At 49.3% G+C, this 72,089-nt stretch overlaps 3 protein-coding genes across 3 annotated transcripts in view; 1 reads left to right on the top strand and 2 right to left on the bottom strand.

The window, feature by feature from the left end:
* LOC123725225 (dynactin subunit 5) overlaps positions 1–116 on the bottom strand; it is a 7,644-nt gene extending 7,528 nt beyond the window's left edge. The window contains exon 1 of the mRNA XM_045690339.1: positions 1–116. This exon is cut by the window's left edge and continues 38 nt beyond it. Within this exon, the coding sequence (XP_045546295.1) occupies positions 1–10 (10 nt within the window). The 5' untranslated portion in view covers positions 11–116.
* A 354-nt stretch (positions 117–470) lies between these two features.
* Positions 471–10,912, top strand: LOC106602078 (acyl carrier protein, mitochondrial). Its single transcript, XM_045690340.1, has 5 exons — positions 471–770; positions 1,732–1,854; positions 7,457–7,544; positions 8,802–8,918; positions 10,742–10,912. The coding sequence occupies exons 1-4, from the start codon at positions 600–602 to the stop codon at positions 8,891–8,893; spliced, it is 474 nt and encodes a 157-aa protein (XP_045546296.1). The 5' UTR covers positions 471–599; the 3' UTR covers positions 8,894–8,918; positions 10,742–10,912.
* Positions 10,913–20,789: 9,877 nt separating this feature from the next.
* On the bottom strand, positions 20,790–67,573 carry LOC106592806 (trinucleotide repeat-containing gene 6A protein-like). The gene is given in 24 exon segments (XM_045688928.1): positions 20,790–21,061; positions 21,063–21,317; positions 22,427–22,509; positions 22,511–22,567; positions 24,609–24,682; positions 29,905–30,117; positions 30,798–30,905; positions 33,912–34,049; positions 36,375–36,548; positions 37,848–37,970; positions 40,075–40,258; positions 42,155–42,250; positions 42,368–42,481; positions 42,483–42,503; positions 43,292–43,408; positions 45,317–45,496; positions 46,550–46,627; positions 48,716–48,887; positions 49,042–49,252; positions 49,309–49,533; positions 50,686–53,272; positions 53,853–54,130; positions 56,707–56,787; positions 67,477–67,573. Coding segments are annotated over 24 exon segments (5,823 nt in total). The 3' UTR covers positions 20,790–20,904.
* Between the last annotated feature and the right edge of the window lie 4,516 nt (positions 67,574–72,089).

Below are 72,089 nucleotides of genomic sequence, written 5' to 3'. Positions count from 1 at the left end.
ACAATTCCATGATTGTAATTGTTGTTGTTGTTGTTGGTTTGTAAATGTACAGAAAAACGAGTTTTCTGTGGTTTGTTTTGCTCTGCTGTCTACCGCTCCCTTCAGACCCTACTAGCAGAGCACTGCAACATCGATGATGATGATGATGGTGGAAAACACTTCCGCTCACAAATAATAAGTCATATTCAACTAAAATTAAAATATGTGTGTTTAAAGAATTAACATCATTGTTAATGATCGACGAAATTTGAATATAATCGATTTTTTTGTTTTGTTCTGGTGATTTACGCATAGAATGATCGGTTACCCGATGTTGCGACAAAATTCAACCAAAGTCAACATTTTTTTTTTTTACATCATTCCAATTTAATGAAATAATAAAAACATACGAGAAAGCATTATAATGACGTTATAGTGAATAAATAAAAACCAAATCATATTAAATATCGGCGTTATTTTTTAATTTTTTATAATAACCAGTGCGCCTGCGCACATTTGACCTCTTTTTCCCTTTGACTTTGTGGCTGTGCTATCTAGTGGAAACTCCCGCTTGTCATCTAAACGCGTGTTTTACTTTGCACCGTATTTTAGTTTCAATCATGGCGTCCCGTGTCCTAGCGCAGTGTGTCCGCCAACTCGCCCGGTCTTCTGTGAGACTCTCGTCGGGTAACATTGCAGTGAGAGCCGCAGCTGGTCCGGTCCTATTGAACCACCGACCGTTCTCCTTCATTGCCAGCAGTCAGCGGACACGGTGGATTGAACAAACGCAGGTTAGTCTTGAATAACATTGACATGTTTTTGTCGCTGTTGTGGCCTAGCAGTACTGGATTGCACATTGACCTACCAGTGTCTTTCCAATAAAATCCGTAACTAGTGCTAGCTAACTTGCTATCCGGTCGCTGTGCTAGCTAGCTTGCTATCCGGTCGCTGTGCTAGCTAGCTTGCTATCCGGTCGCTGTGCTAGCTAGCTTGCTATCCGGTCGCTGTGCTAGCTAGCTTGCTATCCGGTCGCTGTGCTAGCTAGCTTGCTATCCGGTCGCTGTGCTAGCTAGCTTGCTATCCGGTCGCTGTGCTAGCTAGCTTGCTATCCGGTCGCTGTGCTAGCTAGCTTGCTATCCGGTCACTGTGCTAGCTAGCTTGCTATCCGGTCACTGTGCTAACTAGCTTGCTATCCGGTCACTGTGCTAGCTAGCTTGCTATCCGGTCACTGTGCTAGCTAGCTTGCTAGCTGGTCACTTTGCACGACAATGTCTTAAAACCGGGTCCATTGCTAATTCAACGAAACTGTCTCTGAAAAAAATGCATAGTTTGAATGCTGCATGAATTTACGTTACAAAACAACCGACTGTGGTCTCATGCGTTAGCCTAGCTAAGCTAATATGTTCAAACTATTCATCTGTGGTACAATCAAGTACTGTACTGTTAGCCTAGCATTACTATGTGTACTAGCTAGATGACAGTCGATTGACACTTTTTAAAATTTAATCTAAAGTAAATGTGTAACTCTTATCTATTATCAAGACCTGTGGTTGTTGTGACAGGATGACGACTTGTGCACCAAATACAATGCGGTGGACATCTGTAACATTAGCTAGCTAGCTATTACCTAGGCTTGAACTAAACTGCTTGATTGGTCAAATGGGTGCAGAAGTGTTGTCAGTCAAGCTGGCATCGACAAGTGTTATGATCTCTGAACCCTTTCTTCCTTCCTGTCCTTCTTCTTCTCTCTAGATCTCTAGCTCAGTGGGAGTGTCCTGTAGACAGTATGGAGACCTGCCTCCCCTCACCATTGAAAGCATTAAAGAACGAGTCATGTACGTTCTCAAACTCTACGACAAGATCAACCCAGAGAAGGTAAGGACCGACCCCGAGGCACCGCGGCTCGCTTTGACGTTTACATTTAAGTCATTTAGCAGATGCTCTTATCCAGAGCGACTTACAAATTGGTGGATTCACCTTATGATATCCAGTGGAACAACCACTTTACAATAGTACATCTATATCTTTTAAGGGGGGGGTTAGAAGGATTACTTTATCCTATCCCAGGTATTCCTTAAAGAGGTGGGGTTTCAGGTGTCTCCGGAAGGTGGTGATTGACTCCGCTGTCCTGGCGTCGTGAGGGAGCTTGTTCCACCATTGGGGTGCCAGAGCAGCGAACAGTTTTGACTGGGCTGAGCGGGAACTGTGCTTCCTCAGAGGTAGGGAGGCGAGCAGGCCAGAGGTGGATGAATGCAGTGCCCTTGTTTGGGTGTAGGGCCTGATCAGAGCCTGAAGGTACGGAGGTGCCGTTCCCCTCACAGCTCCGTAGGCAAGCACCATGGTCTTGTAGCGGATGCGAGCTTCGACTGGAAGCCAGTGGAGAGAGCGGAGGAGCGGGGTGACGTGAGAGAACTTGGGAAGGTTGAACACCAGACGGGCTGCGGTTTTGAGACTAGGAATACTGGGGTGTAATCATTAGTCCAGGCGAAAACAAGAGAGTTTCTTCTATTGGACATATTCTCTTCTGTTCAGTATCTATGGACGCGACCCGGTCGTTCAGTCTTTTATGTTCTGTATCTATGGACGCGACCCAGTCGTTCAGTATCTATGGACGTGACCCAGTCGTTCAGTATCTATGGACGTGACCCAGTCGTTCTGTATCTATGGACGCGACCCAGTCGTTCAGTCTTTTGGTTCTGTATCTATGGACGCGACCCAGTCGTTCAGTATCTATGGACGCGACCCAGTCGTTCAGTATCTATGGACGCGACCCAGTCGTTCAGTCTTTATGTTCAGTATCTATGGACGTGACCCAGTCGTTCAGTATCTATGGACGCGACCCAGTCGTTCAGTCTTTATGTTCAGTATCTATGGACGTGACCCAGTCGTTCTGTATCTATGGACGCGACCCAGTCGTTCTGTATCTATGGACGCGACCCAGTCGTTCTGTATCTATGGACGCGACCCAGTCGTTCTGTATCTATGGACGCGACCCAGTCGTTCTGTATCTATGGACGCGACCCAGTCGTTCAGTCTTTTGGTTCTGTATCTATGGACCCAGTCTTTCGTGCCATACTGGCTGGCAACGTTCTTATCCCTCAGCTAGCCAACTACGGCTAATTTACAATCACGTCAAAAAGTTTAGCTGCATTTACATTTGTTTAAGCTGTTTTCTAGTGACGTTTATTTGGATAAATCCATAACATTGGGTTAATGAGGTGCGATTTCACCTGGTATAGAAAATGTGCTCACTCGTCAGGACACTGTTGTTCAGAGGAGCTACAACACAGCTAAACACAATCACTTCAAACTAGCCCATCCAATCTACCGCATCCCCATACTGTATTTATTTATTTATTTATTTATTTATCTTGCTCCTTTGCACCCCAGTATCTCTACTTGCACATTCATCCTCTGTACATCCTATCACTCCAGTGTTTAATTGCTATATTGTAATTACTTCACCACTCTGGCCTATTTATTGCCTTACCTCCCTAATCTTACCTCATTTGCTCACATTGTATATAGACTTATTTTTCTACTGTGTTATTGACTGTATGTTTGTTTTACTCCATGTGTAACTCTAAGTGTCGAACTGCTTTGCTTTATCTTGGCCAGGTAGCAGTTGTAAATGAGAACTTGTTCTCAACTAGACTACCTGGTTAAATAAAGGACTTGTTCTCAACTAGCCCACCTGGTTAAATAAAGGACTTGTTCTCAACTAGCCCACCTGGTTAAATAAAGGACTTGTTCTCAACTAGCCCACCTGGTTAAATAAAGGACTTGTTCTCAACTAGCCCACCTGGTTAAATAAAGGACTTGTTCTCAACTAGCCCACCTGGTTAAATAAAGGACTTGTTCTCAACTAGCCCACCTGCTTAAATAAAGATGAAATAAAACAAACTGAATCTGGAAATACTGCAAACTAGCTGCACTTCGTTTCAACCTTTTTTCAGTTGTCATTTCTTTGTTTTGATCCATAAAAACGATGACGGCTGATTCATGATTTCGACTGGCTGAGAAACACTGTCTGTCTGCCTGCCTGCCTGTCTGTCTCGTCCCGACACGTTCATTACTACGGGACGACTGGAGACTATTTCAATCTTCTAATTCAATGTTGTAAATGTCGGAGAGACAGACAGTAAAGGTTTATACAAATCTCCGCTGTTGAAAACTAAATGTTAGTCCTAAAAGAAATATGAGATCATGTCTAGATGCTTTTTATAGTGGAGATGAAGTTTATAAATTGCCTGGCTGGGCTGATGAGACAGTGGATTGCAGCAGTCAGATGGAACCGAGTAAATAGACATTTTAACATCATCGATTAGACCCAGCTGTTATATAAATACAAAAGTATGTGGACACCCTTTCAAAATGGTTAACGCCCATGATTTTGGATGAGTAGGTGTCCACATACTTTTGAGTCATGTAGTGTATCTCAGAGTAGGACTGCAGATCTAGGACGTCCCTGTCTGTCCTGACCTCCTCTGACCTGTCGACCAGTCCTGTCTGTCCTCACCTCCTCTGACCTGTCGACCAGTCCTGTCTGTCCTGACCTCCTCTGACCTGTCGACCAGCCCTGTCTGTCCTGACCTCCTCCTCTGACCTGTCGACCGGCCCTGTCTGTCCTGACCACCTCTGACCTGTCGACCAGTCCTGTCTGTCCTCACCTCCTCTGACCTGTCGACCAGTCCTGTCTGTCCTGACCTCCTCCTCTGACCTGTCGACCGGCCCTGTCTGTCCTGACCTGTCGACCGGCCCTGTCTGTCCTGACCTCCTCCTCTGACCTGTCGACCAGCCCTGTCTGTCCTGACCTGTCGACCAGCCCTGTCTGTCCTGACCTCCTCCTCTGACCTGTCGACCAGCCCTGTCTGTCCTGACCTCCTCCTCTGACCTGTCGACCAGCCCTGTCTGTCCTCACCTCCTCTGACCTGTCGACCAGTCCTGTCTGTCCTGACCTCCTCCTCTGACCTGTCGACCAGCCCTGTCTGTCCTGACCTGTCGACCGGCCCTGTCTGTCCTGACCTCCTCTGATCTATCGACCAGCCCTGTCTGTCCTGACCTCCTCTGATCTGTCGACCAGTCCTGTCTGTCCTGACCTCCTCTGATCTATCGACCGGCCCTGTCTGTCCTGACCTCCTCTGATCTGTCGACCAGTCCTGTCTGTCCTGACCTCCTCTGATCTATCGACCGGCCCTGTCTGTCCTGACCTCCTCTGACCTGTCGACCAGTCCTGTCTGTCCTGACCTCCTCTGATCTATCGACCGGCCCTGTCTGTCCTGACCTCCTCTGATCTATCGACCAGCCCTGTCTGTCCTGACCTCCTCTGATCTATCGACCGGCCCTGTCTGTCCTGACCTCCTCTGACCTGTCGACCAGTCCTGTCTGTCCTGACCTCCTCTGATCTATCGACCGGCCCTGTCTGTCCTGACCTCCTCTGACCTGTCGACCAGTCCTGTCTGTCCTGACCTCCTCTGATCTATCGACCAGCCCTGTCTGTCCTGACCTCCTCTGATCTATCGACCAGTCCTGTCTGTCCTGACCTCCTCTGATCTGTCGACCAGTCCTGTCTGTCCTGACCTCCTCTGATCTATCGACCAGCCCTGTCTGTCCTGACCTCCTCTGATCTATCGACCAGCCCTGTCTGTCCTGACCTCCTCTGATCTATCGACCAGTCCTGTCTGTCCTGACCTCCTCTGATCTATCGACCAGTCCTGTCTGTCCTGACCTCCTCCTCTGACCTGTCGACCAGCCCTGTCTGTCCTGACCTCCTCTGATCTATCGACCAGCCCTGTCTGTCCTGACCTCCTCTGATCTATCGACCAGTCCTGTCTGTCCTGACCTCCTCTGATCTATCGACCAGTCCTGTCTGTCCTGACCTCCTCCTCTGACCTGTCGACCAGCCCTGTCTGTCCTGACCTCCTCTGATCTATCGACCAGCCCTGTCTGTCCTGACCTCCTCTGATCTATCGACCAGTCCTGTCTGTCCTGACCTCCTCTGATCTATCGACCGGTCCTGTCTGTCCTGACCTCCTCCTCTGATCTATCGACCAGTCCTGTCTGTCCTGACCTCCTCTGATCTATCGACCAGCCCTGTCTGTCCTGACCTCCTCTGATCTATCGACCAGCCCTGTCTGTCCTGACCTCCTCTGATCTATCGACCAGCCCTGTCTGTCCTGACCTCCTCTGATCTATCGACCAGTCCTGTCTGTCCTGACCTCCTCCTCTGACCTGTCGACCAGCCCTGTCTGTCCTGACCTCCTCTGATCTATCGACCAGCCCTGTCTGTCCTGACCTCCTCTGATCTATCGACCAGTCCTGTCTGTCCTGACCTCCTCTGATCTATCGACCGGTCCTGTCTGTCCTGACCTCCTCCTCTGATCTATCGACCAGTCCTGTCTGTCCTGACCTCCTCTGATCTATCGACCAGCCCTGTCTGTCCTGACCTCCTCTGATCTATCGACCAGCCCTGTCTGTCCTGACCTCCTCTGATCTATCGACCAGCCCTGTCTGTCCTGACCTCCTCTGATCTATCGACCAGTCCTGTCTGTCCTGACCTCCTCTGATCTATCGACCGGTCCTGTCTGTCCTGACCTCCTCCTCTGATCTATCGACCAGCCCTGTCTGTCCTGACCTCCTCTGATCTATCGACCAGCCCTGTCTGTCCTGACCTCCTCTGATCTATCGACCAGTCCTGTCTGTCCTGACCTCCTCTGATCTATCGACCAGCCCTGTCTGTCCTGACCTCCTCTGATCTATCGACCAGTCCTGTCTGTCCTGACCTCCTCTGATCTATCGACCAGTCCTGTCTGTCCTGACCTCCTCTGATCTATCGACCGGCCCTGTCTGTCCTGACCTCCTCTGATCTATCGACCAGCCCTGTCTGTCCTGACCTCCTCCTCTGATCTATCGACCAGTCCTGTCTGTCCTGACCTCCTCTGATCTATCGACCAGTCCTGTCTGTCCTGACCTCCTCTGATCTATCGACCGGTCCTGTCTGTCCTGACCTCCTCTGATCTATCGACCGGTCCTGTCTGTCCTGACCTCCTCTGATCTATCGACCGGTCCTGTCTGTCCTGACCTCCTCTGATCTATCGACCAGTCCTGTCTGTCCTGACCTCCTCTGATCTATCGACCGGTCCTGTCTGTCCTGACCTCCTCTGATCTATCGACCGGCCCTGTCTGTCCTGACCTCCTCTGATCTATCGACCAGTCCTGTCTGTCCTGACCTCCTCTGATCTATCGACCAGTCCTGTCTGTCCTGACCTCCTCTGATCTATCGACCAGTCCTGTCTGTCCTGACCTCCTCTGATCTATCGACCAGTCCTGTCTGTCCTGACCTCCTCTGATCTATCGACCGGTCCTGTCTGTCCTGACCTCCTCTGATCTATCGACCAGCCCTGTCTGTCCTGACCTCCTCTGATCTATCGACCAGTCCTGTCTGTCCTGACCTCCTCTGATCTGTCTGTATCCTCAGCTGGCGACGTCGTCCCACTTCCTGAAGGACCTGGGGTTAGACAGCTTGGACCAGGTCGAGATCATTATGGCCATGGAGGATGAGTTTGGTGAGTCTGTCTCTCCCACCCTGTATCTGTGTTTGACTGTCGGTCTGTCTCTCCCTCCCTGTCTCTCCCTCCCTGTCTCTGTGTTTGACTGTCGGTCTGTCTCTCCCTCCCTGTATCTGTCGGTCTGTCTCTCTCTCCCCGTCTCTCTCTCCCCGTCTCTCTCTCCCTGTCGGTCTGTCTCTCTCTCCCCGTCTCTCCCTCGCCGTCTCTCTCTCCCTGTCGGTCTGTCTCTCCCTCCCCGTCTCTCCCTCCCTGTCTCTCTCTCCCTGTCGGTCTGTCTCTCTCTCCCCGTCTCTCCCTCGCCGTCTCTCTCTCCCTGTCGGTCTGTCTCTCTCTCCCCGTCTCTCTCTCCCCGTCTCTCCCTCCCTGTCGGTCTGTCTCTCCCTCCCCGTCTCTCCCTCCCTGTCGGTCTGTCTCTCCCTCCCCGTCTCTGTGTTTGACTGTCGGTCTGTCTCTCCCTCCCTGTATCTGTCTCTCCCTCCCTGTATCTGTCTCTCCCTCCCTCCCTGTATCTGTCTCTCCCTCCCTGTCTCTGTCTCTCTGTATCTGTCGGTCTGTCTCTCCCTCCCCGTCTCTCTCACCATGTCTCTGACACCCCGTCTCTCTCTCCCTCTCTCTCCCTCCCTGTCTCTCTCTCTCCCCCGTCTCTCCCTCCCTGTCTCTCTCCATGTCTCTGTCTCCCTGCTGGTCCTCTCCCTCCATGTCTCTGTCTCCCTGCTGGTCCTCTCCCTCCATGTCTCTGTCTCCCTGCTGGTCCTCTCCCTCCATGTCTCTGTCTCCCTGCTGGTCCTCTCCCTCCATGTCTCTGTCTCCCTGCTGGTCCTCTCCCTCCATGTCTCTGTCTCCCTGCTGGTCCTCTCCCTCCATGTCTCTGTCTCCCTGCTGGTCTGTCTCCCTCTCCCTCCATGTCTCTGTCTCCCTGCTGGTCCTCTCCCTCCATGTCTCTGTCTCCCTGCTGGTCCTCTCCCTCCATGTCTCTGTCTCCCTGCTGGTCCTCTCCCTCCATGTCTCTGTCTCCCTGCTGGTCCTCTCCCTCCATGTCTCTGTCTCCCTGCTGGTCCTCTCCCTCCATGTCTCTGTCTCCCTGCTGGTCCACCTGTTGATGTGAATCGGAATGTTCTAGACTAGTCCGTTCTATTTCCATGACGATAACTTAGATGTTTGTATGGACTAACCCTTCCACTTCCTACATACAACTGTGGTTACGTGTGTTAAGCCTAGTGTGTGTGTGTGTGTGTGTGTGTGTTCCTGCTGCAGGGTTTGAGATCCCGGATGCGGAGGCAGAGAAGTTAATGTCTCCCCAGGATATTGTCCAGTACATCGCTGACAAGAAGGACGTGTACGAATAAGAACCAGGAATTACTAACACGCCCAGTGAGTCTCCACGGCGACGACAAGGGAGTAACGCCATTTAAACAACTATTAAAAACGTTGTGTTTTGGCCTTCATCATAACTCCAATGACGTGTGTGTGTTATAAATATATATACCCTGAATTGCTGATGTTAATGTTTCGGCCATGGAGAGACTTTAAAGCCACCGGTTCCACTATATTCCCGCGTAGAAAATAAATGGAATTCGACAGTATTTTAATTTAAACGTTTTTTTTGTATTTTCTGTATTTAAGGTGTTTTTGTAGTGAGGACAATAAACATCAGTACTTTTTCCCCCCCAAAAAATGTATAACGTTAAGGAAAATATTTTTCATTTGTTTAGCGGATGTAAAAGCTGTCTGTAATTCAATAAACGAGGCAACATTAGTAAATTAATTTCTATAACGTCCAAAGTATCGTTTTTACAACGGTGGGAGGGGGGGGGGTCAAGATGGAGGCCTGGTGGCTTCAACACAGCGCCCCCTATCAGTCATTTAGTGCAGTGGATCCCAAACTGTGTGACGCGCCCCCTAGAGGGGGTGGCAGGGAGGGGGGTGCGGGCCTCAGTCCGGCTTTTAACTTGCCCGTGGGAGAGGGGGGTGGGATGTTCCCCGTTGCTGGAAGGGGGGGTCCCGAGTGAAACAGTTTGAGAACTCCCTGCTCTAAATCAATCAAATGTATTTATAAAGACCTTCTTACATCAGCTGATATCTCAAAGTGCTGTACAGAAACCCAGCCTAAAACCCCAAACAGCAAGCAATGCAGGTGTAGAAGCACGGTGGCTAGGAAAAACTCCCTAGAAAGGCCAGAACCTAGGAAGAAACCTAGAGAGGAACCAGGCTATGAGGGGTGGCCAGTCCTCTTCTGGCTGTACTGGGTAGAGAGGAACCAGGCTATGAGGGGTGGCCAGTCCTCTTCTGGCTGTACTGGGTAGAGAGGAACCAGGCTATGAGGGGTGGCCAGTCCTCTTCTGGCTGTACTGGGTAGAGAGGAACCAGGCTATGAGGGGTGGCCAGTCCTCTTCTGGGTAGAGAGGAACCAGGCTATGAGGGGTGACCAGTCCTCTTCTGGCTGTACTGGGTAGAGAGGAACCAGGCTATGAGGGGTGGCCAGTCCTCTTCTGGCTGTACTGGGTAGAGAGGAACCAGGCTATGAGGGGTGGCCAGTCCTCTTCTGGCTATACTGGGTAGAGAGGAACCAGGCTATGAGGGGTGGCCAGTCCTCTTCTGGCTGTACTGGGTAGAGAGGAACCAGGCTATGAGGGGTGGCCAGTCCTCTTCTGGCTGTACTGGGTAGAGAGGAACCAGGCTATGAGGGGTGGCCAGTCCTCTTCTGGCTATACTGGGTAGAGAGGAACCAGGCTATGAGGGGTGACCAGTCCTCTTCTGGCTGTACTGGGTAGAGAGGAACCAGGCTATGAGGGGTGGCCAGTCCTCTTCTGGCTATACTGGGTAGAGAGGAACCAGGCTATGAGGGGTGACCAGTCCTCTTCTGGCTGTACTGGGTAGAGAGGAACCAGGCTATGAGGGGTGGCCAGTCTTCTTCTGGCTGTGCGTGTGTATAGAAATCAATTAGCCCCCATGTCATTACCATTTCAGCAGGAAATCAAGACAGTTGAATGACCTGCGATGTACTTTTAAAAAGGGACATTTCCCAGAAATCACGTCGACTGTAAAAATGCTGCAGATGTCTTGTTTTGAATCCCTGCCTTTTTATTCACTAGTTTAAAACCCATAGAATCAGCTTCTACTTCATCACATTTAAACCACGATTAAGTTTAAGCTGTGTTTACTGAGGTGGAACTTCCTGTTTCTGCTCCTCACAGGAAGTCCTGATGATGCTGTCCCGACGGGCTGGGCAGGGCAGCGCCCCCCCCACCACCCACCACCACTTCATCAGTCCCGCTTCTCCTTCCTCCGTTCTCCCTGTGGCATCTGATGCCCTGTCTTGTGTTCCACTGTATTTAATGACAAATAAACATCACTTTATGGTTGGACTCTTGTTGTACAGCGCCACCTTGTGGTTCAGGGAGTTCCCCTCACTACACCCCAACCAAATTCACATTAGAAATATGAGTTATAGAGATTGGTCATTGAAAGCAAGTCTAAGAACCAGTAAGAGTGGGTTCTATGTGTTCTATTTCTATGCTTCCCATTCAAAATACATTTTATAATGATTCTCTACATGCTTGTTTTGTCACATATTCGGACATTTTAGCAACCAGGAAATGCAGGAATGATCTTCACAGTATCTTTAAGAACACCTTCCTAATATTGAGTTGTCGTCCCCCCCCCCCATTTTGTCCTCAATTCTTCGGAGAATGGACTCTACAAGGTGTAGAAAGCCGTTCCACAGGGATGCTGGCCCATGTTGACTCCAATGCTTCCCACAGTTGTGTCAAGTTGGCTGGTGGACACACAGGGAAATTGTTTGAGTGTGAAAAACCCTTCTTCAACCTGTCTGTCTCCTTCCCTTCATCTACACTGATTGAAGTGGATTTAACAAGTGACATCAATAAGGGATCATTTCACCTGGTCAGTCTGTCATGGAAAGAGGTGTTCTTAATGTTTTGTTCACTCGGTCTATAACCACGTTTCAATCCCGTTTTTTGAGTAAAGTTATACCGTATATATAAAACAATTAATTACGACGGAAACAAGTCGAGTCGTAGTGGGTTTAAACCTCATCACAACCTAATAAACCTCATCACGCCATATTAATATTATATAACCTAATAAACCTGCATGTTAAACCTCATCACGCCATATTATGATGATTTGTCAGGTGTAATCAATATTGTAATGTGGAAGTTTCACCATTATGTTTGACATTTGTGATTTAGCAGATGCTGTTATCCAGAGAAATTTACAGGAGCGTTTAGGGTTCAGTACCTTGCTCAAAGGCACGTCGACAGATTTTTCACCTCGTCGGCTCGGAGATTGGAAACCAGCAAGCTTTCAGTTACTGTCCCAACGGTCTTAACCACTAGGCCCCCCCCCCCTACCATGTTGATTACACCTCTCCAATCCCAGAAAGTGTGTAGGGTGTAGGGCTCTGTTTGGGATAGGGCCATAAACTCACTCAAGAGAAATGACCAGACAACAGACAACATCAGTTAAATCACTGTTAGTCTTTTATTGAGGGTTGTACCCAAGTTATACAGCTTTGTGTTCCGACACTACGGCCAGAAGGTTTACAAACAGTTATCAATCTGTCTAGCGCTCGGTCGGTCGGTCGGCCCGTCGGCTCTGGAGACCAACCACCTTATAACACTACACCTTTAGTACACATTCTCTTAAGAGCACTAAAATAATCACAAAAAAAAAGGAAAAAAAAAATATATATATATCATTATTATTATTATGAAATAAAAACAATGACAACAGAACAACAGCATCATGGTGGTCGTCGTGGTGACGATGGGAGGAGACATGGATGACAGTGGGAGGAGCAGGCTGGAGTTTCTACCCCAAGGTAGCACGTCACATCAGGCCTCTGTTACCAAATAAGGATTGTCCTTCAGAAAGTGCAGTTCCCCCCCCCCCCTCCTCCGAAGAAGACGAGATAATACGAAGACCCTGAAACCACCCTGCCCCCCCGCCGGTCCTCCAGTCAGGAAGACACAACGCCAAAACACCCTCCCTGTAACTTTAAAGACAAGTCTTTATTATTAGTAAATATTATAGACGTTGGGTTGTTTTCTCTGTACATCGTTTCTTATCAGCCTCCCGAAGCAATGTGCATATTAGGTTCACAGGTCAGGAGAATATTCTACTCTGCAGCTCGAGGTCTGAGACTTCCAGCTGATAGAATTCTCAGTGATAGAACGTCTCTATAAAGGAGAGGAGAGGCTTCTAGAATTCTCAGTGATAGAACGCACAAAGGAGAGGAGAGGCTTCTAGAATTCTCAGTGATAGAACGTCTCTATAAAGAAGAGGAGAGGCTTCTAGAATTCTCAGTGATAGAACGTCTCTATAAAGGAGAGGAGAGGCTTCTAGAATTCTCAGTGATAGAACGTCTCTATAAAGGAGAGGAGAGGCTTCTAGAATTCTCAGTGATAGAACGTCTCTATAAAGAAGAGGCTTCTAGAATTCTCAGTGATAGAACGTCTCTATAAAGGAGAGGCTTCTAGAATTCTCAGTGATAGAACGTCTCTATAAAGGAGAGGCTTCTAGAATTCTCAGTGATAGAACGTCTCTATAAAGGAGAGGCTTCTAGCTGATAGAATTCTCAGTGATAGAACGTCTCTATAAAGGAGAGGAGAGGCTTCTAGAATTCTCAGTGATAGAACGTCTCCATAAAATTTATTCTATATAAACGTCTCTATAAAGGAGAGGAGAGGCTTCTAGAATTCTCAGTGATAGAACGTCTCTATAAAGGAGAGGCTTCTAGAATTCTCAGTGATAGAACGTCTCTATAAAGGAGAGGCTTCTAGAATTCTCAGTGATAGAATGTCTCTATAAAGGAGAGGCTTCTAGCTTCTAGAATTCTCAGTGATAGAATGTCTCTATCAAAAGCAGCAGTAAATCTATGGTTCCAGCAGTCCTCGTCTGTGTCCCAACAGAAACCAGCGGGGGGGGGGGGACTTTGTAAATCTAACCTTCTGCGTGTGGCTGGTTGGTTGGCTAGTAGGTAGAAAAGGTGATGGCACACATGTTTTTAGGAATACTGTGAGCCCTGGCTGCACCGTAGTCCCTACGTAGGGCAATCCCTGTCTATGAGTCCCTGGTTATAAGTAGTGCACTGACATAGGAGACCAGTGTCTTGTCTGGAACACTGCTCAGGTCTCCACTGTGGACTGGGCTTTAGATAGAAACCCCAAATGGACATGGAAGGCTGGATAACACCATTGCATAGTCTCTTTGTGCACCCCACTCCCCTCGTTACCCTCCCTAATCCTCCCCCGTTACCCTCCCCCATTACCCTCCCTAATCCTCCCCCATTACCCTCCCTCATCCTCCCCCGTTAACCTCCCTCGTTACCCTCCCTAATCCTCCCCCGTAACCCCTCTAACTCCCAGGTCTTTGTGCTGTGCTGATATATATATATATAGACTAAAGCTTTTCAGGGTCATCATCAATGTAAATGACAATGAGACACGTGATTCCTCCCAGTTCATCAGTCAAGTCTACTAAAAAGCCATAGAGCCTCATTGTAAACCAGCGGCAGAAAGGAAACCTGTTAACACGCAGCGTCGTCGTGTCTCTTCAATAGAAGACTAATGGATCACAGGATAATATCGTCTGAAACACGAGAGAAGCTAGGAGCCCGGGGCTCCGTGGCGACTAGGCAGCTATAGGGGGATTGTACATTGCTCATAGTTTAAACTTTCTTTCTATAAAAATTCCTCAACTTCCTTTTGTTGATTTCAAGCATAAACGTTGTCCAGCTTTTCCACGGACAACATCGTCCCTTTCCTTCCTCTCTTCTTCCTCGGTTTGGCATGACGGTCGTAGTAATGACTAGGAACATTACATACTACTACACTGGGTTGAGTTAGAGAGAGAGAGAGAAACAGAGAGAGAGACAGAGAGACGAAGAGAGCGCGAGAGACGAAGAGAGAGAGAGAGAGACGAAGAGAGAGAGAGAGACGAAGAGAGAGAGAGAGACGAAGAGAGAGACGAAGAGAGAGAGACGAAGAGAGAGAGAGACAAAGAGAGAGAGAGAGAGAGAGGAAAAGAGAGAGGAAAAGAGAGAGAGAGAGACGAAGAGAGAGACAGAGACGAAGAGAGAGACAGAGAGAGACTTGGGTGCAGCGTCACGTCTCAACAGACAGAAGTCTTGTCCCTCGTCTAACCGTCATCTCCACAGACACACAATAACACCCAGTGATAACGGATCAGAGGGCTTTAGTGACCTGGTCCCTTCTCCCTGATGGTTTAAGGTTAGGATGTAAGGAGGAGAGATGATCCTACATCTGTGTTAAAGGGGAGGACTTGTGCCCAAAAGCATGGTATTCCCTGAACAGCCTTGAAGAACCAAAATCAGATTTAGAACCCCTTTCCTGAGTCAGGCTAAGAGCCAATCAGAACCCCTTGAGTCAGCCCAACAGAACCCCTTTTCCTGAGTCAGCTAAAGCAATAGAACCCCTTTTCCTGAGTCAGGCTAAGAGCCAAATCAGAACCCCTTTTCCTGAGTCAGGCTAAGAGCCAATCAGAACCCCTTTTCCTGAGTCAGGCTAAGAGCCAAATCAGAACCCCTTTTCCTACCCCTCCTGAGTCAGGCTAAGAGCCAAATCAGAACCCCTTTTCCAGTCAGGCTAAGTGGCGGTCCTCTGAAACAATAGCAACTAGCACCATGCTAACAGCGCCATGCTAGCAGCACCATGCTAGCAGCACCATGCTAGCAGCACCATGCTACCCTGAAATGTAGTTAACTCATCCCACGTGACAGTACCCTCTGCTGGGTTAGATCAGCACAGAGACACCCCTCATACCACCACACTACCAGCCTGTCTACCCTGTCAGAGCACAACAACACACACTAACATACACACACCATCCAGGCCTCCTAGTCTGCAGAGAGAGACAGACAGGCCTCCTAGTCTGCAGAGAGAGACAGACAGACAGGCCTCCTAGTCTGCAGAGAGAGACAGACAGACAGGCCTCCTAGTCTGCAGAGAGAGACAGACAGCAGCCTCCTAGTCTGCAGAGAGAGACAGACAGGCCTCCTAGTCTGCAGAGAGAGAACAGACAGGCCTCCTAGTCTGCAGAGAGAGAGACAGACAGGCCTCCTAGTCTGCAGAGAGAGAGACAGACAGGCCTCCTAGTCTGCAGAGAGAGACAGACAGGCCTCCTAGTCTGCAGAGAGAGACAGACAGGCCTCCTAGTCTGCAGAGAGAGACAGACAGGCCTCCTAGTCTGCAGAGAGAGACAGACAGACAGGCCTCCTAGTCTGCAGAGAGAGAACAGACAGGCCTCCTAGTCTGCAGAGAGACAGACAGACAGGCCTCCTAGTCTGCAGAGAGAGAGACAGACAGGCCTCCTAGTCTGCAGAGAGAGAGACAGACAGGCCTCCTAGTCTGCAGAGAGAGACAGACAGGCCTCCTAGTCTGCAGAGAGAGAGACAGACAGGCCTCCTAGTCTGCAGAGAGAGAGAGACAGACAGGCCTCCTAGTCTGCAGAGAGACAGACAGGCCTCCTAGTCTGCAGAGAGAGAGACAGACAGGCCTCCTAGTCTGCAGAGAGACAGACAGGCCTCCTAGTCTGCAGAGAGAGACAGACAGGCCTCCTAGTCTGCAGAGAGACAGACAGACAGGCCTCCTAGTCTGCAGAGAGAGACAGACAGGCCTCCTAGTCTGCAGAGAGACAGACAGGACGCAGACTAGGAGGCTGTCTTCTCTCCTCTCCTTCCATCTTTAAATAATCCAAGTGCAAATCCAAAAAGCTCCTCAGTTCAGCGTCTCAATAAAGTTATTATTAACACCTCAGTTCAGCGTCTCAATAAAGTTATTATTAACACCACAGTTCAGTGTCTCAATAAAGTTATTATTCACACACACAAAAATAAACCTGGTTTCCAATGTTTCATGCAACAGTTTGTTAAAACAAAAAAGTGAGATAAGCCAAAAAAATATATATATATCTGGAATTAAGTAAACAAATATTATTATTGTTGTTGTTGATTGAATGATATTTGGTAGAGCGGTTGTTTAACACGGTTGAATACTGGCACAGCACTGGCAGAATAATACTCAAGGGGGTTTGTATTGTACGCTAATGCTTTTAAGTTATTCAGTACAGTCAAGGAACGCGACGTCAAAAAAACACAACTAGCAACTTCTACCAGTCAAATAAAACTACTGGGAGAGAAACAACAGTTTTTATTATTATTTTGTTCGTTTTTTTTTTTAAAGACACTAAATAAAAATCGAAGTAAATAAATGAAGGTCCATGGCTTTGCCTAATGCTGTTTTGAAGCTTTCACACATTGTGCATCATCATAACTCAACAATCAACATTGTAAATAGTGGCTAAATCTATGTTTATTATTTAAAGGCATTGTGTTTACGACCAACGATAGGTTACATTCACCCCCCCCCAGCGATGACAGACAGAGAGCCATCTAGGGAGGTATGAAGAAGCCAAAACACCCCCTTCCCCGATTCAACAGGACCGATTCTAAAATGGCTGCCTGCTCCCCACACCAGCAGTAGTGCACTAAAGGGAATAACAACGGGAGTCTTTAGAGCCACACAGATGAGACTACCAGTCTTACCTGTCAAGACTACCAGTCTTACCTGTCAAGACTACCAGTCTTACCTGTCAAGACTACCAGTCTTACCTGTCAAGACTACCAGTCTTACCTGTCAAGACTACCAGTCTTACCTGTCAAGACTACCAGTCTTACCTGTCAAGACTACCAGTCTTACCTGTCAAGACTACCAGTCTTACCTGTCAAGACTACCAGTCTTACCTGTCAAGACTACCAGTCTTACCTGTCAAGACTACCAGTCTTACCTGTCAAGACTACCAGTCTTACCTGTCAAGACTACCAGTCTTTCCTGTCAAGACTACCAGTCTTTCCTGTCAAGACTACCAGTCTTACCTGTCAAGACATTACAATCATGCTCTGTTGTAAACAGACAGGTTTAAAAAAACAAAACACTGGACTTGCTGCATCTTCTCTTCAGGACACAAGTAACAAGGCAATGAAATGTGGACGACTTTTACACTGTTCAAAATATTAAATCAACCCAAAATAATAAAAAACACGATTATTATTATAGTTTGTTGTTGACAGAGTTTTTTTTTCTTTGACCACCATCTGTGGCAATGAGAGAGATTGAAACAAGGTCATATATATATATATTGATCATCGTCACATTCATTTCTGGAAATATTTTAAAACATTTTGACGCTGTGACGCTGGACAGAACAAGCCTCCCCCCATTTCTGTAGTCCTTGTGACTGGCTACATTATGCATAGATACAAAAATCAGCTTTATGGTTCAGTCACACACACACACACACACACACACACACACACACACACACACACACACACACACACACACACACACACACACACACACACACACACACACAGGGGAGGACAGTGGCGAGGAGGAGGAGGAAGCACGTTGATCATTCTACCTTTCCTTAAAAAAGACAGCATTTTATTTGGACAAGCAGTGTGCAGTGAACCTGCAGAGCTGTTCCACCATTAAAGCAGGTATTTTGGCAGAGAACAAACTAACTCACACTGCTAGAAGCCATTTCAGTGCTGGAAAGATGGACGCTTCCTACAAAGGAGAGGATCTGTGTGGGGGGGGGAACTGCCTCCATTTCCTGAGAACCACTGCTGTTCATTAAGCAGGCGAGAGAAATAGGTCTAACCAGAACTCAACGGGTCAGAACACTGAGCAACCCACCAACACCAGATCTACGGGTCAGAACACTGAGCGACCCCCCAACACCAGATCTACGGGTCAGAACACTGAGCGACCCCCCCAACACCAGATCTACGGGTCAGAACACTGAGCGACCCCCCAACACCAGATCTACGGGTCAGAACACTGAGCGACGCCCCCAACACCAGATCTACGGGTCAGAACACTGAGCGACCCCCCAACACCAGATCTACGGGTCAGAACACTGAGCGACCCCCCAACACCACGGGTCAGAACACTGAGCGACCCCCCAACACCACGGGTCAGAACACTGAGCGACGCCCCCAACACCAGATCTACGGGTCAGAACACTGAGCGACGCCCCCAACACCAGATCTACGGGTCAGAACACTGAGCGACCCCCCAACACCAGATCTACGGGTCAGAACACTGAGCGACCCACCGACACCAGATCTACGGGTCAGAACACTGAGCGACCCCCCAACACCAGATCTACGGGTCAGAACACTGAGCGACCCCCCCAACACCAGATCTACGGGTCAGAACACTGAGCGACCCCCCAACACCAGATCTACGGGTCAGAACACTGAGCGACCCCCCCAACACCAGATCTACGGGTCAGAACACTGAGCGACCCCCCAACACCAGATCTACGGGTCAGAACACTGAGCGACCCCCCCAACACCAGATCTACGGGTCAGAACACTGAGCGACCCCCCCAACACCAGATCTACGGGTCAGAACACTGAGCGACCCCCCCAACACCAGATCTACGGGTCAGAACACTGAGCGACCCACCAACACCAGATCTACGGGTCAGAACACTGAGCGACCCCCCAACACCAGATCTACGGGTCAGAACATGGATCCCCAGTTCCCAGAGTTTCAGCATCGTCCTCTATAGAGTTACGGTATAGATTTTTTTCATTTTTTTTTTATTTTTATATTTTTTTCGAGCGATTTTTTAATTTCATTTTAATATATATTTTTTTTGAGTTTATTTTATTTTTAAAATGAAGGAAGATGACCACCCACCTGTCGCCCTCCTAAGGCCTGTAAACAAGAGGCCGTCTCCATAACAACCAGAGGCCGTCTCCATAACGACGTTGTCGCCATAACAACCGGACGTCGTCGCCATAACAACCCGGAGGCCGTCGCCATAACAACCGGAGGCCGTCCCCATAACAACCGGAGGCCGTCCCCATAACAACAATAGGCTGGTCTCTAACAACATGTTCTGCCTCTGTTGTCAAAGTGCCGTCCGTCCCCCGTCCGTCCCCCATCCCGTCCCCCATCCGTCCCCCGTCTGGCAGGGTGGGACTCTAGTCACAGCTGTGAGTGGATACAGGCCTTTACACTGCAGAGCCTCACACGTTTTTTTTTACTTTTTAAAACACAACATTGGTGCAATACTTCTGTCTTTACCATCATCAAATAATCCTAAATCAGCATTTCTATATGTTAAACTGGTTCTCCACAATACCACCGGAAGGTATTTGTGCCAAGGCAGAGAGGAGAGCGCACACACACACACACACACACACACACACACACACACACACACACACACACACACACGTAAGAACGTCCTTGAGTAAACAGCTACACTGGAACTGGCAGCTCCCTCTGTATTGCAGATTAAACACTGAGAAAAAACCCATTTCAGTGCAAAGTGGAGAGAGAGAGAGAGAAACACAAAGCTCATAACTCCAACATGGTCAGCAAAACACAACGACAAAAACAACCCAATGATTGGAATTCCAACAGACAGGAACATGACAAAATAGACAAAGCTTTCATTAGTTTTTCTTTTAGGTTTCAGTTTGTCGTCAGAAGAAGCACTACCTGGGAAAAAGCATAAGGCATTTACTGTCCTTCACATTATAGAATTGGCTGCATGATTCAAGTATACCGACTGATATGTGGGGGGTTTTTTTCGGGGGCGAAAAAAACGTGGATATATGTGCAGGGAAAAAAACGTAACGTATTTTCCACAGGGCGACCCCCCCACCACTCACTTCCTGTACGTATTTTCCACAGGGCGACCCCCCCCACTCACTTCCTGTACGTATTTTCCACAGGGCGACCCCCCCCCACTTCCTGTACGTATTTTCCACAGGGCGACCCCCCCCCCCCACTTCCTGTACGTATTTTCCACAGGGCGACCCCCCCCACTTCCTGTACGTATTTTCCACAGGGCGACCCCCCCTCACTTCCTGTACGTATTTTCCACAGGGCGACCCCCCCCCACTTCCTGCAATGCATTTTCCACAGGGCGACCCCCCCCCACTTCCTGTACGTATTTTCCACAGGGCGACCCCCCCCACTCACTTCCTGTACGTATTTTCCACAGGGCGACCCCCCCCCACTTCCTGTACGTATTTTCCACAGGGTGACCCCCCCCACTTCCTGTACGTATTTTCCACTGGGTGACCCCCCACTTCCTGTAGTATTTTCCACAGGGTGACCCCCCCTGTAGTATTTTCCACAGGGTGACCCCCCCTCCTGTAGTATTTTCCACAGGGTGACCCCCCCCTCCTGTATATTTGTAAGTGAGAAGGAGACCAACTAGTTACATTGTATTATTTACCGAGTCTTTTTTTGTCTTTGTGTTTGAGACTGTGGCGGTAACGATTCTAGACTATTCCGTCTGTCGTCACGCTGTCCAGCGTTTGACTGACGCTCGACTGAGGCGGGCTTTTACATGGAGTCCCCGCCCCTGTCAGGTGATCCACGGGGAGGAAGGAGCTGATTGGAGAAGGGCTGTTGATCCTCCCGCCCTCGCTGGCGCCCAAGGCTAGTGGAATAGTTCAACCCGCCCCAAAGGGAGGAGCTGTGGAGGTCGCTGACGTTCCACTGACTGGGCTCCGGGGCGCGGCTGGGGAAGGGGTGGGAACCCTCCAAGGCTCCGCCCATTCGGCTCTGAGAGGAGCCAATGGCCTGCCAGCCCGGGGAGGCAGCGGCCAATGACTGACCTTGTGCAAAGAAACGGTTGATTTCCTCCTCACTGGCAAACTCAGCCAGGATGGTAGTGTTCCCTAGTACGCACCTGAGGAGAGAGAGAAGAGAGAGGGGGATGAAGAGAGAGAGAGGGAAGAGAGAGAGAGAAGAGAGGGGGAGGAAGAAGAGAGAGAGAGAGAGAGAGAGAGAGGGGGGGACGAAGAGGAGAGAGAGAGAGAGAGAGGGGTATGAAGAGGAGAGGAGAGAGAGAGAGGGGGACGAAGAGGAGAGAGAGAGAGGGGGACGAAGAGGAGAGAGAGAGAGAGAGAGAGAGAGAGAGGGACGAAGAGGAGAGAGAGAAGAGAGAAGAGGAGAGAGAGAGAGGGACGAAGAGGAGAGAGAGAGAGACGAAGAGGAGAGAGAGAAGAGAGAAGAGGAGAGAGACGAAGAGGAGAGAGAGAGGGAGAGAGAAGAGGAGAGAGAGAGAGGGACGAAGAGGAGAGAGAGAGAGAGAGGGACGAAGAGGAGAGCGAGAAGAGAGGGACGAAGAGGAGAGAGGGGGACGACGAGGAGAGAGAGAGGGGGACGACGAGGAGAGCGAGAGAGAGGGACGAAGAGGAGAGAGAGGGGACGAAGAGGAGAGAGAGAGGGGGGACGAAGAGGAGAGAGGGGGACGAAGAGGAGAGAGAGAGAGACGAAGAGGAGAGAGAGAGAGGAAGAGAGAGAGAGAGAAGAGACGAAGAGGAGAGAGACGAAGAGGAGAGAGAGAAGAGAGAAGAGGAGAGAGAGAGGGACGAAGAGGAGAGAGAGAGAGAGAGGGACGAAGAGGAGAGCGAGAAGAGAGGGACGAAGAGGAGAGCGAGAAGAGAGGGACGAAGAGGAGAGAGGGGGACGACGAGGAGAGCGAGAGGGGGACGACGAGGAGAGAGCGAGAGAGAGAGGGACGAAGAGGAGAGAGGGGGACGAAGAGGAGAGAGGGGGACGAAGGAGAGAGAGAGAGAGAGGGGTACGAAGAGGAGAGAGGGGGACGAAGAGAGAGAGAGAGAGAGAGGGGGACGAAGAGGAGAGAGAGAGGAGCGAGAGGGATGAAGAGGAGAGAGAGGGAGGGAGAGGGGGACGAAGAGGAGAGAGAGAGGAGAGAGAGGGATGAAGAGGAGAGAGAGGGAGGGATGAAGAGGAGGAGGGAGTTGCGTGTGTGTGCGTGTATAATTGTCTTACATGTGCAGACTCTTCTGTGCCTTGGCTGCCTCGTCCTTGGAGCTGTAACATACCACAGCATTGCCGTGCGGCAGGTTGAGGTGGGAATGTAATCAGAGGACCGTGCTGCATACAGAGAGTCCTCAGAGTAGAACCATCCATCTGGAGAGGAGGGAGGAGAGGAGGGAGGAGAGGACGGGAGGGGAGGAGAGGGAGGGAGGGAGGAGAGGACGGGAAGGGAGGAGAGGAGGGAAGGGAGGAGAGGACGGAAGGAGGGAGGAAGGAGGAGGAGAGGAAGGGAGGAGGGGAGGAGAGGGAAGGGAGGAGAGGAGGAGGAGAGGAAGGGAGGAGGGAGGAGAGGAAAGGGAGGAGAGGGAAGGGAGGAGAGGGAAGGAGGAGAGGGAAGGAGGAGAGGGAAGGAGGAGAGGGAAGGAGGAGAGGGAAGGAGGAGAGGGAAGGAGGAGAGGGAAGGAGGAGAGCAGTTAGTAACATACATTGTCCTCAGAGAAGAGCAGTCAATCTACAGAATAGTAGGAGTTAAGACATGGAAGTAACAGCCTTGAAGAAGCCAGTCACTAGTCCCCTTGGTAGTCCACCTAAAAGTAGCCAACCAGTCACTAGTCCTCCTAAAAGTATCCAACCAGTCACTAGTCCACCTAAAAGAAGCCAACCAGTCACTAGTCCTCCTAAAAGTAGCCAACCAGTCACTAGTTCCACCTAAAAGTAGCCAACCAGTCACTAGTCCTCCTAAAAGTATCCAACCAGTCACTAGTCCACCTAAAAGTAGCCAACCAGTCACTAGTCCACCTAAAAGTAGCCAACCAGTCACTAGTCCTCCTAAAAGTAGCCAACCAGTCACTAGTCCACCTAAAAGTAGCCAACCAGTCACTAGCCCACCTAAAAGTAGCCAACCAGTCACTAGTCCCCCAAAAGTAGCCAACCAGTCACTAGCCCCCCTAAAAGTAGCCAACCAGTCACTAGTCCTCCTAAAAGTAGCCAACCAGTCACTAGTCCACCTAAAAGTAGCCAACCAGTCACTAGTCCACCTAAAGTAGCCAACCAGTCACTAGCCCCTTGGTAGTCCACCTAAAAGTATCCAACCAGTCTCTAGCCCCTTGGTAGTCCACCTAAAAGTAGCCAACCAGTCACTAGCCCCTTGGTAGTCCACCTAAAAGTAGCCAACCAGTCACTAGCCCTCCTTGCCCACTAGTCCTCCTAAAAGTAGCCAACCAGTCACTAGTCCTCCTAAAAGTAGCCAACCAGTCACTAGTCCTCCTAAAAGTAGCCAACCAGTCACTAGTCCTCCTAAAAGTAGCCAACCAGTCACTAGTCCTCCTAAAAGTAGCCAACCAGTCACTAGTCCTCCTAAAAGTAGCCAACCGTCACTAGTCCTCCTAAAAGTAGCCAACCAGTCACTAGTCCCCCTAAAAGTAGCCAACCAGTCACTAGTCCCCCTAAAAGTAGCCAACCAGTCACTAGTCCTCCTAAAAGTAGCCAACCAGTCACTAGTCCTCCTAAAAGTAGCCAACCAGTCACTAGTCCCCCTAAAAGTAGCCAACCAGTCACTAGTCCTCCTAAAAGTAGCCAACCAGTCACTAGTCCACCTAAAAGTATCCAACCAGTCACTAGCCCCTTGGTAGTCCACCTAAAAGTAGCCAACCAGTCACTAGTCCCTTGGTAGTCCACCTAAAAGTACCCAACCAGTCACTAGTCCTCCTAAAAGTAGCCAACCAGTCACTAGTCCCTTTCCACCTAAAAGCAGCCAACCAGTCACTAGTCCACCTAAAAGTAGCCAACCAGTCACTAGTCCACCTAAAAGTAGCCAACCAGTCACTAGCCCCTTGGTAGTCCTCCAAAAGTAGCCAACCAGTACTAGTCCACCTAAGTGGCCAACCAGTCACTAGGCCACCTAAAAGTGGCCAACCAGTCACTAGGCCACCTAAAAGTGGCCAACCAGTCACTAGTCCACCTAAAAGTGGCCAACCAGTCACTAGTCCTCCTAAAAGTAGCCAGCCAGTCACTAGCCCCTTGGTAGTCCTCCTGAAAGTATCCAACCATTTTTTTCCAGTTTCATGACACTGTTGTAGCTAGTGTGTTGAATTATGCAAGAGAGAGATTTTCTGACAAAGTCCCCACTGGTCAAGTCAAGTCCTACAACACTGGTAGACAGTAGACCGGAGTGTGTGAGTGTGTGTTTTTATACCTGAGTTGTGAGATTCTTGAGAACGAGCCAGTTGGTTCTCCCTGAGCTGCTGCTACCGTCACTCCAACTACAACCTGAGAGAACAGACGATTATTACCCAGACACACTTCATTTCCACGACAGGGCCAGTCGGTAGCTACCGGCTCTGGGGCCAATCCGTACCCCACTGGCTCTGGGGCCAATCCGTACCCCACTGGCTCTGGGGCCAATCCGTACCCTACTGGCTCTGGGGCCAATCCGTACCCCACTGGCTCTGGGGCCAATCCGTACCCTACTGGCTCTGGTGTTTGTTCTCCCATGTTCCTTTATAACATGGTTCCAGCAACTACAGGTGCCTTCGAAAAGTATTCAGACCCCTTGACTTTTTTCCACATTTTGTTACGTTACAGCCTTACTCTAAAATTGATTAAATTGTCACCCCCCCCCTCCTCAATCTACACACAATATAGCAAATGTATTAAAAATAAAAACTGAAATATCACATTTACATAAGTATTCAGACCCTTTACTCAGTACTTTGTTGAAACACCTTTGGCAGTGATTACAGCCTTGAGTCTTCTTTGGTATGACGCTACAAGCTTGGCACAACTGTATTTGGGGAGTTTCTCCCATTCTTCTCTGTAGATCCTCTCAAGCTCTGTCAGGTTGGATGGGGAGCGTCGCTGCACAGCTATTTTCAGGTCTCTCGAGAGATGTTTGATCGGGTTCAAGTCCGGGCTCTGGCTGGGCCACTCAAGAACATTCAGAGACGTGTCCTGAAGCCACTCCTGCGTTGTCTTGGCTGTGTGCTTAGGGTCGGTGTCCTGTTGGAAGGTAAAGCGTCACCCCAGTCTGAGATGCGGAGCGCTCTGAAGCAGGTTTTCATCAAGGATCTTTCTGTATTTTACTCCGTTCATCTTTCCCTCGATCCTGACTAGTCTCCCAGTCCCTGCCGATGAAAAACATCCCCAAAGCATGATGCTGCCACCACCATGCTTCACCATAGGGATGGTGCCAGGTTTCCTCCAGATGTGATGCATGGCATTCAGGCCAAAGAGTTCAATCTTGGTTTCATCAGACCAGAGAATCTTGTTTCTCATGGTCTTAGAGTCCTCAGGTGCATTTTGGCAAACTCACAGCGGGCTGTCATGTGCCTTTTACTGAGGAGTGGCTTCCCACTGGTCACTCTACCATAATTTCAATAATAATTTTTTCTAAGGCTGGCCATGCTTTCCACCTGGCTACCCCTACCCCGGTCAACAGCACCCCCCACAGCAACTCGTCCAAGCCTCCCCCCATTTCTCCTTCACCCAAATCCAGATAGCTGATGTTCTGAAAGAGCTGCAAAATCTGGACCCCTACAAATCAGCTGGGCTAGACAATCTGGACCCTCATCCTACAATTATCTGCCGAAATTGTTGCAACCCCTATTACTAGCCTGTTCAACCTCTCTTTCGTATCGTCTGAGATCCTTATAGATTGGAAAGCAGCTGTGTCATCCCCCTCTTCAAAGGTGTGACACTCTGGACCCAAACTGCTACAGACCTATATCTATCCTACCCTGCATTTCTAAGGTCTTCGAAAGCCAAGTTAACAAACAGATCACCGACCATTTCGAATCCCACCGTACCTTCTCTACTATGTTTCAGAGCTGGTCATGGGTGCACCTCAGCCACGCTCAAGGTCCTAAACGATATCATAACCGCCATCGATAAGAGACATTACTGTGCAGCCATATTCGTCGACCTGGCCAAGGCTTTCGACTCTGTCAATAACCGTATTCTTATCGGCAGACTCAACAGCCTTGGTTTCTCAAATGACTGCCTCGCCTGGTTCACCAACTACTTCTCAGACAGAGTTCAGTGTGTCAAAATCGGAGGGCCTGTTGTCCGGACCTCTGGCAGTCTCTATGGGGGTGCCACAGAGTTCAATTCTCGGGCCGACTCTTTTCTCTGTATACATCAATGATGTTGCTCTTGCTGCTGGTGATTCTCTGATCCACCTCTACGCAGACGACACCATTCTGTATACTTCTGGCCCTTCTTTGGACACTGTTAACTACCCTCCAGACGAGCTTCAATGCCATACAACTCTCCTTCCGTGGACTCCAACTGCTCTTAAATACAAGTAAAACTAAATGCTCTTCAACCGATCGCTGCCCGCACCTGCCCGCCCGTCCAGCATCACTACTCTGGACGGTTCTGACTTAGAATATGTGGACAACTACAAATACCTAGGTGTCTGGTTAGACTGTAAACTCTCCTTCCAGACTCGCATCAATCATCTCCAATCCAAAATTAAATCTAGAATCTGCTTCCTATTTCGCAACAAAGCATCCTTCACTCATGCTGCCAAACATATCCTCGTAAAACTGACTATCCTACCGATCCTCGACTTCGGCGATGTCATTTACAAAATAGCTTCCAATACCCTACTCAACAAGCTGGATGTAGTCTATCACAGTGCCATCCGTTTTGTCACCAAAGCCCCATACACAACCCACCACTGCGACCTGTATGCTCTCATTGGCTGGCCCTCGCTTCATACTCATTGCCAAACCCACTGGTTCCAGGTCATCTATAAGTCCTTGCTAACTTTAAGCACCAGCTATCAGAGCAGCTCACAGTTCACTGCACCTGTTCATAGCCCATCTGTAAATAGCCCATCCAACTAACTCATCCCCATACTGTATTTATCTTGCTCCTTTGCACCCCAGTATCTCTACTTGCACATTCATCTTCTGTACATCCTATCACTCCAGTGTTTAATTGCTATATTGTAATTATTTCACCACTTTGGCCTATTTATTGCCTTACCTCCCTAATCTTACCTCATTTGCTCACATTGTATATAGACTTTTTCTACTGTGTTATTGACTGTATGTTTGTTTTATTCCGTGTGTAACTCTGTGTTGTTGTATGTGTCGGACTGCTTTGCTTCATCTTGGCCAGTTGTAAATGAGAACTGGTTAAATAAAGGTGAATAAATAAATAAATAAAAAGGCCTGATTGGTGGAGTGCTGCAGAGATGGTTGTCCTTCTGGAAGGTTCTCCCATCTCCACAGAGGAACTCTGGAGCTCTGTCAGAGTGACCATCGGGTTCTTGTTCACCTCCTTGACCAAGGCCCTTCTCCGCCGATTGCTCAGTTTGGCCGAGCGGCCAGCTCTAGGAAGAGTCTTGGTGGTTCCAAACTTCTTCCATTTCAGAATGATGGAGGCCACTGTGTTCTTGGGGACCTTCAATACTGTATAAATGTTTTGGTTCCCTTCCCCAGATCTGTGCCTCGACATAATCCTGTCTCGGAGATCTACAGACAATTCCTTTGACCTCAGGGCTTGGTTTTTGCTCTGACATGCACTGTCAACTGTGGGACCTTATATAGACAGGTGTATGCCTTTTCCAAATCATGTCCAATCAATTGAATTTACCACAGGTGGACTCCAAACAAGTAGTTGAAACATCTCAAGGATGATCAATGGAAACAGGAAGCACCTGAGCTCAATTTCAAGTCTCATAGCAAAGGGTCAGAATAATTATGTAAATAAAAGTATTTCAGTTTTTTTACTTGTAATAAAATGTATAAAAACCTGTTTTCGCTTTGTCATTATGGGGTATTGTGATGTCATTATGGGGTATTGTGTGTAGATTGGATGAGGGAAAAATATTATTTAATCCATTTTAGAATAAGGCTGTAACGTAGCAAAACGTGGGAAAAGACAAGGGGTCTGAATACTTTAAGGTACTGTATAGTGATGTGAAACTAGGCCAGAACAGCTCAGTTTGGCCCTAGTGTGAATTAGGCCACACACACACACACACACATTTCCCCAAACCCACAATAACATTTGATTTGACACAGTCTTGTACCTTATGGGGACACACAATTCAGTCCCATTCAAAATCCTATTGTACCTAACCTTAACCCTAAACCTAACTTTAACCCTAACCTTAACCCTAAACCTAACCTTAACCCTTAACCTAACCTAACCTTAACCCTAACCCTAACCTTAACCCTTAACCCAACCTTAACCTAAACCTTAACCTAAACCTAAACCTAAACCTTAACCCAAACCTAACCCTAAACCTTAACCCTAAACCTTAACCTAAACCTTAACCCTAAACCTAACCTTAACCCTAAACCTAACCTTAACCCTAAACCTAACCTTAACCCTTAACCCTAACCTTAACCCTAAACCTAACCTTAACCCTAAACCTAACCTTAACCCTAAACCTAACCTTAACCCTAAACCTAACCTTAACCCTAAACCTAACCTTAACCCTAAACCTAACCTTAACCCTAAACCTAACCTTAACCCTAAACCTAACTTAACCCTAAACCCAAACCAAACCTAACCTAAACCCTACAAACCCCTTAACCCTAAACCTAAACCCATAACCCCAAACCCCAAACTCAACCCTAAACCCTAAACCTAAACCCCAAACCCCAAACCTAACTCCCAAACCCCCAAACTTAACCCCAAACCCCAAACTTAACCCCAAAACCCAAAACTTGAACCCTAAAACCCTAAACTTAACCCTAAACCCCAAACCTAAACCCCAAACCCCAAACTTAACCCCCTAAACCCAACCTCAACCCAACCCAACCTTAACCCCAACCCAACCTCCAACCCCAACCAAACTCAACCCTCAACCCAACCCTCAACCTTAACCCCAAACCCAACTTAACCCTTGCAACCCAACCTCCAACCCAACCCCAAACCTAACCTTAACCCCAAACCCAACCTTAACCCTAAACCCAACCTTAACCCAAACCCCAACCCTAAACTAACCTTAACCCTAACTTCCAAACCTAAACCCGAAACCCACAACCTTAAACCCTAAACCTAACCCCTAAACCCTAACCTTAACCCTAAACTTAACCCTCAGAAACCCTAACCTTAACCTAAACCCTAAACTTAACCCAAACCCTAACCCTAAACCTAACCTTAACCCTAAACCTAACCTTAACCCTAAACCTAACCTTAACCCTAAACCTAACCTTAACCCTAAACCTAACCTTAACCCTTAACCTAACCTTAACCCTAAACCTAACCTTAACCCTAAACCTAACCTAACCTTAACCCTAAACCTAACCTTAACCCTAAACCTAACCTTAACCCTAAACCCTAACCTTAACCCTAAACTTAACCCTAAACCCCCTTGAAAACAGCATATTACCTTGTTAAGGACGAACAACATCAAAAAAATGTCCCCAGTCGGTCAAATGTTTGTTTGTTTACTGTTGTCGTTGTGGACTTCTGGTCTTCCAGTACAGTTAAACACACCCACCCCTTCCCTTGTTAAAAGGCAGTCTCACCAGGTGTGTATCTGGAGTCAGAGGACCCCCAGCCCCCCAAGCGTAGAGGAGCTTCCCCCCAGGATGGAAGGGGTTTCTGTGGGTGGCTGGTGAGACCGGGAGGAGGGCGGGAAGGAGCTGAAAGACCTTTAGGAGGCAGAGGGACCTTCCACAACTCATGGGCCAGAGACGAGTTACACCCTCCTGGGGACCATTTAGACTCACCGGACCTGGCTGGAGGGAGGGAGAGAGATAGAGATGGGAGGGAGGGGAGAGGGAGAGGAAAGAGGGGGCGGGAGGGGAAAGAGGGGGCGGGAGGGGAAAGAGAGAGATAGAGACACCGATCCATAAGGTGATAATGACAGAAGGAGTTTACCACATGGTGCTTTAAACCCCTTCCTCCAGTGTGATGGTTGTAACCATCACCAATCACCCATATTAACAAAAAGCTTTTCATTTCTCTAGTACAGAATACTGATCACAATGAATAATCATGTTCTATGTATCGTCCCAGCTGAGGGTTGGGGGTTTAGCCCTACCTGTAATGCTTTGGGGGGGACCTACCTGTAATGCTTTGGGGGGGGACCTACCTGTAATGCTTTGGGGGGGGACCTACCTGTAATGCTTTGGGGGGGGACCTACCTGTAATGCTTTGGGGGGGGACCTACCTGTAATGCTTTGGGGGGGAGACCCTACCTGTACTGCTTTGGGGGGGGGGGACCTACCTGTAATGCTTTGGGGGGGACCTACCTGTAATGCTTTGTGGGGGGGGGGTTTAGACCTACCTGTAATGCTTTGGGGGGGGGACCTACCTGTAATGCTTTTGGGGGGGGGGTAGACCTACCTGTAATGCTTTTTTTGGGGGGGGTGTTAGACCTACCTGTAATGCTTTGGGGGGGGGGGGTTAGACCTACCTGTAATGCTTTGGGTCGTACTGGTGAGTGAACCACTGTGGCTGGAGGCACGACTAGATGACCAGGCACTGTTAGAAGGCATCGTGGTGTTCAGAGATGAGGATGGTCCTGGAGAGAGAGAGAGGAGAGAAGGAACAACAACGAGAAAGAGAGAAAGGAGAGATAGAAAGAAAGAGAGAGAGAGAGAGAGACAGAGAGAGATAGAAAGGAGAGAGAAAGAATGAGAAAGGAGAGAGAGAGAGAGGGAGAGAGAGAGGAAGAGAGAGAGGAAGAGAGAGAGAGAGGAAGAGAGAGAGAGAGGAAGAGAGAGAGAGAGGAAGAGAGGAAGAGAGAGAGAGAGGAAGAGAGAGAGAGAGGAAGAGACACAGGGTTCAGTGAAACACAGTTAACACAGGACAGAACAATAGACTACAAAAGCAGGGATGAAACGAAGCTCGTCCACCAGCCTGAGGACAGTCCGTTTCAGACTGGGTTAGTTGACCTGACAACAAGCTTCAGCTGTACAAATCATCAAGTCAGGGATAATCAATAGCGCTGAGAGATTAAACAACATCTCAGTTATTTCTGCTTTTTGATGTAGTAGGGAGTTGTAGTTTCTCTAGAGATAAATCAGATCCAGACTGAACTGTGTGATGTAGTAGAGAGTTGTAGTTTCTCTAGAGATAAATCAGATCCAGCCTGAACTGTGTGATGTAGTAGGGAGTTGTAGTTTCTCTAGAGATAATCCCTTGTATGCCTGCTTGTCCGGTCTGTGAGGGTCAGAAGAGACAGCTGGATGGAGAGAGACACTAATGTAATATATATATATAAATAAAACTAATGTAATATATATATAAATAAAACTAATGTAATATATATATTTTAAACTAATGTAATATATATATATAAATAAAACTAATGTAATATATATTTAAAAACTAATGTAATATATATATAGAAATAAAACTAATGTAATATATATTTAAAAACGAATGTAATATATATAAAACTAATGTAATATATAAATAAAACTGATATAATATATAAATAAAACTGATATAATATATAAATAAAACTCGATATAATATATAAATAAAACTGATATAATATATAAATAAATCTAATATAATATATAAATAAAACCGATATAATATATAAATAAAACTGATATAATATATAAATAAAACTGATATAATATATAAATAAAACTGATATAATATATAAATAAAACTAATGTAATATATAAATGAATCCAAAATAATATATAAATAAAACTGATATAATATATAAATAAAACCGAAATAATATATAAATAAAACTGATATAATATATAAATAAAACTGATATAATATATAAATAAAACTGATGTAATATATAAATGAATCCAAAATAATATATAAATAAAACTGATATAATATATAAATAAAACTGATATAATATAGAAATAAAACTGATATAATATATAAATAAAACTAATGTAATATATAAATGAATCCAAAATAATATATAAAAAAAACTAATGTAATATATAAATGAATCCAAAATAATATATAAATAAAACTGATATAATATATAAATAAAACTGATATAATATATAAATAAAACTGATATAATATATAAATAAAACTAATGTAATATATAAATGAATCCAAAATAATATATAAATAAAACTGATATAATATATAAATGAATCCAAAATAATATATAAATAAAACTGATATAATATATAAATAAAACTGATATAATATATAAATAAAACTGATATAATATATAAATGAAACTGATATAATATATAAATGAAACTGATATAATATATAAATAAAACTGATATAATATATAAATAAAACTGATATAATATATAAATAAAACTGATATAATATATAAATAAAACTGATATAATATATAAATAAAACTGATATAATATATAAATAAAACTGATGTATTGATTCCTTTATTCTGAGTTGTTCCAGCATCCCACCCACATAACGCATCGTGCATTTAATGTTAAAATTAATACATCTAAACCGGAAAACTATGACTATGTTTTTAAGAATCGAACGAAAAACGACCTCAAAAATTAAAAATCAACGAGGGGCTCTGCGTTCTATGTAAAATAACGGACGATGTGGAAGGTGGGCGACGCCATCTTGTATCATCTTCCATAGAATACAGAGTCCAGAGTCGACTATCCCACTTCCACCACGGACATCATTTAACACACATACAGAAACCTGCTCAAACAGCCACTGTTATACCTGGCAGGTCTCTGAGGGGGGTCTACATAGAGGACGGTGTGTTACCTGGCAGGTCTCTGAGGGGGTCTATATAGAGGACGGTGTGTTACCTGGCAGGTCTCTGAGGGGGTCTACATAGAGGACGGTGTGTTACCTGGCAGGTCTCTGAGGGGGTCTACATAGAGGACGGTGTGTTACCTGGCAGGTCTCTGAGGGGGTCTACATAGAGGACGGTGTGTTACCTGGCAGGTCTCTGAGGGGGTCTACATAGAGGACGGTGTGTTACCTGGCAGGTCTCTGAGGGGTCTATATAGAGGACGGTGTGTGTTACCTGGCAGGTCTCTGAGGGGGTCTATATAGAGGACGGTGTGTGTTACCTGGCAGGTCTCTGAGGGGGTCTACATAGAGGACGGTGTGTTACCTGGCAGGTCTCTGAGGGGGGTCTACATAGAGGACGGTGTGTTACCTGGCAGGTCTCTGAGGGGGGTCTACATAGAGGACGGTGTGTGTTACCTGGCAGGTCTCTGAGGGGGTCTACATAGAGGACGGTGTGTTACCTGGCAGGTCTCTGAGGGGGTCTACATAGAGGACGGTGTTTACCTGGCAGGTCTCTGAGGGGGTCTACATAGAGGACGGTGTGTGGTTTGAGGGGTCTACAGAGACGGTGTGTGTGTTACCTGGCAGGTCTCTGAGGGGGTCTACATAGAGGACGGTGTGTTACCTGGCAGGTCTCTGAGGGGGGTCTATAGAGAGGACGGTGTGTTACCTGGCAGGTCTCTGAGGGGGGTCTACATAGAGGACGGTGTGTGTTACCTGGCAGGTCTCTGAGGGGGTCTACATAGAGGACGGTGTGTTACCTGGCAGGTCTCTGAGGGGGTCTACATAGAGGACGGTGTGTTACCTGGCAGGTCTCTGAGGGGGTCTGCGTGGCGGACGGTATTGATGGAGAGGTTGTTGATGACACTACCAGGGGTCACGAAAGGGTCAGTCTCAGGGTCGATGTTGGGGTAACCTTTCCATGGCTCCCCGGGCCGGAACTCTGGGGAGAGACATACAGGAAGTTGAAGTTGAAGAATTGTGCATTTAACATTTTTATTATTTTTTTTAAACTGTAATTATCATTTCCTGAAACCTAGGGGTGTTTCCACAATATGCATACTACCGCGCTCTCATCACGCTCCAAATTCATTATTCAACCACGTTGTCTTCAGGACGTTCTTGTGGAGGACCGAGTGTTTAGAGGAACCCGTAAAAACAGAACGTTTGAGAATCTCTCCAACTACTGTATTAACCTCACGCTGCAGCTTCCCCATTCACGGAGCCTTCTTACAGCAAGGACAATAGGAGACTCTTAACTAGATATACACAAAGGAATTGTTTTACTTCATAACTTCTCAGCTAGCTATATGTGAATCGTAATAATGTAGCTAACCAGCTAGTTTATGTCAGGCAACAAAAAAAAATGACCTAAAACTAATATTATGCAAGATTTTATGTCAATTCTTTGTGGGTAGCTAGCTAACAATTTGTTGTGGTTGTCTGGATAGCTAACAGTACTAGTAGCTAGCCAGCTAGCCCTAACAGTACTAGTAGCTAGCCAGCTAGCCCTAACAGTACTAGTAGCTAGCCAGCTAGCCCTAACAGTACTAGTAGCTAGCCAGCTAGCCCTAACAGTACTAGTAGCTAGCCAGCTAGCCCTAACAGTACTAGTAGCTAGCCAGCTAGCCCTAACAGTACTAGTAGCTAGCCAGTTAGCCCTAACAGTAGCTAGCTAACAATTTGTTGTGGCTGTCTGGATAGCTAACAGTACTAGTAGCTAGCCAGTTAGCCCTAACAGTACTAGCCAGCTAGCCCTAACAGTACTAGTAGCTAGCCAGCTAGCCCTAACAGTACTAGTAGCTAGCCAGTTCGCCCTAACAGTACTAGCCAGTTCGCCCTAACAGTACTAGCCAGCTAGCCCTAACAGTACTAGCCAGCTAGCCCTAACAGTACTAGCCAGCTAGCCTACAGTACTAGTAGCTAGCCTAACAGTACTAGTAGCTAGCCCTAACAGTACTAGTAGCTAGCCCTAACAGTACTAGCCAGTTAGCCCTAACAGTACTAGCCAGTTAGCCCTAACAGTACTAGCCAGTTAGCCCTAACAGTACTAGCCAGTTAGCCCTAACAGTACTAGTAGCTAGCCAGCTAGCCCTAACAGTACCAGTAGCTAGCCAGCTAGCCCTAACAGTACCAGTAGCTAGCCAGCTAGCCCTAACAGTACTAGTAGCTAGCCAGTTAGCCCTAACAGTACCAGTAGCTAGCCCTATCAGTACCAGTAGCTAGCCAGTTAGCCCTATCAGTACTAGTAGCTAGCCAGTTAGCCCTAACAGTTCTAGTAGCTAGCCAGTTAGCCCTAACAGTACTAGTAGCTAGCCCTATCAGTACTAGTAGCTAGCCAGTTAGCACTAACAGTACTAGTAGCTAGCCAGTTAGCACTAACAGTACTAGTAGCTAGCCAGTTAGCCCTAACAGTACTAGTAGCTAGCCAGTTAGCCCGAACAGTACTAGTAGCTAGCCAGTTAGCCCTAACAGTACCAGTAGCTAGCCAGTTAGCCCTAACAGTACCAGTAGCTAGCCAGTTAGCACTAACAGTACTAGTAGCTAGCCAGCTAGCCCTAACAGTACTAGTAGCTAGCCCTAACAGCACTAGTAGCTAGCCAGTTAGCCCTATTAACTTATTATGGGCTTGTGATCTATGGTATTGTAGGCAGGTGGTAAACATGCCAAAATTAAACACAGCATGTATTTATTAACATATCAAGATAAAATATTGTAGTCAGGCAACATTTCATTCTGAAGTCTGACTGTATTTTCTCTCATTTCAGCTCAAATAATTTAAGAAAACATGTCATTTTTTATTTGTACGTTGTTGCATCATATTTCTTTGCACACTTTTCGTTGAAGCTGGCGTCGACGCTTCAAAACACGAACAAACGCATTTGGACTCATCCAAGTCAAAGTACAGAGGTCACTTCTCAAACCCCGTTTTCGCTTTGTCATTATGGAAAAGTGTGTGTATATTGCCCATTTAAAAAAAAATTGTATTTATATATATTTTTTTAAAGACACTGCGTCTCAGTGATTGAGGCGTCACTGCAGTATCTGGTTCGAATCCAGGCTGTATCACATCCGGGCCGTGATTGGGAGTCCCATAGGGAGGCGCATAATTGGCCAAAGCGTCGTCCTGGGTTTGGCCCGTCATTGTAAATAAGAATTTGTTCTTAACCGACTTGCCCTGGTTAAATAAAAGGTTAAATTTAAAACAAGTAGAGCTGTATTGAGATGTTACTGCTCTGTTTCACCTGTTCCTATTTAAAGTGCGTACCTGGGGGCCAGGTAACGTTTGTGTTTCCATGGGGGGATTTGGCACGAGGGGGCCAGCTGTCGCCCACCGAGCCCATTGATTGGCCGGGAGAGTTGAGGGGGGCGGAGCCAGCAGACAGGAAGTCGTACGGACCGAAGGGAGAATCTTCCAGACGCAGCCCAGACGACATGGCACCTGGAGACACACACACACACACTGTTAAACACACACACACACACACACAGTTACACACACACACCACACACGCCACAGCCAATAACCCATAGCACCAGGAGACATACCTGGTGTTTGAGATGGATTACATTACAGTCAGAGACTGACTGACCTTCAAATCACCTTCTAGATAGAACAGCCAGTCAGCTCCTAAATAACTATTACTGTCAGTCAGTCAGCCAGCCAGCCAGCCAGTCAGCCAGTCAGTTCCTAAATAACTATTACTGTCAGCCAGTCAGTCAGTCAGCCAGTCAGCTCCTAAATAACTATTACTGTCAGTCAGTCAGCTAGCCAGCCAGCCAGTCAGCTCCTAAATAACTATTACTGTCAGTCAGCCAGCCAGTCAGCCAGTCAGTCAGCCAGTCAGTCAGCCAGCCAGCCAGCCAGCCAGCCAGCTCCTAAATAACTATTACTGTCAGCCAGTCAGTCAGTCAGTCAGCCAGTCAGTCAGCCAGCTCCTAAATAACTATTACTGTCAGCCAGTCAGTCAGCCAGCCAGCCAGCCAGTCAGCTCCTAAATAACTATTACTGTCAGCCAGTCAGTCAGCCAGCCAGCCAGCCAGTCAGCCAGTCAGCTCCTAAATAACTATTACTGTCAGCCAGTCAGTCAGTCAGTCAGTCAGTCAGTCAGCACCAGCCAGTCCCTAAATAACTATTACTGTCAGCCAGTCAGCCAGCCAGCCAGCCAGCTCCTAAATAACTATTACTGTCAGCCAGCCAGCCAGTCAGCCAGCCAGTCCCTAAATAACTATTACTGTCAGCCAGCCAGCCAGCCAGCCAGTCAGCCAGCCAGCCAGCCAGTCAGCCAGCCAGCCAGCTCCTAAATAACTATTACTGTCAGCCAGTCAGTCAGTCAGTCAGTCAGCCAGCCAGCCAGTCAGCCAGCCAGCTCCTAAATAACTATTACAGTCAGTCAGTCAGTCAGTCAGTCAGCCAGCCAGCCAGCCAGCCAGCTCAGCTGGTGATCAGTAACGGAGAAAAATGTATTCTCTCCAATGCGGACACACAAGACACACACACACACACAACACGCACGCGGACACACACACACACAACACGCACGCGGACACACACAACACGCACGCGGACACACACACACAACACGCACGCGGACACACACACACACAACACGCACGCGGACACACAACACGCACGCGGACACACAACACGCACGCGGACACACAACACGCACGCGGACACACAACACGCACGCGGACACACACACACACACAACACGCACGCGGACACTGAGTGACGTACCAGGTTTTCGCTCCAGAGGCGAGTTAACGTCCATGGCCGTCCATTTCTTCAGACGAGACTGAGGCTCCTTACAGCCCACACCAGACCCCATGTCCAGGCCTACATTCAGGTTAGAGGTCAAGCCTGGAGGACACGAGAGACCAGAGTCTACGGTAGTAGTTCAGACACACACAGACAGGACTACGTAGAGGATAAAACCCTGTCTTGGACTACAGAACTATGTAGACACCAGGATAAAACCCTGTCTTGGACTACGTAGAGGATAAAACCCTGTCTTGGACTACAGAACTATGTAGACACCAGGATAAAACCCTGTCTTGGACTACGTAGAGGATAAAACCCTGTCTTGAACTACGTAGAAGATAAAACCCTGTCTTGAACTACGTAGAAGATAAAACCCTGTCTTGGACTACGGAGGATAAAACCCTGTCTTGGACTACGTAGAGGATAAAACCCTGTCTTGGACTACGTAGAGGATAAAACCCTGTCTTGAACTACGTAGAGGATAAAACCCTGTCTTGGACTACGTAGAAGATAAAACCCTGTCTTGGACTACGTAGACACCAGGATAAAACCCTGTCTTGGACTACGTAGAGGATAAAACCCTGTCTTGGACTACGTAGAGGATAAAACCCTGTCTTGGACTACGTAGAGGATAAAACCCTGTCTTGGACTACGTAGAGGATAAAACCCTGTCTTGGACTACGTAGAGGATAAAACCCTGTCTTGGACTACGTAGAGGATAAAACCCTGTCTTGGACTACGTAGAGGATAAAACCCTGTCTTGGACTACGTAGAGGATAAAACCCTGTCTTGGACTACGTTGTCTTGGACTACGTAGAGGATAAAACCCTGTCTTGGACTACGTAGAGGATAAAACCCTGTCTTGGACTACGTAGAGGATAAAACCCTGTCTTGGACTACGTAGAGGATAAAACCCTGTCTTGGACTACGTAGAGGATAAAACCCTGTCTTGGACTACGAGAGGATAAACCCCTTTGCCGGAGGATAAAACCCTGTCTTGGACTACGTAGAGGATAAAATCCTGTCTTGGACTACGTAGAGGATAAAACCCTGTCTTGGACTACGTAGAGGATAAAACCCTGTCTTGGACTACGTAGAGGATAAAACCCTGTCTTGAACTACGTAGAGGATAAAACCCTGTCTTGGACTACGTAGAGGATAAAACCCTGTCTTGAACTACGTAGAGGATAAAACCCTGTCTTGGACTACGTAGAGGATAAAACCCTGTCTTGGACTACGTAGAGGATAAAACCCTGTCTTGAACTACGTAGAGGATAAAACCCTGTCTTGGACTACGTAGACACCAGGATAAAACAGAATGGTCCACAGGACAGGACACTAGTCTATCTCCTGTTTCTGTAGTGAGACAGCTTGATGTACCAGGACACCCCCTGGACAGGACACTAGTCTATCTCCTGTTTCTGTAGTGAGACAGCTTGATGTACCAGGACACCCCCTGGACAGGACACTAGTCTATCTCCTGTTTCTGTAGAGAGACAGCTTGATGTACCAGGACACCCCCTGGACAGGACACTAGTCTATCTCCTGTTTCTGTAGTGAGACAGCTTGATGTACCAGGACACCCCCTGGACAGGACACTAGTCTATCTCCTGTTTCTGTAGTGAGGCAGCTTGATGTACCAGGACACCCCCTGGACAGGACACTAGTCTGTCTCCTGTTTCTGTAGTGAGACAGCTTGATGTACCGGGACACCCCCTGGACAGGACACTAGTCTGTCTCCTGTTTCTGTAGTGAGACAGCTTGATGTACCAGGACACCCCCTGGACAGGACACTAGTCTGTCTCCTGTTTCTGTAGTGAGACAGCTTGATGTACCAGGACACCCCCTGGACAGGACACTAGTCTATCTCCTGTTTCTGTAGTGAGACAGCTTGATGTACCAGGACACCCCCTGGACAGGACACATGTCTATCTCCTGTTTCTGTAGTGAGACAGCTTGATGTACCAGGACACCCCCTGGACAGGACACTAGTCTGTCTCCTGTTTCTGTAGTGAGACAGCTTGATGTACCAGGACACCCCCTGGACAGGACACATGTCTATCTCCTGTTTCTGTAGTGAGACAGCTTGATGTACCAGGACACCCCCTGGACAGGACTCTAGTCTATCACAGGCCCCCCTGGGTGTGAGGACCCTATTAAATTATCAGGTTGATATTTCCCATCAGGCATCATGAAGGCCTACCTAAAGGGAAGTTGGTAAAAGAGCCCATGGAGTTGGGCTCCTTCTGCAGCTCAGATGCATTCTGGGGCATGTAGTTGTCCATGTAGGACTTATGGGGCTGGTGGGCGGGGTTCTGCTTCAGGAGGGAGGGGTCAAGGTGATGCGGAGGCTGCATCATCGACTGGGACGAACCAATAGGACGGCCCTGCACACACAGAGAGGGGAGGGGTTAGATTTACACAACGGCACATACTGCACCATTAGTCTGTACTATATACAGACTGCCCCATATACAGACTGCCCTATACACAGACTGCCCCATATACAGACTGCCCCATATACAGACTGCCGTATACACAGACTACCCCTTATACAGACTGCCCCATATACAGACTGCCGCACAGACTACCCCATATACAGACTGCCCCATATACAGACTGCCCCATATACAGACTGCCCCATATACAGACTGCCCCATATACAGACTGCCCCATATACAGACTGCCCTATATACAGACTACCCTATATACAGACTACCCTATATACAGACTACCGTATATACAGACTACCCCATATACAGACTACCCCATATACAGACTGCCCCATATACAGACTGCCCCATATACAGACTGCCCCATATACAGACTGCCCCATATACAGACTGCCCCATATACAGACTGCCCCATTAGTCTGTACTACCCTATATACAGACTGCCCCATATACAGACTGCCCTATATACAGACTGCCCTATATACAGACTGCCCTATATACAGACTGCCCTATACACAGACTACCCCATATACAGACTACCCCATATACAGACTACCCCATATACAGATTACCCCATATACAGACTACCCCATATACAGATTACCCCATATACAGATTACCCCATATACAGATTACCCCATTAGTCTGTATTATATACAGACTATCCCATATACAGACTGCCCCATATACAGACTACCCTATATACAGACTACCCTATACACAGACTGCCCATTAGTCTGTACTATACTATATACGGACTGCCCCATATACAGACTTCCATATATACAGACTTCCATATACACAGACTGCCCCATTAGTCTGTACTACCCTATATACAGACTGCCCCATATACAGACTGCCCCATATACAGACTGCCCCATTAGTCTGTACTAGACTATATACAGACTGCCCCATATACAGACTGCCCTACATACAGACTGCCCTATATACAGACTACCCTATATACAGACTACCCTATATACAGACTACCCTATATACAGACTACCCTATATACAGACTGCACCATTAGTCTGTACTGTACTATATACAGACTGCCCCATATACAGACTGCACCATATACAGACTGCCCCATATACAGACTGCCCCATATACAGACAGACTGCCCGGTATACAGACAGACTGCCCCTTTACAGACAGACTGCCCCGTATACAGACTACCCTAGACACAGACTACCCTAGACACAGACTACCCTAGACACAGACTACCCTAGACACAGACTGCCCCATATACAGACTACCCTAGACACAGACTGCCCTAGACACAGACTGCCCCACATACAGACTGCCCCACATACAGACTGCCCCATTAGTCTGTACTAGACTATATACAGACTACAGCATTAGACAGAGCCACAGCCAGCCAGACAGACAGAGCCACAGCCAGCCAGACAGACAGAGCCACAGCCAGCCAGACAGACAGAGCCACAGCCAGCCAGACAGACAGAGCCACAGCCAGACACAGACACAGACAGAGCCACAGCCAGACACAGACACAGACAGAGCCACAGCCAGACAGAGAGACACAGCCAGACACAGAGACACAGCCAGACACAGAGACACAGCCAGACACAGAGACACAGCCAGACACAGAGACACAGCCAGACACAGAGACACAGCCAGACACAGAGCCACCAGCCAGACACAGAGCCACAGCCAGACACGAGACACAGCCAGACACAGAGACACAGCCAGACACAGAGACACAGCCAGACACAGAGACACAGCCAGCCAGACAGAGACACAGCCAGACACAGAGACACAGCCAGCCAGACACAGAGCCAGCCAGCCAGACAGAGAGCCAGTATGTACCTGTTGCTGCTGGTGTCCACCAGGGATGGGTCTGTGATTCTGCTGCTGTCCACCAGGCATGGTCCTCTGCTGCTGCTGCGACTGGAGGAGGAGACGCTGCGGAGACAAAACCACCTCGTCAGGAACTACACAACATTTTACATCCCAGTTCACTGGAATTAAGTGTTAGAGAGGTGTGTGTGTGTGTGTGTGTGTGTGTGTGTGTGTGTTCACCTGTAACTGGTTAAGCTGGTTGAGTTGAGACAGCTGGTTGAGCTGAGACAGCTGGTTGAGAACAGCGACCTGCTGTGGACCAAACAGGTTCAGACCTCCTGCACTGGGAGGGTAACTTCAGTAGAGAGGGAGGGACCTCGGAACACAGTCACGCCAACTAGATCAGTATTATAGACTCAGACCTCCTGCACTGGGAGGACAGCTAGATCAGTATTACAGACTCAGACCTCCTGCACTGGGATGAGTAGGACAGACTCAGACCTCCTGCACTGGGAGGACAGCTCGATCAGTATTACAGACTCAGACCTCCTGCACTGGGAGGACAACTAGATCAGTAGAGATGTCAATAATAAGGCAATGGGGAGAATATTGTTGGACCTTCAGGAGGCTGAACATCCCCTTTAAAAAGGGACCCCCTGGTTCACATCCCCTTTAAAAAGGGACCCCCTGGTTCACATCCCCTTTAAAAAGGGACCCCCTGGTTCACATCCCCTTTAAAAAGGGACCCCCTGGTTCACATCCCCTTTAAAAGGGACCCCCTGGTTCACATCCCCTTTAAAAGGGACCCCCTGGTTCACATCCCCTTTAAAAAGGGACCCCCTGGTTCACATCCCCTTTAAAAAGGGACCCCCTGGTTCACATCCCCTTTAAAAGGGACCCCCTGGTTCACATCCCCTTTAAAAGGGACCCCCTGGTTCACATCCCCTTTAAAAGGGACCCCCTGGTTCACATCCCCTTTAAAAAGGACCTTCTGGTTCACATCCCCTTTAAAAGGGACCCCCTGGTTCACATCCCCTTTAAAAAGGGACCCCCTGGTTCACATCCCCTTTAAAAGGGACCTTCTGGTTCACATTTTTAGATAATCACACCAGGTGTGTGTGTGTGTGTGTGTGTGTGTGTGTGTGTGTGTGTGTGTGTGTGTACCTGAGAGGACAGGACGGGTGGAGGCACTTGGTTACGGAGATTGTTCTGGGCTGAGTTGAGGGGCTGGGGAGCGTTATGAGACGGGGCTACACTGCTGCCGTACATGGAATTTACATTCTGAAAACACACACACACACACACACGTTAAGAAGACAAACACACAGGATACACACACTTCAGACAGATTGTTCACACACACACTATATTCAAGAGCAGCAGTAACCACTCACCTGCCTACCAGCCTCAGAGACAGAGGGGGTGGGAGCCTGCCCTGAGCAGAGAGAGGGGATAGGCTGAGCAGAGTGGGAGGGGGAAAAGCTCATGCCGTGATTGGAGGAGAGCTCCTCCGAGGCGGATCTATCGTAAGCAGAGAGCGGCAGGGAGAGCTGCAGAGGCAAGGACAGATGAGGAAGAGGCATGACATCGTGGAAATCAAGGGGAGGAGAGAGAAAGACAGCAGGAGGAGAGGAGGCCCCAGAGGATGGAGGGAGAAAGAGAGGGAGGAGAGGAGGCCCCAGAGGATGGAGGGAGAAAGAGAAGGAGGGAGGAGAGAGGAGGCCCCAGAGGATGGAGGGAGAAAGACAACAGGAGGAGAGGAAGCCAGAGAAGCGACAGGAGAAAGAAAGCCAAAGCTTTTTTATGTCACTGAGCTACCACCAGGGGGACTACATTCTGATATAACACTGAGCTACCACCAGGGGACTACATTCTGATATAACACTGAGCTACCACCAGGGGACTACATTCTGATATAACACTGAGCTACCACCAGGGGACTACATTCTGATATAACACTGAGCTACCACCAGGGGACTACATTCTGATATAACACTGAGCTACCACCAGGGGACTACATTCTGATATAACACTGAGCTACCACCAGGGGACTACATTCTGATATATCACTGAGCTACCACCAGGGGAATACATTCTGATATATCACTGAGCTACCACCAGGGGACTACATTCTGATATATCACTGAGCTACCACCAGGGGACTACATTCTGATATATCACTGAGCTACCACCAGGGGACTACATTCTGATATATCACTGAGCTACCACCAGGGGACTACATTCTGATATATCACTGAGCTACCACCAGGGGACTACATTCTGATATAACACTGAGCTACCACCAGGGGACTACATTCTGATATAACACTGAGCTACCACCAGGGGACTACATTCTGATATATCACTGAGCTACCACCAGGGGACTACATTCTGATATATCACTGAGCTACCACCAGGGGACTACATTCTGATATATCACTGAGCTACCACCAGGGGACTACATTCTGATATATCACTGAGCTACCACCAGGGGACTACATTCTGATATATCACTGAGCTACCACCAGGGGACTACATTCTGATATAACACTGAGCTACCACCAGGGGACTACATTCTGATATAACACTGAGCTACCACCAGGGGACTACATTCTGATATAACACTGAGCTACCACCAGGGGACTACATTCTGATATATCACTGAGCTACCACCAGGGGACTACATTCTGATATAACACTGAGCTACCACCAGGGGACTACATTCTGATATATCACTGAGCTACCACCAGGGGACTACATTCTGATATATCACTGAGCTACCACCAGGGGGACTACATTCTGATATATCACTGAGCTACCACCAGGGGACTACATTCTGATATAACACTGAGCTACCACCAGGGGACTACATTCTGATATATCACTGAGCTACCACCAGGGGACTACATTCTGATATATCACTGAGCTACCACCAGGGGACTACATTCTGATATAACACTGAGCTACCACCAGGGGACTACATTCTGATATAACACTGAGCTACCACCAGGGGACTACATTCTGATATAACACTGAGCTACCACCAGGGGGCTACATTCTGATATATCACTGAGCTACCACCAGGGGGCTACATTCTGATATAACACTGAGCTACCACCAGGGGGCAGTGCAGCGCTGGGAGACGGTACACCACACAGACAGAGGAAAGAGCAACACACAAGACAGTACCTTGTCGTAGTAAGGGCTTCTCTCCATGGAAGGCTCTTTGTGAATCTGGTGCCTGGAGGCAGGGTTTTTCCCCATCACTCCACTGTACTCTCCCATGTTCACATCCATACGCTTGTCTGACATCATCCCTCCTCCCATCTCCATCTTATTGCTCTTCGACAAGTCTTCAGGAGAGTCCCTCTAGGGGATGGACAGAGAGAGGGAAAGATAGGTCAGACGAGAGAGAGAGAGACGAGAGAGAGACGAGAGAGAGAGAGACGAGAGAGAGGCGAGAGAGAGAGAGAGAGAGAGAGCGAAAGAGAGAGAGTCCACTAATGTGCTGGGGGCTGGTCTAGTGGTAGTGCTGCTGCCCCTGGAGGCAGAGGTTTGCAAGTGCAGCAGCAGAAATTGTACAATTATTTATCATCTCGCTCTCAGGTCCTAGCAGGCAGATCTGTTACACATAAGTCCACCCAAGGCCTGTTACAGTCCCACCTGAAGGGTCGGGTTCAGGGAACAGAAAACCCAAGACCGGTTACAGTCCCACCTGAAGGGTCGGGTTCAGGGAACAGAAAACCCAAGACCGGTTACAGTCCCACCTGAAGGGTCGGGTTCAGGGAACAGAAAACCCAAGACCGGTTACAGTCCCACCTGAAGGGTCGGGTTCAGGGAACAGATTACCCTGAAGGGCGACATCTGACGAGTTCCAACCCCTCTTCGCTATTTAACAACTTTTCTTGAGTTTCTATCTTTATTTTTGGTGCAGAAAGATCATACTATTATCTCATGTGACCACCAAGCACTTCTGGACCAACAGAAGGACAATTCCTAACCTCCATTTAGGACTTCACATCCCAAAGTGGAGAAACCAGCTGATTGAAATAAATCAAAAAGTTTGATGAAGAGTTGGTTATTAAAAATCAGCTGCGTAGTGCTAGGGCTCCGTCGGGTCGTCGGGGGAGAAGGGTTCCGTCGGGTCGTCGGGGGGAAGGGCTCCGTCGGGGGGGAAGGGCTCCGTCGGGGGGGAAGGGCTCCGTCGGGGGGAAGGGCTCCGTCGGGGGGAAGGGCTCCGTCGGGGGAAGGGCTCCGTCGGGCCGGAAGGGCTCCGTCGGGGGGGCTCCGTCGGTCGTCGGGGGAAGGGCTCGTCAGTCAGCGTTTCACGGTAAAGTTCTACTACGCCTGTTGTATTCGGTGAGTTGTTACAAAAAACAGCATTTGATTTTGAGGGTTCAAGGTTCAAGGCTGCATACTCACAACGTAGTTCATGTTGTTGAACTGTTTAACAAACTGGGTCATCCAGGCATCCTCCTGCTTGTTCACTGATTTGTTCATCTGAAACACAGAGAGAGACCCGGTTAATATCCTACACAGAGAGACCCGGTTAATATCCTACACAGAGAGAGAGACCCGGTTAATATCCTACACAGAGAGAGACCCGGTTAATATCCTACACAGAGAGACCCGGTTAATATCCTACACAGAGAGAGAACCCGGTTAATATCCTTCACAGAGAGAGAGACCCGGTTAATATCCTACACAGCGAGAGACCCGGTTAATATCCTACACAGAGAGAGAGACCCGGTTAATATCCTACACAGAGAGAGAACCCGGTTAATATCCTACACAGAGAGAGAGACCCGGTTAATATCCTACACAGAGAGAGACCCGGTTAATATCCTACACAGAGAGAGAGACCCGGTTAATATCCTACACAGAGAGAGAGACCCGGTTAATATCCTACACAGAGAGAGAGACCCGGTTAATATCCTACACAGAGAGAGAGACCCGGTTAATATCCTACACAGAGAGAGAGACCCGGTTAATATCCTACACAGAGAGAGAGACCCGGTTAATATCCTACACAGAGAGAGAGACCCGGTTAATATCCTACACAGAGAGAGAGACCCGGTTAATATCCTACACAGAGAGAGAGCCCGGTTAATATCCTACACAGAGAGAGAGACCCGGTTAATATCCTACACAGAGAGAGAGACCCGGTTAATATCCTACACAGAGAGAGAGACCCGGTTAATATCCTACACAGAGAGAGAGACCCGGTTAATATCCTACACAGAGAGAGAGACCCGGTTAATATCCTACACAGAGAGAGAGACCTGGTTAATATCCTACACAGAGAGACCTGGTTAATATCCTACACAGAGAGAGAGACCCGGTTAATATCCTACACAGAGAGAGAGACCCGGTTAATATCCTACACAGAGAGACCCGGTTAATATCCTACACAGAGAGAGAGACCCGGTTAATATCCTACACAGAGAGAGAGACCCGGTTAATATCCTACACAGAGAGAGAGACCCGGTTAATATCCTACACAGAGAGAGAGCCTGGTTAATATCCTACACAGAGAGAGAGACCTGGTTAATATCCTACACAGAGAGAGAGACCTGGTTAATATCCTACACAGAGAGACCCGGTTAATATCCTACACAGAGAGACCCGGTTAATATCCTACACAGAGAGAGACCTGGTTAATATCCTACACAGAGAGAGACCCGGTTAATATCCTACACAGAGAGAGAGACCGGTTAATATCCTACACAGAGAGAGAGACCCGGTTAATATCCTACACAGAGAGAGAGACCCGGTTAATATCCTACACAGAGAGACCTGGTTAATATCCTACACAGAGAGACCTGGTTAATATCCTACACAGAGAGAGAGACCCGGTTAATATCCTACACAGAGAGAACCCGGTTAATATCCTACACAGAGAGAGAACCCGGTTAATATCCTGCACAGAGAGACCTGGTTAATATCCTACACAGAGAGAGACCTGGTTAATATCCTACACAGAGAGACCTGGTTAATATCCTACACAGAGAGAGACCTGGTTAATATCCTACACAGAGAGACCTGGTTAATATCCTACACAGAGAGACCTGGTTAATATCCTACACAGAGAGACCTGGTTAATATCCTACACAGAGAGACCTGGTTAATATCCTACACAGAGAGACCTGGTTAATATCCTACACAGAGAGACCTGGTTAATATCCTACACAGAGAGACCCGGTTAATATCCTACACAGAGAGACCTGGTTAATATCCTACACAGAGAGACCCGGTTAATATCCTACACAGAGAGAGAGACCTGGTTAATATCCTACACGAGAGAGAGACCTGGTTAATATCCTACACAGAGAGAAGACCTGGTTAATATCCTACACAGAGAGAGAGACCTGGTTAATATCCTACACAGAGAGAGAGACCCGGTTAATATCCTACACAGAGAGACCTGGTTAATATCCTACACAGAGAGACCTGGTTAATATCCTACACAGAGAGAGAGACCCGGTTAATATCCTACACAGAGAGACCTGGTTAATATCCTACACAGAGAGACCTGGTTAAAATCCTACACAGAGAGAGAGACCTGGTTAATGACCTTCACAGTAATACCTTAGGAGGGATTTTCTTCATGTAGTTCCAGCTGTGTTGCTGGGGCCCATTGTTCCTGTTGTCCTGACCGTGGCCGTCTCTCTCCCGGTCTCTGTGGTTCTCTCTGTGACCGTCTCTCTCCCGGTCTCGTGACTTGGGGCGTTGCTCCACATCCCGATCTCCACCTCCTCCTCTGGTTCCCAACTGGACTGGCACGACACCTCCTCACCACACCAGGTATTACTCTCCTGCTGGTGCATGGGCTTGGGACCTGGAGAGAGGAGGGGAGAGAGGACGAAAGGGATGAAACCCTGGAGAGAGAACAGGGAGACAAGGGGGGACGGGACCCGGGGGGAGACGAGGGGGACGGGACCCGGGGGGGACGGGACCCGGAGGGAGACGAGGGGGACGGGACCCGGGGGAGGGGACCCGGGGGAGACGAGGGGGGACGGGCCCCGGGGGAGACGAGGGGGGACGGGACCCGGGGGGACGGGACCCGGAGGGAGCCGGGGACCCGGGGGGAGACGGGACCCGGGGGGAGACGAGGGGGGACGGGACCTGGGGGGAGACCGGGACCTGGAGGGAGACGAGGGGATGTGTGTGTGTGTTCTCACCAGGTTTGTGGTGGTTCTGTGGTCCAGGTCCTTCCCAGCCTCCCGTCCCAGAGTTGTCCCCTCTGTCTCTGTCCCCTCTGTGTCCCAGCTCCTCCCAGGTGGAGCTGGTGTCCATGGGTTTCCCCCAGGCCGATGTCCCGTTGTCCACAGAGACAGGGGGGCCTGACGGCTCACACCACGTTCCTGACTCCATCTTCTGGGGACCTCCGTACTGTTCACCCCAGCCTGGAGGCAGGAGAGGGGGGGAGAGGAAAGAGGGGAGAGAGGCGGAGGTATGTGAGATGGAGATTCCTAAATGGCAGGTAACTTTGTACCTTCTGAACTCTGCTGTTGTACTGATCAATAACAGACGAGCTGGGCTTCTAGTCTCAGACGGATCAATAACAGTCGTTTAGCGCCTAGCATGAGGCTAGCGTTTAGCGCCTAGCATGAGGCTAGCGTTTAGCGCCTAGCATGAGGCTATCTGGGAGTGATTTATATAGAGCCCTGGATCTGGGGAGTGGTTTATATAGAGCCCTGGATCTGGGAGTGGTTTATATAGAGCCCTGGATCTGGGAGGGGTTTATATAGAGCCCTGGATCTGGGAGTGGTTTATATAGAGCCCTGGATCTGGGAGTGGTTTTATATAGAGCCCTGGATCTGGGAGTGGATTATATAGAGCCCTGGACCTGGGAGGGATTTATATAGAGCCCTGGATCTGGGAGGGGTTTATATAGAGCCCTGGACCTGGGAGGGGTTTATATAGAGCCCTGGATCTGGGAGGGGTTTATATAGAGCCCTGGATCTGGGAGGGGTTTATATAGAGCCCTGGATCTGGGAGTGGTTTATATAGAGCCCTGGATCTGGGAGTGGTTTATATAGAGCCCTGGATCTGGGAGTGGTTTATATAGAGCCCTGGATCTGGGAGTGGTTTATATAGAGCCCTGGATCTGGGAGTGGTTTATATAGAGCCTTGGATCTGGGAGTGGTTTATATAGAGCCCTGGATCTGGGAGTGGTTTATATAGAGCCCTGGATCTGGGAGTGGATTATATAGAGCCCTGGATCTGGGAGTAATTTATATAGAGCCCTGGATCTGGGAGTGGTTTTATACAGCCCTTTCAGTCTCCCCCCTTTCTGTCTCTCTCTCCCTGTCAGTCTCCCCCTTTCTGTCTCAGTCATCCCCCCTTTCTCTCAGTCCCCACCCACCCTGGAACTCTCTGTATTTCAGACCAAACAAAGGTCTGTGTTTCTGCCTGCTCTCACAGCGCAGAGAGAAAAATCAATGCTGTAGAACATTCCAGAAGGATGACGCAACCCAAACACACACACACACACACACACACAGTGTCCTCCACCTCCCCTTAGTGTGTGTGTGTGTAAAGCTCCCTCCACTCACCAGGGCTGCAGGTCTTGTCCTTGTCGGCCATGTTGTTCAGGGGTGGTGGGGGCTGCTGGGTCTGCAGGGGTTTGGTCATGACCATGGCATCCTGCTCTGATTGGCTGGTCTTGTTCCACATATTAACCCCGCTACAGTTGTATTTGTTGGGGTCTCCCCATGCCGACGTCCCGTCGTCGATCTCCATCCGTCTCCTCACCGACTCTGGACTAGGCTCCTCCCACCCGGTAGGCTCCTCCTCTTTGTGGGAGGATCCAACAGGGACCGCCCCTCCAGTCCAGCCGCTGGGTTTGGAACCTCCGGGACCTGAGGGTTGGGGACCACCTGGTGGAAGTCCTCTAGGGTCCTGGCCAGGGTTGGAATTAGAGTCTGGGCTTTTACCCCAATCGGAAGGGGGCGCCGGGTCTCCCCAGTTCTGAGAAGGGTGGTTGGGCTTCATGGCCGACTCGCCCCATCCCCCTTGGGTCTGGTGGTTCTGGGGCTTGGGTCCGGGGATGGATACGGAGGGCTCTCCCCAGCCAGAGTGAGGGTTGTTGGGGCGTTCAGGGGTGTTGGACCCTCCGCTGCCACCCCAGGTGCTGCTGCTGTCGTCGGTGTGTGTGTTGGTGTTGACCGGGTGGCCGGGTTCACCCCATCCTCCAGACCCCGAACGGTCGCTGTCGTTGTCCCATCCCCCAGACCCGCTAGTCTTCTGGGGCTGGCCCCAGTAGCTGCTCCCTCCTCCTCTGGAGCGGTCTCCACCACCACTAGGGGCGCCCCAGCTCTGCTGCTTTTGGGGTTTAGGAGGGTTCGTCCAGGTGTTGGACTGATCTTCCTTCTGGCTGTTACCCCAGGTAGAGGAAGAGTTGCTGTTCTCCCATCCTCGCTCTCCTCCAGGGCCTTTGTTGTCTCTGTCTCCACACCCAGACAAGGTCTTCTGCTCTGCCCAGGCAGGCCCTCCTGACTCTGGGCTTGTATTTCCCGGCCCGTCCCCCCCATCCTCCAGAGCTGGAGGTCTGAGAACGGGCTGCGTGGCTTTTCGATCCCCAGCCAGGGCCTCCGTTACCGGGCTTCCTGTCATCGGGTCTGGGGGCGGGAGAGGTGACGTCCCAGGCTGTGTTCTGGCGTATGGGGGTCTGACCCCAGCCGGTGTTGCAGAGGACACGGGGTCCACGTCTGTACAGGAGAGGACTTGCTGAGTTGACCCAGGGAGGGGGACTCTTCGACGGGGATCGTTCCTGTCCCGGTCTAAGCTACGGCCTACAGAGCTCTCCCCGCTCCCCTCACTGCCTCCAGACGTACCCCAGCACCCGCTCGCATGTCCCTGCACTCCTCCTCCCATCCTGAGGGCATCATCTTCAAGACTCTTCCAGCCGTTGGCTCCTCCCCCCGACTTCCGTCCGTCGCTGGAATCCTGAGATTTGTTGCCGGGCAACGAGCTCCACTCCCCCATTGGGGGTTGCCTGTTGGAGGAGGAGCCAGATGAAGAACAGGAGGAAGAGGAGGAGGCGCTGCCCCACGGTCGGGGGATGCCAGCAGGACCCACTCCGTTCCCGTTGATCCCACCTCCTCCAGTCCCCAAGGACAGGTTGTGAGGAGAGGAGGAAGCAGCGGGGCCAGAGTCCCACCTCCCTACAGGGGTCTTGCTGTTATTTTTACTGTTGTAAACAGCAGCAGCAGCAGCAGGGGAGGAGGGCTGGCCCTGTCCCTGGCCGTTCACAGTGTCTCCAGGGCCCGAAACCCCCCAGGGCTTAGAGAAGCCCCCTGCCAGGCCGTCGCTGTAGGGGTGCTGGGCGCCATAGAGGGTCCCGTTGGAGAGCTGATCTCCAGGCTCTGACCCTCCTCCTCCTCCTCCTCCTCCTCCAGCTCCCCAGGAACGCTGCCCCGAGCCGGATTCGTTCCTCTGCACTGAGCCGCCCGTAGAGTTTGGTAAACTAGAGGTGTTTATGGCGTTAGTAGTGTTATTTGGTCCGTTGGTCGCTTCAGTGTTAAGGTGGTGAGTCTTGACAGTAGTATCATTCAGGAGGTGGTGCTGTTGTTCTGATAGAGACGGAGAGAGGCTGTCCGGCTGTATCGCTCCCCAGCCCAGAGAGCCTCCCTGCTGGCCAATCTTACAGCCAGAGGGTCCCTGGGGACCAGGCCAGGCACTGTGGTTAACATTTGGGTTCAAAGTGCTGGGGTTCACACCAGCTCCGTTGGCCGACGCCCGGTGGCTCGGCTTGTTGCCGCGGCTACCGTCGGCGGGGGCGGAGGCGTCGTTGTCGTCGGGGCCGGCGTTCATCGCCGAGCCGTTGGTCACGCCCCCCCACGGGCTTTTCACCGCCCCGTTACACATTATGACGTTATTGCTGCTGCTACAGGGAGGAGGGGCGCAGCCGTTAGTCACCGTCAGGGGGGAGAAGTGGTTCCCGTTACGGTCTCCGTTAACGCCGGGCGGCGACGACAACGTCATCACGGTGACCAAGTTCTTCTCCGAGCCGCCAGAGCTAGAGGCGGAGTCTGTGTCCATGCATTCTGAGGTGAGCTCGGGGTCGCTGCCGGAGCTGCTGCCGGATGCCGAGTTGGACGAGGAGGAAGGCGCGTCACTGCAGACCGAGTCTACCAGCACCTTGAAAAGAAAAATCAATTTTTATTAAGAAATAAAACGTTATTTATAAAAATCGAGCCTTTAAAAAAATTTACAAATTTAAAAAAGGGACCCAAATTCGCTTTACACTTGTATAAACATCCACATGGCAGTCAGAGATACTGAAATACATGGATATTGCGTCTGAAAACTAAAAAAAAAACGGTCCCAAATTCTGATCTTTTTAAAATCATATCTTTATCAGAACCAGTTTTTAACGGGCTTTTAAAGTTGACTTCAGCCGCAAAGGTTTAGGAGGAAAAACACCAATGAGATTGAATGTTTGAATTACTTTACAATAGGATACATATATTTGAATTGGAGACTAAATTCCTTCAAAAATATTAAAACACTAAAAGAAATATGCTTTTGATTTCACTATATTCAACACTGGATGAAACACGACAACAACAAAAACAATGACAATCATTTCAATTCAGCAGGAACGGGTTGCGGAACGGGTTACAGAACGGGTTGCGGAACGGGTTACAGAACGGGTAGGGGAACGCGTTGCGGAACGGATTGCGGAACGGGTTACAGAACGGGTTACAGAACGGGTTACAGAACGGGTAGGGAACGCGTTGCGGAACGGGTTGCGGAACGGGTTACAGAACGGGTTACAGAACGGGTAGGGGAACGCGTTGCGGAATGCGTTGCGGAACGGGTAGGGGAACGCGTTACAGAACGGGTTGCGGAACGGGTTACAGAACGGGTAGGGGAACGCGTTGCGGAACGGGTTACAGAACGGGTAGGGGAACGGGTAGGGGAACGCGTTGCGGAACGGGTTACAGAACGGGTAGGGGAACGGGCAAGAAGCTTCGCTTCCAACACAGCTAACGACTGAGAGCAAGAAGCTTCTCGCCCAACATAGCTAACGACTGAGAGCAAGAAGCTTCTCGCTTCCAACATAGCTAACGACTGAGAGCAAGAAGCTTCTCGCTTCCAACATAGCTAACGACTGAGAGCAAGAAGCTTCTCGCTTCCAACACAGCTAACGACTGAGAGCAAGAAGCTTCTCGCTTCCAACATAGCTAACGACTGAGAGCAAGAAGCTTCTCGCTTCCAACACAGCTAACGACTGAGAGCAAGAAGCTTCCGCTCCAACACAGCTAACGACTGAGAGCAAGAAGCTTCTCGCTTCCAACACAGCTAACGACAGAGCAAGAAGCTTCTCGCTTCCAACACAGCTAACGACAGAGAGGAAGAAGCTTCTCGCTTCCAACACAGCTAACGACAGAGAGGAAGAAGCTTCTCGCTTCCAACACAGCTAACGACAGAGGAAGAAGCTTCGCTTCCAACACAGCTAACGACAGAGAGCAAGAAGCTTCTCGCTTCCAACATAGCTAACGACTGAGAGGAAGAAGCTTCTCGCTTCCAACACAGCTAACGACAGAGAGCAAGAAGCTTCTCGCTTCCAACATAGCTAACGACAGAGAGCAAGACGCTTCTCGCTTCCAACACAGCTAACGACTGAGAGCAAGACGCTTCTCGCTTCCAACACAGCTAACGACTGAGAGCAAGACGCTTCTCGCTTCCAACACAGCTAACGACTGAGCAAGACGCTTCTCGCTTCCAGCAAATTAAAGATAGGATAGCGATTGCTTTGCTACCCAAAACCAAAGTAATTCTGAACTGCTGAAATTACTGCAATACTGTTAATATATTTTCATGTCATTTTTTCCCCAGTCCTACCCACTGATGAAGCAACATCGGAAGGAAGTGTGAACAGCTTTAATGAACGCAAGCTACAGCGTACGACTACTTGTTGATTCAAATGACAAGCCGACCCACTTGTATTCAGAACCACGTTGTTGACTGACAACTTTACTAACTAGCTAGTTTATTATTCGGTCTAAACCCGTCTGATTTCATTACTAACTAGCTAGTTCACTATTCTGTCTAAACCAGTCTGATTTCATTACTAACTAGCTAGTTCACTATTCTGTCTAAACCAGTCTGATTTCATTACTAACTAGCTAGTTCACTATTCTGTCTAAACCAGTCTGATTTCATTACTAACTAGCTAGTTCACTATTCTGTCTAAAACCAGTCTGATTTCCAACACAGCTAACGACTGAGAGGAAGAAGCTTCTCGCTTCCAACATAGCTAACGACTGAGAGCAAGAAGCTTCTCGCTTCCAACATAGCTAACGACTGAGAGCAAGAAGCTTCGCTTCCAACACAGCTAACGACTGAGCAAGACGCTTCTCGCTTCCAGCAAATTAAAGATAGGATAGCGATTGCTTTGCTACCCAAAACCAAAGTAATTCTGAACTGCTGAAATTACTGCAATACTGTTAATATATTTTCATGTCATTTTTTCCCCAGTCCTACCCACTGATGAAGCAACATCGGAAGGAAGTGTGAACAGCTTTAATGAACGCAAGCTACAGCGTACGACTACTTGTTGATTCAAATGACAAGCCGACCCACTTGTATTCAGAACCACGTTGTTGACTGACAACTTTACTAACTAGCTAGTTTATTATTCGGTCTAAACCCGTCTGATTTCATTACTAACTAGCTAGTTCACTATTCTGTCTAAAACCAGTCTGATTTCATTACTAACTAGCTAGTTCACTATTCTGTCTAAACCAGTCTGATTTCATTACTAACTAGCTAATTCCTTATTCGGTCTAAACCAGTCTGATTTCATTACTAACTAGCTAGTTCACTATTCGGTCTAAACCAGTCTGATTTCATTACTAACTAGCTAGTTCACTATTCTGTCTAAACCAGTCTGATTTCATTACTAACTAGCTAGTTCACTATTCTGTCTAAAACCAGTCTGATTTCATTACTAACTAGCTAGTTCATTATTCAGTCTAAACCAGTCTGATTTCATTAACTAGCTAGTTCATTATTCAGTCTAAACCAGTCTGATTTCATTACTAACTAGCTAGTTCACTATTCTGTCTAAAACCAGTCTGATTTCATTACTAACTAGCTAGTTCATTATTCGGTCTAAACCAGTCTGATTTCATTACTAACTAGCTAGTTCACTATTCTGTCTAAAACCAGTCTGATTTCATTACTAACTAGCTAGTTCATTATTTGGTCTAAACCAGTTAGCTGCGACAGTCTCAGGTCAGGGAAGTTTGAGCTAGCGTTTTCACATTGGGCATGCTAACTAAACTTGGAAATGTTCCTGAAGTAAAATCATACAATAGTTTTTTTCCCTTTCTTTACATTACAGTAAAAGATTGAAATGATTTCAAAAACAACCAGAAAAAAAAAAACTAGATTTCCGTTCCATTTTTTTTTCGAGACATCCGAACGGGTTTCTCGTAAACCGCCTCACATTATAACGTTCCAAGATTAAAATACAAGTGAAACCCCCCCCCCCAAAAAAACAACAAACATGGCGGTATATACACTTGGAGAAGCTCAGAGAATCCTCACCTTGCCCCAGTTACTGTTGGTGTCACTGCTGCAGGGAGAACCAGAGCTCCACGGGCAATTCTCATACTGCGAATCCAGGCCAGGGTGGTCCAAACCTGGGGACAGAAAGGGGAGAGACGAAAGGGGTGGTGGTGGAAGTTTGGTTAGCTCACAAGAGAACACAAACACAAACCAGGACGTTCTTTCACTAATCATTGATCTGACGTGTGGATTGGTGGAAACGGGAGGGGTGGAACCCAGACGTTCACCTGTTACTGAGCGAGAAGAAGGAAAGGTGCCTTGTAGAAGTGCTCCAATGTCTCTCTGATCTCAATAACACGAGTACTCTCCCAGTGTCCCTCTAGCCCGGCCCGGCCCCCAGTGTCCCTCTAGCCCGGCCCGGCCCAGTGTCCCTCTAGCCCGGCCCGGCCCAGTGTCCCTCTAGCCCGGCCCGGCCCAGTGTCCCTCTACCCCGGCCCAGTGTCCCTCTAACCCGGCCCAGCCCTCTAACCCGGCCCAGTGTCCCTCTAACCCGGCCCGGCCCAGTGTCCCTCTAGCCCGGCCCGGCCCAGTGTCCCTCTAGCCCGGCCCGGCCCAGTGTCCCTCTAGCCCGGCCCGGCCCAGTGTCCCCTCTAGCCCGGCCCGGCCCAGTGTCCCTCTAGCCCGGCCCGGCCCAGTGTCCCTCTAACCCGGCCCGCCAGTGTCCCTCTAACCCGTCCCAGTGTCTCTAACCCAGTCCCAGTGTCTCTAACCCAGTCCCAGTGTCTCTAACCCAGTCCCAGTGTCTCTAACCCAGTCCCAGTGTCTCTAACCCGGGGGGAGGGGAGAGACGGGAAAGGGAGGGGAGACGGGGAGGGAGAGACGGAGGAGAGACGGGAAAGGGAGGGGGAGGGGAGAGGTGAGAGGGAGGAGGGAGGGGCTGTTTATTCTTTTACGACGAGAACCTCTTCCTCCGTACTAAACTAACCCTTTCATGTCTCCTGTATCCGTTCTTCTCTTCTGGCAATTAGCCACCCTGCTTTTCTGTAAAGACTCGCTCCTTCTCACCAGTCACACACACACACACACACACGGCGGCTGCCAATTCTCCTAGAATGTTGTCTAGTCTGCCTACTAAGTCAGAATGTCCCCCCCTTCTCCTCCTCCCACCCTCTCCTCCTCCTCCTCCTCCCTCCCCCTCCTCCTCCTCTCCCACCTCCTCTCCCCCGTTGTACCCTAACCCTACCTTTGAAGGAGCCCATGCTGTGACAAAAGTAGTTTTAAAAGTTGAATAGCAAGGTGAGACGATCTTAAAAGGTTAACCGTAAGAGAGATCAGATCAATTTATATGTATTTCACCTTTACTTAACCAGGTAGGCAAGTTGAGAAACAAGTTCTCATTTACAACTGCGACCTGGCCAAGAATAAAGCAAAGCAGTTCGACACTTAGAGTTACACATGGAGTAAAACAAAACATACAGTGGAACAACTGGGCTTCAGGAATGACCTTGTTGTCTGACTGGAGTAGTATAGGCAGAGGTCCAGGAATGACCTTGTTGTCTGACTGGAGTAGTATAGGCAGAGGTCCAGGAATGACCTTGTTGTCTGACTGGAGTAGTATAGGCAGAGGTCCAGGAAGGCAGAGAGAAGAAGAGTCAAGGTCAAAGGGTAAAAAAAAATAAAAAAAGTTTGTCACCTGTTTGGTTAGGGGAGTGGCTGACCGAGTCCCGAATTGGAGCCATGCCTAGGATAAAGGACAGAAGAGAGGAACGAAAATGAGAGGGGGGATAGCGAGAGAGAGAGAGAGCGAGAGAGAGAGAGAGAGAGGGGATGGCGAGAGAGAGAGAGGATAGCGAGGAGAGAGAGAGAGAGAGAGGGGGATGGCGAGAGAGAGAGAGGATAGCGAGAGAGAGAGAGAGAGAGAGAGAGGGGATAGCGAGAGAGAGAGAGAGAGAGAGGGGATGGCGAGAGAGAGAGAGAGAGAGAGAGAGAGGGGATAGCGAGAGAGAGAGAGGGGATAGCGAGAGAGAGAGAGGGGATAGCGAGAGAGAGAGGATGGCGAGAGAGAGAGGGATGGCGAGAGAGAGAGAGAGGGGATGGCGAGAGAGAGAGAGAGAGGGGATGGCGAGAGAGAGAGAGAGAGGGGATGGCAGAGAGAGAGAGAGAGAGGGGATAGCGAGAGAGAGAGAGAGAGAGAGAGGGATAGCGAGAGAGAGGGGATAGCGAGAGAGAGGGAGAGGGGATAGCGAGAGAGAGAGAGAGAGGGGATAGCGAGAGAGAGAGAGAGAGGGGATGGCGAGAGAGAGAGAGAGGGGATGGCGAGAGAGAGAGAGAGAGAGGGATGGCGAGAGAGAGAGAGAGAGGGGATGGCGAGAGAGAGAGAGGGGATGGCGAGAGAGAGAGAGGGGATGGCGAGAGAGAGAGAGGGGATGGCGAGAGAGAGAGAGGGGATGGCGAGAGAGAGAGAGGGGATGGCGAGAGAGAGAGAGGGGATGGCGAGAGAGAGAGAGGGCGAGAGAGAGGGGATAGCGAGAAAGAGGGAGAGAGGGGATAGCGAGAGAGAAAGAGGGAGAGAGGGGATAGCGAGAGAGAGGGGATGGCGAGAGAGAGAGAGGGCGAGAGAGAGAGAGGGCGAGAGAGAGGGGATAGCGAGAAAGAGGGAGAGAGGGGATGGCGAGAGAGAAAGAGGGAGAGAGGGGGATAGCGAGAGAGAGGGGATGGCGAGAGAGAGAGGGCGAGAGAGAGGGGATAGCGAGAAAGAGGGAGAGAGGGGATAGCGAGAGAGGGGATAGCGAGAGAGAGGGGATGGCGAGAGAGAGGAGGGCGAGAGAGAGAGGGCGAGAGAGAGAGAGGGCGAGAGAGAGAGAGGGCGAGAGAGAGAGAGAGGGCAAGAGAGGGGATAGCGAGAAAGAGGGAGAGAGGGGATAGCGAGAGAGAGAGAGGGAGGGGATAGCGAGAGAGAGAGAGAGAGAGAGAGGGCGAGAGAGAGGGGATAGCGAGAAAGAGGGAGAGAGAGAGAGAGAGAGAGAAGAAAAACAATTAAATGTTAAAACAGCGTCAGGAAGACAAGCAGCCAAAGACATAAAGCAGTTACACACAACCGCCACCCGCAGACACACTACCGCCGCCACCCGCAGACACACTACCGCCGCCACCCGCAGACACACTACCGCCGCCACCCGCAGACACACCACCGCCGCCACCCGCAGACACACTACCGCCGCCACCCGCAGACACACTACCGCCGCCACCCGCCGCCACACTACCGCCGCCACCCGCGCCACACTACCGCCGCCACCCGCAGACACACTACCGCCGCCACCCGCAGACACACTACCGCCGCCACACTACCGCCGCCACCCGCAGACACACCACCGCCGCCACCCGCAGACACACTACCGCCGCCACCCGCAGACACACTACCGCCGCCACCCGCCGCCACACTACCGCCGCCACCCGCAGACACACTACCGCCGCCACCCGCAGACACACTACCGCCGCCACCCGCCACACTACCGCCGCCACCCGCCACACTACCGCCGCCACACTACCGCCGCCACACTACCGCCGCCACACTACCGCCGCCACCCGCAGACACACTACCGCCGCCACCCGCAGACACACTACCGCCGCCACCCGCAGACACACTACCGCCGCCACCCGCAGACACACTACCGCCGCCACCCGCAGACACACTACCGCCGCCACCCGCAGACACACTACCGCCGCCACACTACCGCCGCCACCCGCAGACACACTACCGCCGCCACACTACCGCCGCCACCCGCAGACACACTACCACCGCCACCCGCAGACACACTACCACCACCACCCGCAGGCACTACCGCCACCCGCAGACACTACCACCACCCCCAGACACTACCACCACCCGCAGACACTACCACCACCCGCAGACACTACCACCACCCCCAGACACTACCACCACCCCCAGACACTACTACTGTCGAGCTAAAGGCTAGGAGCTGCCGCTTTCAAGGAGCGCGACACTAATCCGGACGCTTATAAGAAATCGTCTCTGACGCTCGTCGGATGAGGCAGGGGGCTTGCAAACTATTACGGACGACGAAGGGAGACCCGGCCGCGAGCTGCCCAGTGAATCGAGCCTACCAGACGAGCTAAATGCCTTTGATGTTCGCCTTGAGGCAAGCAACACTGAAGCATGCATGAGAGCACAAGCTGTTCCGGATGACTGTGTGATCACGCTCTCTGTAGCCGACGTGAGCAACACTTTTAAACAGGTCAACATTCCCAAGGACGCAGGGCCAGACGGATTACCAGGAACGTGGACTCAGAGTTTGCGCGGACAAACTGGTCTTCACTGACATTTTCAAACCACTCGCTGACCGAGTCTGTAATACCAACATGTTTCAAACAGACCACCATCCTGAGCCATAGAGGACCTTAGTGTTGACAGCACTAACCTACTGAGCCATAGAGGACCTTAGTGTTGACAGTACTAACCTACTGAGCCATAGAGGACCTTAGTGTTGACAGTGCTAACCTACCGAGCCATAGAGGACCTTAGTGTTGACAGTACTAACCTACTGAGCCATAGAGGACCTTAGTGTTGACAGTACTAACCTACTGAGCCATAGAGGACCTTAGTGTTGACAGTACTAACCTACTGAGCCATAGAGGACCTTAGTGTTGACAGTTCTAACCTACTGAGCCATGAGGACCTTAGTGTTGACAGTACTAACCTACTGAGCCATAGAGGACCTTAGTGTTGCCAGTACTAACCTACTGAGCCATAGAGGACCTTAGTGTTGACAGTACTAACCTACTGAGCCATAGAGGACCTTAGTGTTGACAGTACTAACCTACTGAGCCATAGAGGACCTTAGTGTTGACAGTAGTGGACTAACCACTGAGCCATTAGAGGATCCATTAGTGTTGACAGTATGGACTAACCCACTGAGGCCATAGAGGACCTTAGTGTTGAAACAGTTAGTGGACTAAACAGAGAGCCAGATGTAGTCCAGGTGAGGTAATGTTTATAACAGTTAGGGGACTAAACAGAGATCCATTTCAGATGTAGTCCAGGTACGTTTACAGTAATCTAAATCTACATTGTATTACCTGTTAGTAGCGCTGCCTGTCCGGGTCAGGGCGCCGCCTGGCTGTGTGGAGGACAGCTGCACTGGGGGGTGGGGCTCCTACAGCCACGGGGTCAGCTTGTGGTCAGGGCTCAGGGCCGGGCACACAGGGGCAGGCTGGGAGAGGGGCTGGCAGCTGGCTGGGACCCTGTTGGCATCTCTGAAGATGCTCGGAGCAGTGTGTGTGTGTGTGTGTGTGTGTGTGTGTAGTGGGGACGTTTTCGTTCAGATTGGCAGGCCAAGGAGGAGGAGTCTGCCTGGATTTGATATGTTCTGACGCTGTAGAGGAAGAGGAGGAGAGAGGAGGGGGAGGAAGAGGAGGGAGGGAGGAAGAGGAGGAGGGGAAGAGGAGGAGAGAAAGGAGTTAGGTTGGATACTCCTGTGTACTTTTATGTGAGTGTCAGACACCAGAACTTCTCCTACTTCCTCTGGTATCTTTTCTAAAACCTTTCGGCTGGCTGCACACTTCTCCTGATCCAGCCACTGACTAACACAGACACTACACACTTAGTGACAGTGATCCTCTCCCTCCCTCTCTCCCTCCCTCCCTCCCTCTCTCCTCCCTCCCTCCCTCCCTCCCTCCCTGGAGAATATCATGGACACCAGGCAGTGTAGCGTCAGCCTGGTAATTCCACACCTCTTCCAGGAGAACAGAATGTGTGTGTGTCTGTTTGTAAACATGGCCGAGAGCCCAGAGAGGAGAGATAACATTACAGTCACAAGTGTGTTACTTCCCTCCTCGACTCTGACGACTGTGAGAACAGGGAACTCTAGTCACTGTTATACAACAGGCTTAGGAAAAGACCTGACTCCATGGCAACAAAACCTCAGAGACAGAGAGAGAAGCTAGGTAGGAGAGCTAGGTAGGAGAGAGCTAGGTGTTGGTATGTGGACTAGGTGCTGGTATGTGGACTAGGTGTTGGTATGTGGACTAGGTGCTGGTATGTGGACTAGGTGTTGGTATGTGGACTAGGTGTTGGTATGTGGACTAGGTGTTGGGTTAGTCATGTGGACTAGGTGCTGGGTTAGGTGCTGGCATGTGGACTAGGTGCTGGGTTAGGTGCGGGCATGTGGACTAGGTGTTGGGTTAGGTGCGGGCATGTAGACTAGGTGCGGGCATGTGGACTAGGTGCGGGCATGTGGACGGGGTGCGGGCATGTGGACGAGGTGCTGGCATGTGGACGAGGTGCTGGCATGTGGACGAGGTGCTGGCATGTGGAATAGGTGTTGGGTTAGGTGTTGGCTATGTGGACTAGGTGTTGGGTTAGGTGTTGGTATGTGGACTAGGTGTTGGTATGTGGACTAGGTGTTGGTATGTGGACTAGGTGTTGGTATGTGGACTAGGTGTTGGTATGTGGACTAGGTGTTGGGTTAGGTGTTGGTATGTGGACTAGGTGTTGGTATGTGGACTAGGTGTTGGGTTAGGTGTTGGTATGTGGACTAGGTGTTGGGTTAGGTGTTGGTATGTGGACTAGGTGTTGGTATGTGGACTAGGTGTTGGTATGTGGACTAGGTGTTGGGTTAGGTGCTGGTATGTGGACTAGGTGTTGGGTGGACGAGGTGCTGGCATGTGGACGAGGTGCTGGCATGTGGACTAGGTGCTGGGTTAGGTGTTGGTATGTGGACTAGGTGCTGGGTTAGGTGCGGGCATGTGGACTAGGTGTTGGGTTAGGTGCGGGCATGTGGACTAGGTGTTGGGTTAGGTGCGGGCATGTGGACTAGGTGTTGGGTTAGGTGCGGGCATGTGGACTAGGTGCGGGCATGTGGACGAGGTGCTGGCATGTGGACGAGGTGCTGGCATGTGGACGAGGTGTTGGGTTAGGTGTTGGCTATGTGGACTAGGTGTTGGGTTAGGTGTTGGCATGTGGACTAGGTGTTGGGTTAGGTGTTGGTATGTGGACTAGGTGTTGGTATGTGGACTAGGTGTTGGTATGTGGAATAGGTGTTGGGTTAGGTGTTGGTATGTGGACTATGTTGGGTTAGGTGTTGGTATGTGGACTAGGTGTTGGTATGTGGACTAGGTGTTGGGTTAGGTGTTGGTATGTGGACTAGGTGTTGGGTTAGGTGTTGGTATGTGGACTAGGTGTTGGGTTAGGTGTTGGTATGTGGACTAGGTGTTGGTATGTGGACTAGGTGTTGGTATGTGGAATAGGTGTTGGGTTAGGTGTTGGTATGTGGACTAGGTGTTGGGTTAGGTGTTGGTATGTGGACTAGGTGTTGGTATGTGGAATAGGTGTTGGGTTAGGTGTTGGTATGTGGACTAGGTGTTGGGTTAGGTGTTGGTATGTGGACTAGGTGTTGGGTTAGGTGTTGGTATGTGGACTAGGTGTTGGTATGTGGACTAGGTGTTGGTATGTGGACTAGGTGTTGGTATGTGGACTAGGTGTTGGGTTAGGTGTTGGTATGTGGACGAGGCGCTGGCATGTGGACGAGGTGCTGGCATGTGGACGAGGTGCTGGCATGTGGACGAGGTGCTGGCATGTGGACGAGGTGCTGGCATGTGGACGAGGTGCTGGCATGTGGACGAGGTGCTGGCATGTGACGAGGTGCTGGCATGTGGACGAGGTGCTGGCATGTGGAATAGGTGTTGGGTTAGGTGCTGGCATGTGGAATAGGTGTTGGGTTAGGTGTTGGCTATGTGGACTAGGTGTTGGGTTAGGTGTTGGTATGTGGACTAGGTGTTGGTGTGCTAGGTGTTGGTATGTGGACTAGGTGTTGGTATGTGGACTAGGTGTTGGTATGTGGACTAGGTGTTGGTATGTGGACTAGGTGTTGGTATGTGGACTAGGTGTTGGTATGTGGACTAGGTGTTGGTATGTGGACTAGAAGTTCAGATCACCATGGTGATCGTCTCTATAACTGATCTCTACTGCTGGTGCCTGAGGGGGACGTCCATGTCATCAGCACCCGGGAAATAGTTGTTGGAGAGAGAGAGAGAAGAGAGGGAGGAGAGAGCGGGGAGAGAGCGGGGAGAGAGCGAGGAGAGAGCGGGGAGAGAGCGGGGAGAGAGCGGGGAGAGAGCGAGGAGAGAGAGCGAGGAGAGAGCAGAGCAGAGAGAGAGCGAGGAGAGGGAGAAGCGAGAGAGAGGGGGAGAGCGAGAGAGAGGGGGGAGCGAGAGAGAGAGAGGGGGGAAGCGAGAGAGAGAGGGGGAGCGAGAGAGAGAGGGGGAGGAGAGAGAGAGGGGGAGGGAGAGAGAGGGGCGAGAGAGGGGGGAGCGCGAGAGAGGGGGGAAGCGCGAGAGAGGGGGGGAGAGAGAGAGGGGGGAGCGAGAGAGGGGGGGGAGCGAGAGAGAGGGGGGGGCGCGAGAGAGGGGGAGCGAGAGAGGGGGGGAGCGCGAGAGAGGGGGGGAGCGCGAGAGAGGGGGGGAGCGCGAGAGAGGGGGGAGCGCGAGAGAGGGGGGAGCACGAGAGAGAGGGGGGGAGCGAGAGAGAGAGGGGGGGAGCGAGAGAGAGAGGGGGGGAGCGAGAGAGAGAGGGGGGGAGCGAGAGAGAGAGGAGGGGCGAGAGAGTTGGAATGAAAGCCTGCAACCCCCTGTGGCTCGTCAGGACCAGCGTGGGTTAGCCTAACAGGTAATCGACAGAGTGACAGAGGAGAGAACACGACTACAACAGGAAACTAACTTTATTGTCCTCCAGGGAAAGGAAGTGCTTGGTTCAGTCTCTTACAACTTATATAAACAACCCTGTACTAAAATACACCGACAGGAAAGAGGTGGATAGCCTGGTCTGTCCTCTGACTAGCTAGGCTAACAACATGTAACTGGCTAGTAGATACCCTGCAGAACAGCTAGGCTAAACAACATGTAACTAGCGAGTAGCTACCCTGCAGAACAGCTAGGCTAAACAACATGTAACGAGCTAGTAGCTACCCGGCAGAACAGCTAGGCTAAACAACATGTAACTAGCGCGTAGCTACCCTGCAGAACAGCTAGGCTAACAACATGTAACGAGCTAGTAGCTACCCGGCAGAACAGCTAGGCTAAACAACATGTAACTAGCGGTAGCTACCCTGCAGAACAGCTAGGCTAACAACATGTAACTAGCTAGTAGCTACCCTGCAGAACAGCTAGGCTAACAACATGTAACTAGCGCGTAGCTACCCTGCAGAACAGCTAGGCTAACAACATGTAACTAGCTACTAGCTACCCTGCAGAACAGCTAGGCTAACAACATGTAACTAGCTAGTAGCTACCCTGCAGAACAGCTAGGCTAACAACATGTAACTAGCTAGTAGCTACCCGGCAGAACAGCTAGGCTAAACAACATGTAACTAGCTAGTATCTACCCTGCAGAACAGCTAGGCTAACACTGTAACTAGCTAGTAGCTACCCTGCAGAACAGCTAGGCTAAACAACATAGCTAGTAGCTAGCTGCTCTGCAGAACAGGTAGACTAACATGTAACTAGCTAGTAGCTACCCTGCAGAACAGCTAGGCTAACATGTAACTAGCTAGTAGCTACCCTGCAGAACAGCTAGGCTAACATGTAACTAGCTAGTAGCTACTCTGTGCTGGGGACCCGGCTGTGGCTGTCTAGGGCAGGAGGTGATTTAACCCTGCTACTGAGACCCAGTCCTGACTAAAACCCTGCCTGACTATCAACTGTTTCACTCCTGCCAGTAAAAACAACCCAATTTCCTGGTCTGGGCACACTGCCCCGCTCCACTGGTTCCCCCACCAGAGTTCAATAGGTCAACTCTGTTCTATTTCCTCAATTAAAAAAGGAAGTAGGCCTCTTTTTAAAATATAATTTCCTTGATTACTCACGTTCTCTTTCCTCACCACCTTCTCAAAACCCATTGGATGAGAAGGTTAGATGTCCCTCCCCCCTCTGATCTTCTCATCCAATGGGTTTTGAGGCAGCGGTAAAAGGACACCATTTTACTTTAATTTTTTTTTTAAATCAAGGAAATTAAATTGAGATTCTCGCTTTTTGTTGTGTTGACATTGCAGCCCACCATGTTGTCTCAGGGGGCCGTGCTGTGGCACTTCGCCTGCCTGGGAAACGATGTAGGGTAAAACACAAGAGCTGAGCCGCCGGGGGACCGAGGCTACCGGGCTGAGCCGCCGGGGGGGGACCAAGGCTACCGGGCTGAGCCGCCGGGGGGGGACCAAGGCTACCGGGCTGAGCCGCCGGGGGGGACCAAGGCTACCGGGCTGAGCCGCCGGGGGGGGACCAAGGCTACCGGGCTGAGCCGCCGGGGGGGGACCAAGGCTACCGGGCTGAGCCGCCGGGGAGGACCAAGGCTACTTGTGTTACCCTGGAAACCTCCAGATAGTAGCAGCATTGTGTTGTTGTTGTTCTTGTTGTTGTGTAAGACCATGTTCAGAGAACAACACGTTTCTACATCACGTCAGGGTTTCAAATCTCTCTAAAACGGTTCAGTCCACAACAGCAGAGAATCTATTGGCTCAGGAGGTTTTCAAACAGAGGACAGTCAGTGTCAGTCCTGGTAGATTAGACATCAACAGATTTCTAAAACCAGTGTATTATGTAAATGTCGACGATGTTAAATATCTAAAAAGGTTCTTCTTACCTGTTGACCAGCCCTCTTTATCTTATACTCCTTCCTCTTCACTGTCTGTCTCTCGCTGGTCCATCCACTGTTCTGTCTTCTATGGGCTGGTTTCCTGTAGAGGCAGAGTGGGGAGACGTTAGGTCCATCTATATACACCACACAAGGGCCTTGTGTTACTGGGGGGAGCGCCGACCTGCCTCTGGGGCTCCTGACCAGGACTGGAACATGTTACTGGGGGAGCCCCGACTACTGGGTCCTGCCTCTGGGGCTCCTGACCAGGACTGGAACATGTTACTGGGGGAGCCCCGACTACTGGGTCCTGCCTCTGGGGTCCTCCAGACTCTTACTGGGAGCCCCGACTACTGGGTCCTGCCTCTGGGGCAGGACTGGATCATGTTTCTATTCCCTAATAAGGTGCACCCTACTCCCCACGTAGTGCACCCTACTCCCCACCTAGTGCACCCTACTCCCCACCTAGTGCACCCTACTCCCCACCTAGTGCACCCTACTCCCCACCTAGTGCACCCTACTCCCCACGTAGTGCACCCTACTCCCCACCTAGTGCACCCTACTCCCCACCTAGTGCACCCTACTCCCCACCTAGTGCACCCTACTCCCCACGTAGTGCACCCTACTCCCCACGTAGTGCACCCTACTCCCCACGTAGTGCACCCTACTCCCCACCTAGTGCACCCTACTCCCCATGTAGTGCACGATACTAGGTTCTGGTCTGGAGCAGGGGGATCATAACGGTAAAGTCATACCGGCTAGCTGCTCCAGGGGGTTCATAACGGTAAAGTCATACCGGCTAGCTGCTCCAGGGGGTTCATAACGGTAAAGTCATACCGGCTAGCTGCTCCAGGGGTTCATAACGGTAAAGTCATACCGGCTAGCTGCTCCAGGGGGTTCATAACGGTAAAGTCATACCGGCTAGCTGCTCCAGGGGGTTCATAACGGTAAAGTCATACCGGCTAGCTGCTCCAGGGGTTCATAACGGTAAAGTCATACCGGCTAGCTGCTCCAGGGGGTTCATAACGGTAAAGTCATACCGGCTAGCTGCTCCAGGGGGTTCATAACGGTAAAGTCATACCGGCTAGCTGCTCCAGGGGGTTCATAACGGTAAAGTCATACCGGCTAGCTGCTCCAGGGGGTTCATAACGGTAAAGTCATACCGGCTAGCTGCTCCAGGGGGTTCATAACGGTAAAGTCATACCGGCTAGCTGCTCCAGGGGGTTCATAACGGTAAAGTCATACCGGCTAGCTGCTCCAGGGGGTTCATAACGGTAAAGTCATACCGGCTAGCTGCTCCAGGGGGTTCATAACGGTAAAGTCATACCGGCTAGCTGCTCCAGGGGGTTCATAACGGTAAAGTCATACCGGCTAGCTGCTCCAGGGGGTTCATAACGGTAAAGTCATACCGGCTAGCTGCTCCAGGGTTCACCAAATCCATGGTTCAGTAGTTAAAAGTGGTTTTGGGGTCATGGTTTGGTTTCGGGGGAACAGCAGGGAAATTAAAATGGAATTCACAATGTTCCTGGCATTTTCTGTTGTGACAGAATTGTTATGTTGGACCTCTTAGAGTTTCCACTCTGATGTTGTGTTCGTAACCACGTGGGAGGTGGGAATTTACCAGTAGTGAAGTCATAAATACCAGTTGAATGCGTTCGTGAGATATGAACTCATGGGGCCGAAATGACTAATAACCAACAAATAAAAAAATAAAATGCTGTTATAGATGTCATTTCGTTAGTAGGTGAGGTCAGTTATTATTAGTTAGTTATTACAAGTTGGAGAGGCGCTCCAAGTGGATTTCACACAGTCGCGTGTGATAAATTCCCCACGTCCATGTTGATTCATGAACGCAGAATCCCGTTGCCTTTCTTCAGGACCAGATGAGCACGTCGTTTGTCTCTCAGCAAGAGGGCGTGTTTTGGTCTGTAACGCGGTCAAGTCAAAACGCAGCACAGGGTACATTAACCAGTACAAAAAACCCGGTCAGAAAAATCAGCTGTGAAGGTCTGCTTGAACGCTGAGGGGGGGAAACGACGTCATGTGGTTTCATTGCTGTTCCCGTCTTTCTCCCGCTACCCCGGGGCGACGTCAGCGTAAAAATGTGTCAGCGTATTTTGAGGTGTTTGGCAAGTCACCACGTCGAGCGTGACGACACACTACTAACGCTGTCAATTTACCGTCGTCGTCGAGACTAAATGTTCCCAAACTGGGAGATTTAATTTAAAAAACTATGGAGGAGAATCCTCCTGGTTTTAGATCAATTCCATCACAGCACAGAACTCGTTTCCTGGTTGGGCCTCAGAAAACAAAAACGAACCAATTATGATTAGAATTTTGAAATGAACCAATTAAAAAAAGATATGAATTTTGATTTGTTACGTGCGCAGAATACAACAGGTGTAGAACATACAGTATAATGCTTACATTCATAAATCAAGATGGACGTGGGGAATTTATCGCAATCGACTGTGTGAAATCCACTTGAACGCCTCAACAGGTAATTACTATATACAACCAACAGTGCCATTTTTAAGTTAAAAAAGGTATTAGGTGAACAATAGTAAGGAAATAAAAACAACAGTAGAGAGGCCCTATATACAGACAGGGCACCGAGGCCCTAGACAGGAAACCGAGGCCCTAGACAGGAAACCGAGGCCCTATAGACAGGGCACCGAGGCCCTAGAGACAGGGCACCGAGGCCCTAGAGACAGGGCACCGAGGCCCTATAGACAGGGCACCGAGGCCCTATAGACAGGAAACCGAGGCCCTAGACAGGGCACCGAGGCCCTATAGACAGGAAACCGAGGCCCTATAGACAGGAAACCGAGGCCCTAGACAGGGCACCGAGGCCCTAGACAGGGCACCGAGGCCATAGACAGGAAACCGAGGCCATAGACAGGAAACCGAGGCCATAGACAGGGCACCGAGGCCATAGACAGGAAACCGAGGCCATAGACAGGAAACCGAGGCCATAGACAGGAAACCGAGTCCATAGACAGGAAACCGAGTCCATAGACAGGAAACCGAGTCCATAGACAGGAAACCGAGGCTATAGACAGGAAACAGAGGCTATAGACAGGAAACAGAGGCTATAGACAGCCGGTTAGTCAGGCTGATTGAGGTAGTATGTACATATGGTTAAAGTGACTATGTATATATGATAAACAGAGAGCAGCAGCAGAGAGGCTATATACAGACAGAGATATATAGGGTGAACAGAGAGGAGCAGCAGAGAGGCTATATACAGACAGATATATAGGATGAACAGAGAGGCTATATACAGACAGAGATATATAGGATGAGAAGAGAGGCTATATACAGACAGAGATATATAGGATGAACAGAGAGGCTATATACAGACAGAGATATATAGGATGAACAGAGAGGCTATATACAGACAGAGATATATAGGATGAACAGAGAGGCTATATACAGACAGAGATATATAGGATGAACAGAGAGGCTATATACAGACAGAGATATATAGGATGAACAGAGAGGCTATATACAGACAGAGATATATAGGATGAACAGAGAGGCTATATACAGACAGAGATATATAGGATGAACAGAGAGGCTATATACAGACAGAGATATATAGGATGAACAGAGAGGCTATATACAGACAGAGATATATAGGATGAACAGAGAGGCTATATACAGACAGAGATATATAGGATGAACAGAGAGGCTATATACAGACAGAGATATATAGGATGAACAGAGAGGCTATATACAGACAGAGATATATAGGATGAACAGAGAGGCTATATACAGACAGAGATATATAGGATGAACAGAGAGGCTATATACAGACAGAGATATATAGGATGAACAGAGAGGCTATATACAGACAGAGATATATAGGATGAACAGAGAGGCTATATACAGACAGAGATATATAGGATGAACAGAGAGGCTATATACAGACAGAGATATATAGGATGAACAGAGAGGCTATATACAGACAGAGATATATAGGATGAACAGAGAGGCTATATACAGACAGAGATATATAGGATGAACAGAGAGGCTATATACAGACAGAGATATATAGGATGAACAGAGAGGCTATATACAGACAGAGATATATAGGATGAACAGAGAGGCTATATACAGACAGAGATATATAGGATGAACAGAGAGGCTATATACAGACAGAGATATATAGGATGAACAGAGAGGCTATATACAGACAGAGATATATAGGATGAACAGAGAGGCTATATACAGACAGAGATATATAGGATGAACAGAGAGGCTATATACAGACAGAGATATATAGGATGAACAGAGAGGCTATATACAGACAGAGATATATAGGATGAACAGAGAGGCTATATACAGACAGAGATATATAGGATGAACAGAGAGGCTATATACAGACAGAGATATATAGGATGAACAGAGAGGCTATATACAGACAGAGATATATAGGATGAACAGAGAGGCTATATACAGACAGAGATATATAGGATGAACAGAGAGGCTATATACAGACAGAGATATATAGGATGAACAGAGAGGCTATATACAGACAGAGATATATAGGATGAACAGAGAGGCTATATACAGACAGAGATATATAGGATGAACAGAGAGGCTATATACAGACAGAGATATATAGGATGAACAGAGAGGCTATATACAGACAGAGATATATAGGATGAACAGAGAGGCTATATACAGACAGAGATATATAGGATGAACAGAGAGGCTATATACAGACAGAGATATATAGGATGAACAGAGAGGCTATATACAGACAGAGATATATAGGATGAACAGAGAGGC

Source organism: Salmo salar, chromosome ssa11 (assembly GCF_905237065.1).
Source record: "Salmo salar chromosome ssa11, Ssal_v3.1, whole genome shotgun sequence".
NCBI lineage: Eukaryota > Metazoa > Chordata > Actinopteri > Salmoniformes > Salmonidae > Salmo > Salmo salar.
This window is presented reverse-complemented; position numbering and strand designations above follow the sequence as displayed.

Coding starts and splice junctions, on each gene's coding strand:
- LOC106602078 (XM_045690340.1), top strand. CDS start 600: ATGGCGTCCCGTGTCCTAGCGCAGTGTGTCCGCCAACTCGCCCGGTCT. Junction 771..1,731: donor GGTGGATTGAACAAACGCAG/GTTAGTCTTGAA, acceptor TCTTCTCTCTAG/ATCTCTAGCTCAGTGGGAGT. Junction 1,855..7,456: donor ACAAGATCAACCCAGAGAAG/GTAAGGACCGAC, acceptor CTGTATCCTCAG/CTGGCGACGTCGTCCCACTT.